This window comes from Hyaena hyaena, unplaced genomic scaffold (assembly GCF_003009895.1).
Source record: "Hyaena hyaena isolate Hyena2069 unplaced genomic scaffold, ASM300989v1 scaffold_23, whole genome shotgun sequence".
Lineage (NCBI taxonomy): Eukaryota > Metazoa > Chordata > Mammalia > Carnivora > Hyaenidae > Hyaena > Hyaena hyaena.
In genome coordinates this window covers 280117-352205 of record NW_024080655.1, presented here as the reverse complement: position 1 = coordinate 352205, position 72089 = coordinate 280117, and the positions used below count along the sequence as shown (strand labels likewise).

The window sequence follows — 72089 nt, the reverse complement described above, 5'->3', positions numbered from 1 at the left end:
GTCAGTTAAACATCCAACTTTGGCTCAGGTCATGATTTCACGGCTTGTGGGTTCAAGCCCCTCATCGGGCTCTGTGCTGACAGCTTTGGATTCTGTATCTCCTTCTCTGTCTGCCCCTCCCCACCTCAAAACTAAACATTAAAAAAATGTATAAAGTGCTGTGTACAGGGTCTGGCATACAACCCTGTTCGATAAATGCAAGTACATGTTATACCACTAGGGTTACTGTTCCCTCTGCTTGTGGGAACTTCAAGCTCAGAGAATGCCTCCATGCAAATCCTCTATTACATAAAGGCTTGCCATATGAATGCCCGAATAATGGTGGTGGGACTTCTCGCAGCATAGAAGAGTGGAGGGATCAGAATTGACAGAGCTGGCCGGCTTTCCCAGCCTTTCAAATGGGCTCTCCTGGTATGTGGTCCCTGATGCCACTTAACTTTTTGGAAATTAGAGCAATTCCAGAGTGTATTTCACTGAGGTGCTGTCTTGGAACCTTTTCCCAAAGCACAGGCCCACCTGACAAGGTGTTCTTCCCCGTAAATGAATCCTCTGACATCTGAAGCTTAAAGAACTCTTAAAAGACTTATTTATATTTTAATCTTTTAAAACAGAAATGTTTCTAGGTTGCATTGCAAATTTCCTTTCCCTTTCAAGACAATGACTCTGAAAACTGGTGAGGGATCATATTCAGGGTAGAGCATGGAAAATATGTAATGCGGACCTCAGGCAAAACAGGGAAAGGAATTAGCAATGATGGAAAGCTACTTACTTGCTTTCTAGTTTTTTTTTTTTAACTCCTCAAATACTGATTATTATTATCCTATAAATGAACTTTTTTGGTGTGTTTCTACCTTTCCAGCATAGAATCACAGCACTTAATCCAGCTGTCTTATGTCTAGGTGGGGAAATCGAGCACCAAGCAGAGGGAGGCTATTGTTTGAGCTCACTCAGCCACCAGTGAGACAGAGCTGGGGCTGAAACTGAGATCTGTCTTTTGGCTTCTAGACCAGTGCTTTTTTTCATAGTGTCACGTAACCTGCTTTGGGCAAAGTTAAGTCCAATGTGAATCTCTGAAGTTTTTCAGTAGTATGAGGCTAGGGAATGAAGGGTGTAGCACACACATCCCGTCTTCACTGACTATGTGTTGATGGCGTAAGGATGGCATGAGGGACTCAGTAGAGAGAGGAGGAAACCAGGACAGAAAGGAGTCCTTGGAGGAGGGGCTGAGGTGTTTGAAGATGTTCAGGTTGGAGAAGAGTCATTGGGGTCAGGACTTAATGACTGTTTTATCAGCATCTTCTCTAATTTCTAGAGGAACAAGTGGCCATGTCTTCATGCTGCATGAGATTCTATATGGACCCTAAATTTTAAGGAAAATTGTCTAGAGATTTACCAAAAAAGTCATTTAGTATACTACCAATAGGGAATTAACACAAAAGCTTATAAGTAGAGAAATGGTTAAATAAATTATGGTGCTTTTTTATAAGCACCATATGATATCTTTTGGAGAATATCATCCTGGGGAGACGCTTAAATGAAGTGTTAAGGGGAAAAAAGTGAAAGCTGAATATAGAATTATGTATACATTAAAATTTATAAAAAACATTTACATAATTGAAAGGAAACAACCCAAAGAAATTCACAGTAATATTAACGAGTTCATTGTATTTTCTCTACTTTCCAAAGTATCTCTAATGAGTACAAACTTGGGCGTATTACTTAATCTCTCTGAGCCTCACTTTCCTTATTTGTAAAATGGGGCAAAGAATAGTAAATACATAAGCATGTTTTGAGGATTAAATAACATAAGCCATGTATTATTTTATTACTTTATAATACAAATCACGAAAGTGAAATACAGTAATGATGATGATTTTCTCTGGGAGAGTCTGGGTCAGAGTAGAAGCTCTTGAATAGAAGGGAGGGGAGAATAAATTTTCCAGGTCTGCCTTTGGTCTGTGTTACAACACTATACATGTTCCAGGGTAGACATGCACATGGGACTTCACAGTTTCTAGATAACAAAGTGCTTTCCACAGATGGTATTTTAGCTATGGCATAAAGAGGGGGTTATGGGTGTTAGTTATGACAATGTGTGACCCTGAGAAAATAACCGTGAGTTTTAGACCCTGCCCATGTAAAATGAAGGAATAAATAAAATGCATCTTCTTTCTTTTTTTTTTTTGTAAAATGTTTATTTATTTTTGAGAGAGACAGAGTACAAGTGGGGGAGGGGCAGAGAGAGAGGGAGACACAGAATCTGAAGCAGGCTCCAGGCTCTGAGCTCTCAGCACAAAGCCCCACGTGGGGCTCGAACCCACAAACCGTGAGATCATGACCTAAGCTAAAGTCAGAAGCCTAACTGACTGAGCCACCCAGGTGCCCCTAAAATATTTTTTCAAAGGTAGTTGTGTTGATTTGAGATAATATACGCAAGGAGCTAAATCTGAGTCTGGCCCATATTAGTGTCCGTTAATATCAGTCAGTGAAATAAGATTATGTACACTTGTAAAGTCCTACACATGTATAGGTTGTTACCATAATTTTGACCTCCATAGCCTTCATTTATTTATTTGTGTAATGAAAAAATATTAATTTAGCATCTACCAAGTGCCAGGTATCTCCTAAGCACTTGGGATATATCAGAGAACCAAACAGACAATAAGCCCTGCATCATGAAACTCATATTCTAGTAGAGGAGACAGATGATAAAACATAACTATAATAAATTATATAGTATGTTTGATAGTAATATGTGCTATAGAAAGAAGAAAAAGCAGAACAGGGTAAGGAAGATTGGGAGAGTTGAGACATTGCAATTAAAAATTTTTTTAACTGTTTTTTGTTTGTTTGTTTTTTGGAGAGAGAGAGAGAGAGACAGCCATCAGGGTAGGGGCAGAGAGAGAGAGGAAGACACAGAATCTGAAACAGAATCCAGGTTCTTAGCTGTCAGCACAGAGTCCGACATGGGGTTCAAGCCTAGGAACTGTGAGATCATGACCTGAGCCGAAGTCGGATGTTCAACTGACATTGCAGTTTTAAATAGAATGATCAAATAGCTGCCTTGAGAAAGTTATATGCACAAAGACTTCGGGGATGTGAAGGAGTTCACCAATAAATATCCAGGGAAAGAATATTCCGGGCAGAAGGAAGCCCATAGCAAAGATCCCAAGGTGACAGCATGCCTGATGTGTTTGACGAATATTACAGAGGCCAGTGTTCTTGAAAGGAGGGAACAAGGGGGAAAATGGAAGGAGATGAGGTCATAGAGGCAGTAGGGATGGGACCGTGCAGGACCCTGTGTGTGAGACATCCTGGATTTTACTCTGAATGGAAGGGCTTGGAGAGAGTGCAACAGCTGTCACCAGGAGAGCTGACTAGGGATGGAGGAGAATTAAAGAAACCAGCTAGGAAGCAAGGGAGAGGTGGTTGTGGCTCAGGACAAGGAGGAAGCTGTGGACATGGTAGAAGTAGATTGTCATCACATTGTGAAGATAGTAACAAAATGAGTCTTAACTGATTAGGTGTGAGATGTGAGAAAAGAGGAATCAAGGATGACTCCAAGATTTTTAGGCTGGCCATTCAGAATGGCATAGTTGTTGCATCAACTGGGATAGAAGGTTGCCAGAAGAATATGTTTTGTGGGAAGGGGCAGGAGTTCATTTTTGGACATTCTGTGGTAGACCCAGCAGATATTTATTCGTTCCTTTATTTTACAATCACACACTGAATGCATTCTAGGTGAACATATTGTATACTATGTGAAGGCATAATATGTGCAGATCTTGAACACTATTGAGACACTAGTGGTCAGGAGCTTTGTGATCAAGCACCTCACAGTCTACTGGGGAGAGTAAATATGTAAATGGACAATTAGAGCAAAATGTAATAAATGTCATGATGACAGTGTGTCCCAGGAGCAATGGAACACAGAGAAACTGACAGGTATCCTTATCTTTTTAAATGTTTTTTGGAGGGGGAGTTTTTACCTTTATTTCTTTAAATTTGAATCATCTTTCATGCTTTCTATTCTTTTTTTTCCCCTGAACTTTTTTGTTGAAGAATAGTGGACATACAGTGTTACATTAGCTTTAGGTGTACAACACAGTAAATCAACAATTCTGTATCTGACACAATGCTCACTGTGTGTGTAGTTACCATATAGCATTATTATAATATTAGGATTATTAATTAATTTATTTGAGTATAGTTGACACACAATGTTATATTTGTTTCAGGTGTACAACTTAGTGATTTGACAAGTTTACAGATTAAGCTATGTTCACTGCAAGTATAGCTACTCTCTGTCCCATTACATTGCTATTACAATATCCTTGACTGTAATTCCTTAGGCTCTGCCTTTTATTCCTGTGACTTACTCATTCCGTAACTGGAGGCCTGTATCTCCCTCTCCCTTTCACTCATTTTTGCCCAACCCCCTACCCCCTTCCCATCTGACAACCATTAGTTTTCTGTATTTATAGTTCTGATTCTGCTTTTTATTTATTTATTTATTTATTTATTTATTTATTTATTTATTTTGTTTTAGATTCAATTTATGAGTAGAGTCATATGGTTTTTGTCTTTCTTGGTCTAACTTATTTCCCTTAGACTAGTACCCTCTAGGTCCATCCATGTTGTCTCAAATGGCATGATTTCATCCTTTTTTATGGTTGTGTAATATTCTATGTATATCACATTTTCCTTATCCATTCATCTATTGATGGGCACTTAAGGTTGCTTCCATGTCTTGGCTATTATAAATAATTCTACCATAAACACAGGGGTGCCTGTATCTTTTTGAGTTAGTGTTTTCATTTTCCCTGGGTAAATCACCAATAGTGGAATTATTACATCAAATGGTATTTCTATCTTTACTTTTATGAGGAATCCCCATACTGTTTCATAGTGGCTGTACCAATTTACATTTTCACCAACAGTCCATGAGAATTCCTTTTTCTCCACATCTTTGCCAACACTTATTGTTTATTATCTTTTTTATTTTAGCTGTTTTAACATGTGTGAGGTAATATCTCATGGTGCTTGTGATTTGCATTTCCCTGATGATTAGTGATGTTGAGCATCTTTTCCTGTATCTATTGGCCATTTGTATGTGTTCTTTGGAAAAATGTCTATTCAGTTCCTCTGCTTGTTTTTTAATTAGATTGTTTTTTTGGTGTTGAGTTGTAGAAGTTCTTTACTATTAACCCCTTTTGGATACATCATTTGCAAATGTCTTCTTCCATTCAGTAGGGTTTTGTTTGTTTGTTTGTTGATGGTTTCTTTCACTGTACAAATACTTTTTTTTTTTTAAGTACGCTTCACATCCAGTGCAGAGTTCAGTGTGGGACTTGAACTCATGACCTAGAGATCAAGAACTGAGCTGAGATCTAGAGTTGGATGCTCAACTGGCTGAGTCACCCAAGTGGCCAGCAAATGCTTTTTATTTTGATGTAGTCCCATTAGTTTATTTCTGCTTTTCTTTCTGTTGCCTTAGGAGACATATCTAGAAAAGTGTCAATGTCAGAGAAATTACTGCCTGTGTACTTTATCGTTTCAGATCTTAGGTCTAGGTCTATAATCCATTTAGAATTTATTTTTGTGTATTGTGTTAGAAAGTAGTCCAGTTTCATTCTTTTACACATAGCTGTCCAGTTTTCCCAGTACCATTTATTGAAAAGTCCGTCTTTTCTCCATTGTATATTCTTGCCTCCTTTATTGTAGGTTAATTGACCATATAGCTATGGGTTTATTTCTGGGCTCTCTATTCTGTTCTATTGATCTATGTGTCTCTTTCTGTTTCAGTACCATGCTGTTTTGATTACTAGAGCTTTGTAATACGTATTATTATAACCTGAAAATGTGATACCTCCAGCTTCATTGTTCTTTCTCAGGATTGCTTTGGCTATTCAGGGTCTCTTGTGGTTCCATATAAATTTTAGAATTATTTGTTCTAGTTCTGTGAAAAATGCATTGGTATTTTGATAGGGATTGCATTGAATCTGTAGATTGTTTTGGGGAATATGGACATTTTACCAATATTAATTCTTCCAATCCATGAGCATGGAATATCTCTCCATTTGCTTTTGTCATCTTAAATTTCTTTCACCAGTGTTGTATAGTTTTTAGAGTACAGGTCTTTTACTTTGTTGTTTAAGTTTATTCTTAAACGTTGTTTAAGGTATTTTATTCTTTCGAGTCCAATTGTAAATGGTATTTTTAAAATACCATTTTATTCATTTCTGCAACTTCGTTGTTAGTGTGTGGAAATGCTACTGATTTCTGGGTATTAATTTTGTATCCTTACACTTTACTGAATTTGTTTGTTACTTATAGTAGTTTTTGATGAAGTCTTTATGATTTTGTATATATAGTATCATGTTGTCTGCAAATAGTGATAGTTTAACTTCTTCTTTACCAATATGGATGCTTCTTATTTCTTTTACTTGTCTAATTACTGTGGCTAGGACTTGTCATTATATATTGAATAAAAGTGGTGAGAGTGTCTTTGTCTTCTTTCTGACCTTAAGAGGGTAAGTTCTCAGTTTTTCACTATTGAATATGATGTAGTTGTGGGTTTTTCATAAATGGCCTTTATTATATTGAGATATATTCCCTCTATCCCTATTTTGCTGAGAGGTGTGTGTGTGTGTGTGTGTGTGTGTGTGTGTGTGTGTGTTTAATCATGAATGGATGTTGAATTTTGCCAGATGCTTTTCTGGTGTCTAGTGAGTTGATAATATGATTTTTATCCTTTGATTGTTGATGTGATGTATGATGTTGATTGTTTTGCAAATATTGAACAATCTCTGCATACCAGGAATAAATCCCACCTGATTGTGGTGAGTGATCTTTTTAATATATTGTCAGACTTGGTTTGCTAATATTTTGCATCTGTGTTAATCAGGGATGTTGGTCTATAGTTTCCTTTTTTTTATGTGGTGTCTTTGTCTGGTTTTGGTATCAGGGTAATTTTGGCCTCATATTTTTTGAAATAGTAGGAGAATAGATATTAACTCTTCTTTATTTTTTTTTTAATTTTTAATGTTTTTTATTTATTTCTAGGAGAGAGAGAGAGACAGCGTGAGCAGGGGAGGGCCAGAGAGAGAGAGTCACAGACTGAAACAGGCTCCAGGCTCCGAGCTGGCAGTCAGCACAGAGCCCGACACGGGGCTCGAACCCACGAACCGCGAGATCATGACCTAAGCGAAAGTCGGACGCTTAACCAACTAAGCCACCGAGGCGCCCCATTCTTCTTTAAATATTTGGTAGAATTTACCTGTGAATCCACCTGACTCTGGACTTTTATTTTTTGGTAGTTTTTGATTTCCAATTCATTTTTTTTTTACTTACAACTGGTCTGTTCCAATTTTTCTATTTCTTCTTGATACAGTTTTAGAAGATTGTATGTTTCTAGGAATTTATTAATTTTTTGTAGCTTGTCCAGTTTGTTGGCATATAATTTTTCATAGTATTCTCTTATAATCATTTATATTTCTGTCGTGTCAGTTGTTGCTTCTCCTCTCTTCTTTCTGATTTTATTTATTCAATTTTATTTATTCGGGTCCTTTCTGTTTTGTTTTGTTTTGTTTTGTTTTGCTTTTGATGAGTCTGTCTAAGGGTTTGTCAGTTTTGTTTATCTTTCAAAGAACCAGCTCTTGGTCTCATTGTCTTTTTCTTTTTTCTTTTTTTTTAGTCTCTATGTCATTTATTTCTGCTCTGGTTTTCCTGTCTTCTACTCACCTTGGGTGTTATTTGTTTTTATTTTTCTAGTTCCCTCAGGTGTAAGGTTAGATTATTTATTTGAGTTTTTTCTTGTTTCTTGATGTAGAGCTGTATTGCTCTATACTTCCCTCTTATAACTTCTTTCACTGTGCCCCAGAGACTTTGGACTATTGTGGTGTCATTTTCATTTGTCTCCATGTATTTTTTAATTTGTTCTTTGATTGCTTCAATGATCCACTGGTTGTTTAGTATAATGTTGTTTAGTCTCTAGGCTTTTGTGTTTTTTCTTCTCTTGTGATTTATTTTAGTTTCATTGTGTTTTGGTTGGAAAAGATACATAGTATGATTTCAATCTGATTAAATTTATTGGCTTGTTTTATGGCCCAATATATGATTTATTCTGGAGAATGTTCCCTGTGTACTTAAAAAGATGTGTATCCTGTTGCTTGGGGATGGAATGTTCTGTATATATCTATTATGTCCATCTGGTCCAATGTGTCAAAGACACAACTCTTTCCTTATTGATTATCTGTCTGAATGATCTTTCCATTAATGTAAGTAGAGTATTGCAGTTCCCTATTATATTGTATTAGTGTCAATTTCTCTCCTTATGTCTGTTAATATTTACTTTATGTATTTAGGTGTTCCAGTGATGGGTGTGTAAATAGTTAAAATTGTTGTACCCTCTTGTTGGATTGATCCCTTTATCATTATGTAATGTTCTTCTTTGTCTCTTGTTACAGTCATTGTGTTAAAGTCTATTTTGTCTGGTAATGGTATTGCCTCCCTGGCTTTTTCTTTTTCTTTTTTTTCATTTACATTTGCATGGTGAATATTTTTCCATCCCTTCACTTTCAGTCTGTATGCATCTTTAGGTCTGAGGTGAGTTTCTTGTAGGCAGCATATGGATGTGTCTTTTTTGTTTTTTTAATCCATTCTGCCACTCTTTGTCTTTTGATTGGAGCATTTAGGCCATTTACATTTAAAGTAATTACTGATAGGCATGCTATTAGTGCCATTTAAAATTTTTGTTTTCATAGTTCTTTGTTTCTTTCTTTTTTCTCTTGCTCTCTTTCTTTACAATCGATGAATACCTATAGTGTTTTGATTGGTTTTATTTTCCTTTATTTTTTGTGTATTTATCATAAATTTTGGGTCTGTGGTTATCATGAGGCTCACATATAACATCCTAGGAAAATAGCAGTGTATATTAATTTGATGGTCATTTAAGTCAAACACATTATAAATTTAAAAAATGACAAGAAAAGGACAAATCTTTTTCTCTTTTCTTTTTTCCATTTTAACTTCCTTCTTCACATTTTATGTATATGCTGTCATATTTGACATCTTTTTATTCATATTTTTAAATTTTTTATTTTTATTTTTTTAAAGTGTTTATTTTTACTTTTGAGAGAGAGACACACACACAGAATGTGAGCTGGGGAGGGTCAGAGAGAGAGGGAAGCACAGAATCCGAGGTAGGTTCCAGGCTCCGAGCTGTCAGCAAAGAGCCCGACGCAGGGCTTGAAACTACGAACTGTGAGATCACGACCTGAGCCAAAGTTGGCCGCTCAACCAACTGAGCCACCCAGGTGCCCCCATAGTTTTTTTTAAATATCTAATTATGGCCATTTCTTTTCCACTTAAAGAAGTCCCTTTAACATTTCTTGTAAGGCTGGTTTAGTGGTGATAAACTCCTTTTTCTTTTGTTTGTCTGAGAAATTCTTTGTCTTGGGTCAGCCTGGTTTGATCTGGCTTCTCGTGGCTTTGTTTTGGAGTGCTGCCAACCGACCTCTTACTCTCCCAATGGCTGCACAGGACTGCTTTGCTGGCCTCCAGTCATCCTGTTGGAACCTAATTAACTTCCTCTAACACTAGTTGCTCTTTTACACCAAGGCTATTTTTCTGTGTCCAAGGACAGAGGGCTGTGTTCCCTGGTCCTCAGGACTGTCCCTTCCCACTCCCATTCAGAGTGTCAGGCGTGCTGTTCCCTTTGTTATTGTGTATCTGCCTCTATTCCTGTTCTCTTGCCGTTCTCTCCCTCTCTCTCTCTTTGGTTCAGTAGCCTGTTCAGTCAGCCCTCAGTTCTTCTTCAGGAGAAATTGTTCTATTATTAGGTATAATTTGGTGTGTTCCATAGAGGAGGTGGGTTCAGTCTTCCTATGTCAACATATTGCATTGAACTCTGCCTATCTTTTAAAACATTGACACTGAGGTCCTGAAAAGTTAATTGATTTGCAAAAGTTCACAGTTACTATCTAGCATTGTTGGGACCTTGTGATATTCTGGTTTACAATTGCAAATATATATTTGGTCTTCGTCCCCATTTGGAGCACAGAGCTTCTCAAACCCTTGAATTTCCTGAGTAAGGAGAGAGATAGAAATGTTTTTCATTATGTTAATAAGGTGACCTTTGATATGCCCAAGGTCAACTAAGGAAGGGGGCTGGCTTGTTGCCCAGGAACCAACCTTGTGATTGAAGGGTTGGTACTTACATTTCCACCCCTGGAGCCTGGGGGAGCAAAGGGGTACTAATAGTTGAATGATGGCTGGTCACTGATTTAATTGATCATGCCAAAGTAATAAAGCCTCCATAAAAACCCAAGTTTGGAGAACTTCCAAGTTAGTGAACAGCTGGAGATTTGGGGAAACTGATGCACTCCAAGAGCATGGAAACTCCATGCTCTTACCACAAACCTTACCGTATGCGTCTTTTCCATTTGGCTATTCCTGGGCTCTATCCTTATATAATAAATCTTAAATTGAATTGTGTGAGCTGTTCTAACAAATTAATCAAACCCAAGGAGGGCGGTGGTCATTGGAGTCTCAGATCTATAGCCATTGGGTTAGGAGCACAGATAACTTGGGTTGCAAGTGGCATCAGAAATGGGGGGCGGAGCCAGTCTTGCAGGACTGAACCCTTAACCTGTAGGATCTGAAGCTGTCCCCAAGTAGATAGTGTCAGAATTGAGTTGAATTGTAGGACACCCAGTTGGTTTCTGAGAATTACTTGTAGGTGTGGGGAACCCTTCTCCCTCAATTGCAGTTCAGTGTTAGAATTTTTTACTTATTTATAAATTTTATTTATTTATTTATTTATTCATTCATTCATTTAAAATTTACATCCAAGTCAGCATATATTACAATAATGATTTCAGAAGTAGATTCCAGTGATTCATCCCCTATGTTTAACACCCAGTGCTCATCCCAGCAAGTGTCTTCCTTAATGTCCCTTACCCATTTAGCCCTCCCCCTGCCCACAACCCTTCTGGCAATCCCTCAGTTTGTTCTCTGTATTTAAGAGTCCCTTATCAGGGTGTCTGGGTGGCTTAGTCAGTTAAGCGTCTGACTTTCTCTTAGGTCATGATCTCGCGGTTCGTGGGTTCGAGCCCCGCGTCGGGCTCTGTGTTGACTGCCAGCTCAGAGCCTGGAGCCTGTTTCAGAGTCTGTGACTCCCTCTCTCTCTGACCCTCCCCTGCTCATGCTGTCTCTCTCTCTCTCTCAGAAATAAATAAAACATTTTAAAAATTTAAAAAAAAGAGTCCCTTATGTTTTGTTCACCTCCTTGTTTTTATATTCTTTTTGCTTCCCTTCCCTAATGATCATGTTTTGTATCTTAAATTCCACATATGAATGAAGTTATATATTCGTCTTTCTCTGACTAATGTCACTTAGCATAATACTCTCTAGTTGCATCCACGTAGTTGCAAATGGCAAGATTTCATTCTTTTTTTATTGCCTAGTAATATTTCACTGTATATGTATACCACATCTTCTTTATTCATGGCTCTTAATGTCCTTGTTCCAACACTAGCAAATGTGGCTGTTCTATGGGGTCTCCTGCAACCATTGCCTGTGGGGAGGCAGCCACAGCCTCTACCAAATGTCCTCTCAGCAGGGGAACCACCTCTCCCTGTGTGGCGCAAGGATCCCTTGGCCCATGCTGTCTGCTCCTGGGGATTCTCCATTCCCACCAGAGCTGTGCCAGGTATCAGGCTGCAGAGTTTCAGACTCTGTGCTCCCCTGTTTATGGAGTCTTAATGGTATTTAAACCTTCTCCTTTCTCCCTTTCTTGGTAAGTCCCTTATGGGTGTTTCCACTCCTCTTTCTCTCCATGTGCTTTCAGGGTGAGTGCTTTTCCTGTACTCCCCCCTCCCCCAACTCTGTACTCTCTCCACAAGCAAAAACAGCTCCCTACTCTCCATGGCTTCTCTTTCCCCAAGTTTACCTCTCCTTGCCGTGTAGCTGCCAACTTCAAGTTCTGCAGAATGTTGTGTAATCCTCAGGTCAGTTTTCTGCATGTGCAGGATGGTTTGGTGTTGATTTATCTGCATTTCAGGGACAAGAGAAGCAAAAAGCTTCCATGCTGCTCCTCCATCTTGGCCCCTCCCTTTGAACAGGTCCAGTGTTAGAATCATTGAGACCTGAAAACAGTCTTCTGGTTCGCTGGATTGTTGAAACTTTCTTATATCACATAATTTGTGTCCTTGCAGAGCTAACTACTTTGTTGGTGCTCAGAGAAGCCATGGGAACCAAGAACAATGTGACTGAATTTGTGTTGTTCGGCCTTTTCCAGAGCAGGGAGATGCAGCGTGTGTGTTTTGTGGTCTTCTCCCTCTTCCATGTGCTCACTATCCTGGGGAACTTTCTGGTCATCATCACCATCAATGCGAGCAAGACCCTGAAGGCTCCCATGTATTTCTTTCTCAGCCACCTCTCTTTTGCCGACATGTGCTATCCATCTGCTACCACACCCAAGATGATTGCAGACACTTTTGTGGAGCGTAAGACCATCTCCTTCAATGGCTGCATGACCCAGCTCTTTTCTGCCCACTTCTTTGGTGGCACTGAGATCTTCCTCCTCACAGCCATGGCCTATGACCGCTATGTGGCCATCTGTAGGCCCCTGCACTACACGACCGTCATGGATCGGTGGAGGTGTGGCCTGCTGGCTGGGGCCTCCTGGGTGGCTGGCTTCCTGCATTCCATCCTACAGACACTCTTGACAGTCCGGCTGCCCTTCTGTGGACCCAATGAGATTGACAACTTCTTCTGTGATGTTCATCCCTTGCTGAAGCTGGCCTGTGCAGATACTTACGTGGTGGGGCTCATTGTGGTGGCCAACAGTGGCATGATCTCTTTGGTGTCCTTTATCATCCTTATCATCTCCTACGTGGTCATCTTACTGAACCTGAGAAGCCAGTCATCTGAGGGCCGGCGCAAGGCTCTGTCCACATGTGGCTCACACATCATCACTGTCTTTCTGGTCCTCCTGCCTCCCATGTTCATGTACATTCGTCCCTCCACCACCCTGGCTGCTGACAAACTCGTCATCCTCTTTAACATTGTCATGCCACCTTTGCTGAACCCTCTGATCTACACATTGAGGAATAACGAGGTGAAAAGTGCCATGAGGAAACTGTTTAGGATAGAGGGGAGGATGGGGGAGAAGTGACGGTCCAGGGAATCTCATCCAGCCTGGGACTTGGGAGACTTCCATCTCGTACCATCTCCAATTTACTGCTTGTAATGACAATAATCCCACCTAGTCCTTCAACCCTTCATTCATTCAATATTTATTGTCTGCAATCACTGAGGCACTGGGGATATGAATAAAAGTAAGATGTAATCTCTACCCCCCAAGAGGATCGCAGTCCGGGAGGTTCTTAGTGTGATACTTCCGGGCTCTCAGGCAACCTGTGAGGTCTGTGATTGAGGGACCCTCCAGGAAGGTTGAGTGGCTCCTCTACACTGTGGGTAATACGACTACATTATTCCTTTATTGTGGCTAACACAGTGCTCAAGGACATTTATTCTCTCATGATCTTCAAGGCACTTTACTTGCAGTCCTTCATTTCATGCTCTCAGCAGGCAGATGAATATATAAGTGTAGAGAGGTTATAGGATTGACTCAAAGTCACCATATAGGTCCCAAGCCGGGAGGAAACCGAAATTTAGGTCCCCTAAGTCCACTTTCAGGGCACTTCTTACCTCAGAACGCCTTGACAAAGATTGTGTGAAAATTGAGTCCTGACCGAAATGGAGTCACGAGGCCAGCAGGGGGAGCACTCATGGCCTACCTACCTCTGTCCTCAAACGCAGAGTCCCCAGGAAAAGAGGACCCTGCAAGCTCCCACTGTTTACTGTCCCTGCAGGAGGAGGAAGGCTTTGCTCTGCCCCAGATAGCAGCCCAGACAATGAAAAGACACTATGCTGAGAACTCCCAGTTTACTCCAATGAATTCTGTGTTTTCTGTGTTTAGAAGAGCCACTGCCCACCCACCCCCGCCCCGGCTGCTATAAAAGAGTGTTCCACTCCTTAATTTCAGCGACTAAGCTGTGGTTTCCGTGGTTATTCTAATTCTAGGTCGTAATTCTGTGCTATTCTCCTTTAAACCCGTTTTTGCTGGTAAGATAATTGGCAGTTTTATTTTTAAGGTTAACAGCTGAGCCAATGGACACTGAGTAGGATGGAGCAGGAAGTTTAGAAGGACCAAGGACTGGTGGTGACCAGTGAGGATGGAGAACAGAGCCAGGGAAGGCAAGTTGTCAGCCTTTTCCTCTCTCCAGCAGAGCAGGGACTGCGGCCCCTGATGATGGAAACTAAGGCAAGAAGAATATAGTTTAAATTAAGTCTCCTTACAGCTTGTAGCCCGCTGATAGATACCAGAGACCTACAATGTATATATAACATGCTTCAAGGAGTTTCTGGCTGCCTTAATGTCTACATTGCATTAAAAATTCAAAGCAACCTTATGTTGACAATACCTAAATCTTCAGGGTCCTAGAAGACCCTACTTTCACCGAACAAAGATTCCTTTGGAACTGACTCTTCCCTCCCTCCCTCCACAAACTTAAAGTCTATAATAATCAGTCACTTCTCATAATCCAAGTGCAGCTCTTTCTGCCCAAGGGTCCTGTCCCTGTGTTATAATAAAATCACCTTTTTGCACCAAAACATCGCATTCTTTCTTAGCCATGTGCTCATGAACCCCGCTTCATTATTTCATCAGCCCACATTAATATCCCCCTGTCTTCCTTCACTTCGCTGCTAGAGGGAGCCAAGTCTATGCAGGATGGATTAGGAGGGCTGCCCTGGATGTCTTGCTTAATTAATGCTGGTTTGCAAACTGCCCTTCGGGCAGGGAGAGGCCTAAGAAAGAGGCAGATCAGCAGGCGGCAGGTTTAATGAGCAAGGAAATTACATAGGAGGCTGCCTTAAGTGGGACCCAGACCAGTACATTTCCACACCTGCTGCCAGTATCGTAAAAGTTTATATAGAGCCCATCAGTTCAGGTGGTTTCAGTAACTCCTTATTCTCTTAAGGTGAGTGCTTGGAAGGGTCTTGGGAAGGTGGGCAGAGAGACATTCATTGGAGAGGGGCTGGTGGGATCCTGCCATTCCGTGGATCCAGCTTGAGGGCCGACCAGCAGTCATGGCCTCTCAATGATCTCCTGCAACAATGAACCATTCACGGGTCATTCGCCCCCATTGGATGTCAATTTCCTCATTTACAAATGGATACAGTAACAATAGCAGCTTCGGAAAGTTGCTTTGTAAAGTCCTAGATCAAAGTCTGTGTACAGAGGTGGCTGCCACACTGTTTCTTTACGCTGTGGTCATCTATTTCCTGCCCTTTGTCCTGAACCCCTTAATACTCTCCTAAACCCCAGGCGGATTAATTCACTCCTCAAATGTTTATCGATAACTTAGCAGGTGGTAAGTACATTCTTCTATTTTTTTCCTATCTGGGTTTGAGTTTATTCAGTGCAGGCCAGTCAGCCCTTCCTCAGGGGGGTGGCTGAACTTGGGGAACAAAAAGAGGGCCACGGAGGTGAGAATGTGGGTTACGGTGGAGGCTGGGGAGAGGTGAAGGTGTACAGGAAACATTGGCCCTCGGCCTTGGCTGTCCACCCTGACCCCCTCTTTCCACCAGGCTGTGGGTGGGGTTTGGGGGGCAGTGAAGGTGTCTGCAAGGAACAAGTCCTGGGCTTTCTGCTGCTTCCAGCCCCACTTCCTTTCTGCCCTGTGTTCTTTCTTTGGAGTTTCAGAGACTAAACTGTCCATCTGGCTGGGAAGGTGGGGGGCGGACGGAAGGAAGGAGAGGCCCAGGCCCCAGCCCTGGTGCCTTTCCTGGGTAGGAGCTGGAAGAGGACAGAAATCCTTGCACCTTGAAGCTTACCTTTATGTGTCTGATAAAAGTTACTCTTACCTGAATTCTTCCAGTACGCCAGACGCTATTCTAAGTGTTTTTAGTGAGTCCTTGCTTCTGGACTGTGAACTTCTCAAGTTTCTCAGTTTTGGGGCGCCTGGGTGGCTCAGTCGGTTAAGCGTCCGACTTCAGCTCAGGTCTTGATCTCACGGTTCATGGGTTTGAGCCCCATGTCGGGCTCTGTGCTGACTGCCAGCTCAGAGCCTGGAGCCTGTTTCAGATTCTGTCTCTCCCTCTCTCTCTGACCCTCCCCTGCTCATGCTGTCTCATGCTCATCTCTCCCTCAAAAGTAAATAAAACGTTTAAAAAAAAAGAGTTTCTCAGTTTTGTTTTCTCTCCCCTTGGATAGGGCGTCTGCACCTGACAGGAGCTGGGTGGTTCCCTCCCCCCAGCTTAGGTGCTGGTTAACTAGTTCCTCCTGCGTGCAGGCCTTGTGAAGAAAAGGTGTTCTGGTATATTTAAAAATGGTTCCTTCTTTGCTCCCTGCTGGAAGCTCGAGGGGAGTTTTCTCTGATATTTACTGTGGGCACCTGGTCGAGATCCTGTAGGTAAATCTTGCAATATCGTGGGCGATCTCCTTCCTGGGTTCCCCTGGAGTTTTTAACTCCCAGGCTTGTTCATGCTGAGCCACCAGCACTTCATGGATTATAGTTCAGGTTTTCCTACCCCGCCACTGATCCCTGATGTGGTTTCCTCTGTGCATCTCTTCTTCGGGAGGCTGCAACCCCTATGTCCATCCGCCTTCTCCCCAGTCTTGGGGGCAGAGGTTTGCCCTGTGTCCTCCCTCTTACGGATCCAAGAGGAGTTGTTGACTTCTCAGTCTGTTGAGCTTTTTTGCTTAGGATGGAGTGGCGACTTCCAAGCTCCTTCAGTGGGAACTGAACTGGAATCTCCATTCTCCCTATTTTGACTGTATTAACTGCTTTGGTTGTTAGGACAACCTATGAAGTAGACAGACTCCTCAGAAGTGCGATCGGGTTGGGTGGGGACGGTAGTGCTGTAAAACTTCGTTCCATCTGATGCCTAACGTAGGTGCAAATGTTGATCTTGACTATGAAAATAATAGCAATAAAACAGCAGTGGACACCTCAAAAACACAATATTCTGAGAAGTTTGCATATATCAGCTTAATCTGTGTTGAATAAATCACCTTCCTTTAAAAGTCCTTAGAAGAATGCAGGAACATGTATGGCTGTTGAGGTTTGAAGATAAATGCGAGCGTAGAGAGACACAGGCTAAATCACCTACGTAGAGTCACATACAAGGACTTTTCATTGCTAGTTAGTGCCCTTATCACAATAGACAAAACCATCACATAAGAAGACCTCATTGTTTCCCAATTACTCCTCTTTCCTCAGTGAAACCCCATTTTAATGTTTCTACTACAGACATCCTGGAAGTTGTAAATAGATAAAGCTTCTTGACTGGACACTGAGCCACTTGCTCTCTGCTTTCTTTAAACCCCATTTAATAACTTTTGTTTTCTTAACTGTCATTCACCCTCTGGTACGGAGTCTCCCAGGAGGACTGCCTAATTCCAAATGTAAACAAGATGTAATTTTTACTGCATATTTATTTCTTCTGCATCATTGGAGAGAGAGTAGATAGGCGATGTTGTGGTAGCTGTGGTTTGGGGAAAGGACTGTGAACTCCTTGGAGGTTGAAAGTGCCAGCAATGGGGGTGCCTGGGTGGCTCAGTTGGTTAAACTTCTGACTTCGGCTCAGGTCACGATCTCACAGTTTGTGAGTTCGAGCCCTGCATCGGGCTCTGTGCTGACAGCTAGCTCAGAGCCTGGAGCCTGTTTCAGATCCTGTATCTCCCTCTCTCTCTGAACCTCCCCTGTTCACGCTGTCTCTCTCTCTCAGAAATAAATAAAACGAAAAAAAAAGTGCCTGCAATGAAGGCAGAAAAGGAAGGTGGAGCAGAAGTTAAAGGCTCCGCCACCCTGAGGCAGATATCTTTCATGAAAGTAATTTTGGGGCACCTGGGTGGCTCTGAGCATCTGACTTCAGCTCAGGTCATGATCTCCAGGTTGTGAGCCCCACATCAGGCCTCTGCTGTCAGCCTGTCAGCACAGAGCCCGCTTTGGATTCTCTATCCCCATCTTTTTCTGCCCCTCCCCTGCCTACGCTCTCTTTCTCAAAAAATAAATAAAACATTTAAAAAAGTATTGTTTTCTTATGTACTTTTAAAAATATTTGGTATGAAGAAATACATGATATAAAATATACACGTTATAAACATCATAATATAGTGGACATCCATGAATTTGATATCCAATTCAAGCACTAAAACATTCCTAGTAATTTGTATTTATGTGCTTCTTCTCTATTCTCTTTCTCACAAATGATAACCAATATACTGAAGATGGGTTTTTGGGTTTCCTTTATGAAAATATTCTAACATGTGGATATATGCCTTAATAATACTTGTTCAGTTTTGCTTGTTTCTAATTTTATAAAAATGTTGTTATACATATATTGTCTCCTGGACTTGTTTCTTTCCCTCAACATATTTCAGAGATTCATCCATGTTGTTGCCTCTCGCCATATTTCACCATTGGTCTCAGTATACAATATTCCATTGGGTGAATATGTCATCTTTTCTTATTCTGTCAATGTAATTTGGTTGTTTCCATACTAAGAGTGCTTTTGTGAGCATTTATGAATATGTGGAAAAGTTTACCTGTGATAGATACCTAGGGATGGAATTGCTGCATTGAAGAGTATGCAGATTGTTCAACTTTACAACAAACATGCCAACTTGCTTTTGAAAATGGTGGTGGTAGTTTTCATTCCCACTAGTAACGCATAAGAGATTCTGTTGTACATTCTGATGTACATTCTTGCCAACATGTGGTATTGCCAAGACTTCTGAATGGTTTTGCCAATCTAGAGTGTATGTACGGTATATAATTCCTGACTACTAAGGAGGTTGAGAATATTTTCATGGTTCTGGGCCTACATGCTGCTTTTTTCTATGATTTGTCAATTATTATCTTTTGCTTGTTATTCTATTGAGTTTCTTGAATTAAAAAAAGTAGATTTCTAAATGTTTTATGTTCTTTTGTATATTTTGGCCTAATCTTCTGTCAGATACGTCTATTAAAAGTTTAGCTCATAACTTGTCTTTTCACTTTCTGCTGTGTTTAACATTTTTGTTTTCAATGTGGTTAACAGTTTTAAATTTGCATTATTGTTAGTGCTTTTTATGCCTTATGAAATAGTTTCTTACATCAAGGTCAGGATGATATTGATATTTCTAAAATTTAAAGTTGTGCCTTTTTATTTAGTTTCTTAATTTATTTAAAATTGATTATTGGGCATTGTGAAGGAAAGGATTCAATTTTATTTTTTCCCTATGGAAAACCAAATATTCCAACATCATTTATTGAATAGTCCTTTTCTCCATTCATCTATAGTGCCACTTCTGACATATCAAATTTCTGTATTTGCATGACTCTCTTTCTGGACCAACCCTACACTCTCTTAATACTATAGTTTATGTCTTGATATTCAGTAGGGGCAAATTTCTCTAATTTGTTCTTTTTTCCTTTTTAAGAACATCTTGTTCTGCATTCGTGCGCTGTCTCTCTTTCAAAAATAAATAAACATTAAAAAAAGAATATCTTGTCTGTTTTGAGTCTTTTTATTTTCTAGACAGTTTTAAATCTAAACTGTCAAATTCCACAAAATAACTTACGGGGATTTTGTTTTAAATTGTATTGTTCTATAGATCACTTTGGGAAGAACTTACATTGAAGTAACTCTGATTTGGTTATGTGTTACTGTAAACAAAGTCCTCTGAAAAATCTAAAGGCATAGAGTTCGGTGACTAACAAGTGACTTATGAAACATTTGTTCCCAGGGGAACCGTAAAGAGAGTAGAGGAAGCAGGACAGAGGAGAGAAATATAAACAAGGATGCAGTTTCAGGTGAATTCCAGCAGAGGGTCACTTCAGACTGATTTTGCAGGAGAACTCTGGAGTGTAAATTATGCCTAGAGTGTGATTAGAAGCAAATGAGTGGAGTTTTGATACTCCCAGACTGTTTATTTATTTTATTTTTTTAAATGTTTTATTTCTAGGAGAGAGAGAGAGACAGTGTGAGCAGGAGAGGGTCAGAGAGAGAGGGAGTGACAGACTCTGAAACAGGCTCCAGGCTCTGAGCTGGCAGTCAGCACAGAGTCCGACGCGGGGCTCGAACCTACGAACCGCGAGATCATGACCTAAGTGAAAGTTGGACGCTTAACCGACTAAGCCACCCAGGCGCCCCACTCCCAGACTGTTTAGACATTAGCTAAGGGCATCTCTGGTGTTGAGTTGAGGCATAAATTCCCAACACTTTTGTCTGTGTGTTAATATAGGGAAAATTGACTACAGCCTCAGGTCAATATGTGTTCATTGTTAGCAGTGAAAGAATATAAAAGTTATGGGTTAAAAAAAAAGGATAGAGATATGGACAAGGCTCTCGACACACCTTGACGTTCTTTGTCATGTTCTTCTTTATTTTGGTGTTGTTTAACATTTTAAATCAGGTTGATAAATTTCTGCATCCAGCTCCTTTGATTAGATGTATTCTTAGGAACCTTATGGCTTTGCTGCTATTGTAAACAGCATCTTTATTTTTTCCAGCTTTATTTGCATATACTTTACATATGACATTGTGTAAATTTAAGGCATACAAGGTGTTGGTATGATACATTTATATATTGCAAATAGATTGCCACCATTGCATTAGCACACACCTCCATCCCCACGGCACATTTGCTGTTTCTTTTTTGTGTAAGACCATTTAAGATTTACTCTTAGCAACTTTCAACTATATAAAACAGTATTATTAAGTATATGACCATGCTCTGCCTTAGATCTCCAGAACTTGTTAATCTTACAACTGAAAATTTATACGCTTTGACAAATATCTCCCTCTTCTTTTTATCCCCTAGTCCCTCATAGTCATTACTTTGCTGTTTCTCAGAGTTTTTTTAGATTTAGTATTTTATTTTAGAATTTATGTAAGTGATATGATACAGTATTTGTCTTTTACTGTCTGACTTATTCACTTAGCATAAGACCCTAAGGACAACCCATGTTGATGAAATGGTAGGATTTCATTCTTTCTCATGACTGAATTATATTCCTGTGTGTGTGTGTGTGTGTGTGTGTGTGTATCTATATGTCTATCTATCACATCTTTATCCATTCATCTGTTAACAACCATTAGGTTGTTTCCACATCATGGCTATTATGAATAATGCTAATATAAACATGGGAGTGTGCAGATACCTCCCTGATATACTGTTTTCTTCCTTTGAATAAATACCCAGGAGGATTGCTGGTTCATATAGTAATTCTATTTTTAATTATTTTTAAGGAATGTTCATACTGTTTTCCATAGTGGCTGTACCAATTCACAATCCCATCAACAGTGCACAAAGTTCTCTTTTCCTTACATTCTTGCCAACACTTGTTATTTCTTGTCATTTTTTGCTAATAGCCAGGTGTGAGGCAGTAGCTCATTGTGGTTTTCATCTGCACTTTTTTTTTCTTTTTTCTTTTTTCTTTTCTTTTTTTTTTTTACAAATAGTTTATTGTCAAATTAGTTTCCACATAACATTCAGTGCTCATCCCCACAAGTGTCCTCCTCCATGCCCATCCTCCCCCCCCCCCACATCCATCAGTCCTCAGTTTTTGTCAGCATTCAAGAGTCTCTCATGGTTTGCCTCTCTCCCTTTCCCCCACCATTTCCGCCCTTCTTCTCCCTCTTGTTCCTCCGTCAAGTTCCTTCTAATCCTCCTATACGCGCAAACATATGATATTTGTCCTTCTCTGCCTGACTTATTTCGCTCAGCATAACACCCTCAAGGTCCATCCATGTGGCTACACATGGCCAGATTTCATTGTTTCTCATTGCCATGTAGTATTCCATGGTATAGATAAACCACATCTTCTTGATCCATTCATCTGTTGATGGACACTTAGGCTCTTTCCATGTTTTAGCTATTGTGGAGAGTGCTGCTATGCCTCAGCATTTCTGTATCCCTTGGGTAAATTCCTAGCAGTGCTATTGCTGGGTCATAGGGGAGTTCTATTGTTAGTTTCCTGAGGAACCTCCACACTGTTTTCCAGAGGGGCTGTACCAGTTTACATTCCCACCAACAGTGTAGGAGGGTGCCCGTTTCTCCACATCCTCGCCAGCATCTCGAGTTCTCTGATTTGCTCATTTTAGCCACTCTGACTGGCGTGAGGTGGTATCTCAGTGTGGTTTTGATTTGTATTTCCTTGATGAGGAGGGATGCTGAGCATCGTTTCATGTGTCTGTTGGCCATCTGGATGTCCTCTTTAGAGAAGTGTCTGTTCATATCTTCTGCCCATTTCTTCACTGGGTTGTTTGTTTTTCAGGCGTGTAGTTTGGTGAGTTCCTTATAGATTCTGGATATTAACCCTTTATCTGATATGTCATTTGCAACTATCTTTTCCCATTCCGTTGGTTGCCTATTAATTTTCTGGGTTGTTTCCTTGGCTGTCATTTGCACTTTTCTGATGATTAGTGCTTTTGAGCACCTTTTCATGTACCTGTTGACTATTTTTCTTCTTTGGAAAACTGTATATTCATTATTCATTTCTCTGCCCAACATTTTAGTGTGTGTGTGTGTGTGTGTGTGTGTGTGTGTGTGTTATTGAGTTGAGTAAGTTCTTTATATATTTTGGATACTAACCCTTTATCAGGTATAGGATTTATACTATTTTTTCTCATTCTGTAGGTTGCTTTATCATGTTGTTGGTTTCCTTTTTAGTGCATAAGATTTCAGTTTGATATAGCCCCACTTGTTTAATTTTGCTCTTTTAAAATTGGCATCAAATCCCCTCTGCCACCCCCCCACCCCCCCAAAAAAAAAAGTTGTCAGGACCTATGTCAAGGAGAATTCTCCCAATTTTTCCTTTAGGGTTTTTATGGTTTCAAGTATTTTACTTTTTTAAGTTTATTTATTATTTATTTTGAGAGAGTGAGAGTGTGAGTAGGGGAGGGGCAGAGAGAGAGGGGGAGAGAGAGAGAGAGAGAGAGAGAGAATCCCAAGCAGGTTCTCCACCATCAGGGCTTGAGTTTACAATATGCATTCAAGTCTTATGTTCAAGTCTTTAATCCATTTGAGTTGATATATATGTATGGTTAAGAAGGGACCCAGTTTCATTCTTTTGTGTGTGGCTATCCTGATTTCCAATCACCATTTATTGAAGAGACTATCCTATCCCCATTGTGTATTCCTGGCGACTTGTCATAAATTAAACACTATGTATGCATGAGTTTATTCCTGGGTTCTCCATTCTGTTCCACTGATTTATGTGTTTGTAACAAAGTTTAAAATAAAAATGATGCTTCCAGTTTTGTTCTTTCTGAAGATTGTTCTGGCTCTGGAGGGTTTTCCTTGTTTCTATACAAAGTTTAGGACAGATTTTTATATTTCTATGCAAAATGACATTTGAATTATGGTGGGGATTGCATTGAGTTTATAGATTACTCTGGGTAGTATGGACATTTTAATAATATTTATTGTTTCAATCTATGAGAATAGAATATCTTCCCATTGATGTGTGTCTCCAATGTTTTTATCAATGTCTTATAGTTTTCAGTGCACAGATCTTTCACCAACTTGGTTAAAGTTATTCCTAGGTATTGTATATCTTTAGGTGCAACCATAAGTGGAGTTTTTTAATTTCTCTTTCAGATGGTTTCATTTTTAGTGTGTAGATGCACAACTGAGTTTTATATATTGATTTTCTATGTTAAAACTTTACTGATTCATTTATTCTAACAACTGGCTATAGTTGGTTTTATTTGTTTCCATACAAATTTTAGGACTGTTTTTGATATGTCTGTGCAAAATGCCATTGGAATTATGATTTTGACTGCACTGAATCTGTAGATTGCTTTGGATAGTATGGACTACGTCAACAGAACTTAATGAACATGTACTATATGCCAGATACTGATAGAGAGTGAGGCACTAGAATCTAAGGGACTTATACATGAATCCATAAACATTAGCATTGGCAGGTACCATCCAGCCTAACTCAGTCATTTTATATAGAATCAGAACTGGAGTGGGGTGGGGGTGGGGGGAGAAGTGGAGATATATATGACGTGTTCAAATTAGTTAGTTGATCATTAATGACCAGAGCTGGTGCCCAAGTGTCCTGGCCCCTGTCCAGCCCTCACTTTCCTCTCTCTTCATTCTCCTTTTCATTCTCCGTAGTTCAGTCTGGAAAAGAATTCCCTTTATGTCCTTTCTTCAACTTCCTTCTCTTTATTTTTCTTCTCTATTCTCTTTTGCACCTCATTATTTGGTGCAAAAACTTTACAGAAATCTTACTAATTGAAACAGATTTTGAACCTTTCCTGATCATAGTTTACTTGGCAGTGTTTCACCCGAGAGAAAAGAAATTCCATGGGGAAGTCATTCCCTTGATTATAGTGTGTGGCTTAGTTTATTTTAAATAGTTCAAGGATCTAAGCATTTCATCAGAACCCTTGGACTCAGTGGGTGGGTATGTTTTCTACATAAAACACAGCATCTTAAATTCTCTGAGTTTGCTGATTTCTGTGGCTTTTGTTTATTTCTTAGATATTATGCAACTGTCAACCCAGATCCAGATCCTCTGAACTTTCCTCTTTGACTCATCTTAGATGCCATCATGTGTTTTCTAAAAGCCCCCAGGAACATGGTGTTTTGTTCTTGGGGACCTGATTCTTGAATTGCAGTAGCGACAACCACCCAGGGCCATCAGAAGGTAGCTTAGTGTTGTTGCAAGAGCCCTGATTTCTGAGTGAGTAGCCTGGCAAGTATCTAGCGTGTGGCTTTGAGAAGCAATTAACCCCTCTCACCCTCTGTTGCCTCATTTGTAATTAGAGGAGATTTGAGTAAAAGGTCTACATATTTTCAGCACCTCTCTCGGGCTTAGTTGAGTGTGACTTGAACTGTGCTCATTGGACCCTTCAGTGAAAAATCAGCTGGGTGGGGAATATTAGCCAAAGTACCTTACTTATCCAGGGGATCATGACTTCCAGAGAGGAATCTAATGTTCCATCTTATTGTACCAGATCATTGCCTTGAAAATGAGTTATTCTAACAGAATGACTACCTTCATGCTGACCTAGAGGCACTTGAATACATTTGAGATCCATCTGACCCAATTCCTAGTTCCAAAGCAGAATAAAACCACACCAACTAAGTGATATGGCTAGAAAGAAGGCACAGAGTCAGCCATGTGATGTTGAGCAAGTCAGTTCCTTTCTTTAAGCCACAAGTTTTTAATTTTAAAGGAGGTGGTTTGGTTTGGAGTAATTTTCAGGGTGTCCACAGGGGGAGGCTATGGATTAAATTTATTCATTTGTTTTTATTGTTAAATATATATGACATAAAATTTGATGAATTCAAAGATCTTTTCAATTTTGGGATTCTGTGAGGTCCCATTTGGGAATTATGAAGTGGGTATGCGTGCTTGGAATGGAGGCTTCATTAGGTCACCTGAGATCAGTCCCATCAGCACATCAAGCTCTTTCTTACATTGAACTCTGGGCATTGTCTGCATTCTAGGTCACGTGATGTAGAATCTACATGCTCTAATGCTGATTTAAGCTTTTACCTGCTCATCACATTTTCTTTCCATGCCTCTCACTAAGGCAATACTGTGGGAGAGAGGAGGTATTTCTTATCAGCTCTGTGGGAGAGATGATGGGAGTGGCAGGTGGCAGAGAGAGGAATAAATGCAGAAAAGACAGAAATGACTGAAAGGAAAAAGGTGGTTTTCAGAAAGAAAGACTACCAATTATTTTATCTCTTTGAGATAAAACCGGGAAAAACTTGACCTAATGATTTCTTTCTTGCCTCTGAGTGATCTCTCAGATTGGTCCTATTATATTTTCCTTAATTTCAGGAATGGATAAGAAAACAGATAGTTAAGTTCATACTCAGATAGAAGGTATATGTTTCTGTAGGCCAACAAATATACCTTGGACCTCTAATGAAAGGACATAGTTAACTCTTCATTTATGTGTTATGTATTTAGAAATTGTACAGGGCAGTGGTTATAGAGCTCTGGATCCATGGTGAGGCTACTTGGATTGGAATCCTGACTCCTCTACTGTGGAGCTTCTGGCCAGGTAATTAATTTCTCTTTGATTCCATTTTCTTCTATGTTATAAAAGGGGGTGATATTAATACCCAAATCATGGGTTTATTTTGAGAGTCAAATCCATAATGTATCTAGAACATTTATAAAATATATGGCTCAAATACTATTGTAATGTTAGACATCATTATTAATGAAAAAATGCAGTTAATAAAAATATTTAATAATATTAAACAGATATATTTGATTATTATGATGGTATATTTCTTAGTTGAAGATACAGTCCCTGAAGCTATAATTATAAAACAACCTGTTAACAAACCATAGGAGCACAAAGGAGAGAATATATTATTCCTGATACAGTGATATTCTTTGTGCAATTAGAAGGAAGGAACACTAAACACAGAGAAGGGAGAAAGGCACCTTGGAGCTGAAAATATGCATATAGCAGTCATTTGGAAATAACATGGGTGCAAAAATAGGCAATGGACAGTTCAAGCAGGCCCTGGACTTTATGCTAAGAATGTTGTAATTTAGGCTGTGGGCAATGGGGAATACTGATAGATTTTAGGTAGAGAAGTAACATGACCAGATTTACATTGAAGGATAATCACCAAAGTATTGCCCAATGCTCAGGGACGAGAAGGTGCAGATGGGTTGCAGTATTAAATGCAAGCTTTGTTCAACACACAAGACTGGAACTGGGTTGGAAGGCAGGTAGTATTGGAAGGACAAGGAGTGGACATTTCTGGAAAAGGGGGGCTCTGTTGTAAGAATAAGTAGGGTGGGCCATGGGACAGGGAGAGAACCTGAAAGGCATGAGTCAAAGGTTAGTGAGTAAGAGGGTGATTGTGAGGTGGCTCAGTCTGTGAAAGTCTTTAAAAGTGAATCATAGGAGTTCAGGTTTTCTCCCAGCTATTCCCACACGGGAAGATCCAAGGAAAGAAGGGTCTAGGACACAACTTTTTGCCTGTGGTGTGCGGGATGGATGACAAGAGCATCTGGAGACGAAGTGTTGGTAATTTGGGCATCTGCTGACAGCCTGCGAGAAAGGGCGGTGGGAAGAATGGAGAGAAAGGGCGCACAGGGGGATGGTTTAATGAGAAATTAAAGGGGGGGGGTTGATAATGACCGGTGAGGACATGAATGAGAGGCATGGATCAAATATAATCTCAGAGCTACAGCCTGGGCATCTTGGATGGTTTTATGAGCATTTGATTCTTAGTGACTCTTAAAATCTTTTCATATGTATACTGATATTTTTGGTTATTCTTTTGTGAATCTGTATCTTTTGCCCATTTTCTATTGGGATACAGGTATATTTCTTAGAGAAGGTTGTTTTCATGTTGGGTTATATTGCTCTAGAACATGAATTTCTTTATTAGTCTTCAGGCTCAATGATTTTTATTTAGTTTTAAACTTCAACATGTGTGCTTATATGAGGAATTCTGAGAACAAAGTACCTTGTTCTGTTCTATCCATATTACTGACTTGTTTTCTCTGGATTCTGGTACTAGATGTTCAGGTGTGTTTTTAGTTCTTAAGTATATTTCTTGAAATTTTCAGTATGAAATCAGAGTTAAGGGGGAAAACAGTGGAGATTAACTTTATCATTTTTAAATATAATTTATTGTCAAATTAGTTTCCATACAACAAGTGCCTTCCTCAGTGCCCATCACCTACTTTCCCCTCTCCCCTACCTCCCCCCATGGAGATGAACTTTAGAGCAGAGAATCAAGGTATGGTGATTTTTCATTCGTGTTTTTCATGGGTCATCTGCCGTGGAAAAAATTCCTAACATGGCACCTTAATCTAGAGACTATTGTTTTGAATCACATGACATTGTTAGCTTGAGGTGTATATCAGATATGTATTTATTCCATATAGTCTAGTGTGTTTATACATATATTAGAGGTGCTCTGTAATTATCTGTTCCAGAAGAGTAACTCCTAGAGATCTCTTAACTCTTGTACATTTTGCTGCTAACTACCAACATGGAACTAGAGCAGGCAGATTGGGCAGCCAAATGATGCTCTCAGAGGACAATCTCTTTGAATTCAGGTATCTCAGTAGTTTGAACAGTGAGGCAAAAGATGTGAAAGTAATATGAAATGATGGAGACAAACTAGTAAGTTGAATTTTGTCCAGGATCTGAGCATTTGTCATACAGTCATTGAAGCTGAAGACTGGCAAAAGATTCTGACCTGAGAAAGTTGAAGACTATTATAACTGAATGAAGGAAATATACTCAGAACCTTTTGGAAAGGAAAGAATTATCGGTGGGAAGATGTTTCCCAAGGGAGAAATGAAGGAAACCAGGAATTCAGGAGAAGTGTCTCAGGAGGATTCCCCAACCGAAGAGAGCTATTAAAATGCAATGAAGATGATAAAGGCTATGAATTTGAATGGCTCCCTAAATTCAGAATCCCTTGTAGTGAACTAGAAAGTATACTGGCTGAAGTCTGAAAGCCTGGTTCTGAGACCCATAATTCACCACTTTCTGTGTGATCCTGGGTAAATAACCATCTTCCTGAGCCATAGTTTTCTAATATACAAGCTGTCATTAGATTGCCTATATTTAATGCTGAATAAGTACATATGGGTTAAATGAATGAGTTAGTGAAGGGGTTTATACTGTCTAACGTGCTAACATGCTATAACGTGCTATAAATGAGGTGAACTGGTTGCAATCGGTGTTTGTTTTATTGCAGGTCTCTCATTACCTGTGCCCAGAACACCTGATTAGATTTCATGGCAAGTACAAATAACGTGACTGTGTTAATTATCATCGGTCTTTTCCAGGATCCAGAAGTGCAGAGGGCGTGCTTTGTGATGTTTCTTCCTGTGTACCTGGCCACAGTGGTGGGCAATGGCCTCATTGTTCTGACAGTCAATATCACTAAGAGTTTATATTCCCCCATGTACTTCTTCTTTAGCTACCTGTCCCTGGTGGAGATCACTTACTCCTCTACTGTTGTCCCTAAATTCATCATAGACTTACTTGCCAAGGTCAAAACCATCTCCCTGGAAGGTTGTATGACTCAGATATTCTTCTTCCACTTCTTTGGAGTTACTGAGATCTTCCTGCTGACGGTAATGGCCTATGACCGCTATGTGGCCATCTGCAAACCTCTTCACTATACAACCATCATGAGCCGGTCTGTGTGTCACCTTCTGGTGGCTGTTTCCTGGCTCGGGGGAATGATTCACTCTATGGTCCAGATCCTTGTTACTGTTCAACTGCCCTTCTGTGGCCCCAATGTGATTGACCACTACTTCTGTGACCTCCATCCCTTATTCAAGCTTGCCTGCACTGACACTTCTGTGGAGGGGGTTATTGTGTTGGCCAACAGTGGATTAATCTCTGTCGTCTCGTTCCTTATCTTGGTGTCCTCCTATATTGTCATCCTGGTCAACTTGCGGAACCATTCTGCAGAGGGGAGGCACAAAGCCCTCTCCACCTGTGCCTCTCACATCACCGTGGTCCTCTTGTTCTTTGGACCTGCCATCTTCCTCTACATGCGACCCTCTTCCACCTTCACTGAGGACAAACTGGTGGCCGTGTTCTACACGGTTGTCACCCCCATGCTGAACCCCATCATCTACACATTCAGAAATGCAGAGGTGAAAAATGCCATGAGGAAGCTGTGGGAGAAGAAAGTGTACTCAGGAGTGGGATAAAAATGAAAACATGAATAACATTCTTAAGAACAGGGCTATATATGCATTCTGTTTTTGGTTAAATGTAAAGAATAGAACAAAAGCTAACTTATTCATATATATTTTTATGTGTGCAGTAGTTGAATGAGCCCTTTACATTCCCTGTTATCAATTATAGCTTTTTCATTGCTGTCTGTATTTTGGAGAATTTTTAAATTGAGCTGCATTTCTTGTGTTGTCCATAGTGCAAAGTGCACAGATTTCAGGAGGGATCATCTAGACTGGAATTTCCAACTGGAATTCTCACCCTCTCATCTTCTACCTGTACAACCTTGAGTCCATACATTTTGCCTTTTGGTGTTAGCATGCATGGTGTGTGAAAAGTTTGTGGACTTGGCGAATTAAGTTTATCATTTGCTTTGTCCTTTCCTACTGATGTGATCCTGTGACTCCCACAGGAAAGCATTTTTACTTCTTTTGGTGTCCCTACCCCACTAACCTAATTCCAGTGCCTAAAATTCCATAATAGGAGCTTTATCTCATGACAGTAGGGTTTTACTAGAATGGTGTGTCTCTTGGAGGTGAAATACAAATGCTTATATTTGTTATATCTTCTTGATGGATTGATTCCTTTATCCCTGTACAATCTTTTGTCGTTTGTTACCACTTTTGGCTTAAAATCTATTCTGTCTGATATAAATATAGCTACCCCTGCTTCTTTTGTTTTGGAATATCTTTTCTGTTGATTTTCTTTGAGCCCATACTTGCCCCTAAATCTGAAGTATGTCACCTGTAGGCACATAGTTAGGTCTTTTTTTATTTTCTTTCCTTATCCCAATCAGTCACCATATGCTTTTTGAATGAATTTAATCTATTAGTATTCAGAGTGAATTATTGATATGTAAGCCTAGTGTTTATCTTATTAATTGCTTTCTGGCTGTTTTGCATTTCCATTTTTTCTTGTTTTTGTGTAACATTGTTTTTTGTTTTTTAATGTTTATTTACTTATTTTGAGATAGAGAGAGAGAGAGAGAATGGGTGGAGGAGGGGCAGAGAGAGGGAGAAAAGCCACTTGATATGAGATCTAGACCTGAGCCAAAATCAAGAGACTTAAATGACTGAAGCAACTAAGTGCCCCTGCTTCTGTCTACCTCTATAAAATGGTAATTTTCTGTGGTGGTACGCTTTTGAGAATCTACTCTGGGTTTTTGCTTTGTTGTTACTATGAGGCTTACATAAAATATCTTATAAATAAAACAATCTATTTTAAGTTGATAGCAACTTAACTTGAACTGCATATAAGATATCCACCCTTTACTCCTCTTTCTACTTTATATTTTTGATATCACAATTTACTTCTTTTTATGTTGTGTATTCATTAACAAATTACTGTATATATTGTTATGATAATACTATATCCTTCAACTGTTAAGTGATTTTCACATCATTGTATTATAGAAATAGTTTTCTTCTTTTTTTTTTTTAATGTTTTATTTGTTTCTAGGAGAGAGAGAGAGACAGCGTGAGCAGGGGAGGGTCAGAGAGAGAGGGAGTCACAGACCGAAACAGGCTCCAGGCTCTGAGCTGGCAGTCAGCACAGAGCCCGACGCGGGGCTCGAACCCACGAACCGCGAGATCATGACCTAAGCGAAAGTCGGACGCTTAACCGACTAAGCCACTCAGGCGCCCCAAGAAATAGTTTTCAAAATCTGTATATTTCACCTTACTGTTGTGTTGTGTAATTTGGTATGTTTTTGTGTTACTAACTTGCATCTGTTCATTTCAGCTTGATAGTTCCTTTGAGCATTTCTTGCAAGGCAAGTATTTGGGAAATATTTTAGGAGAGAATTTCTCCCTTTATTTGTGAAGGACAACTTTGCCAGATGGAATATACTTTCCTTTTTTTTTTTTCTTCAAAATTTAAATGTGTCCTGTTGTACTCTCTTGGTCCGTAGGACTTCTTCTGAGAAATCTGATAGCTTAATGGATATTCTTTTATAGGTTACAATCCTTTTCTTCCTCTGGCTGCTTTTAGGATTCTCTTTATCTTTGGTTTGACATTTTTATATAATGTGTCTTAGAGAAAATCTTTTTACATTGATTTAATCAGGTCATCTATCAGCTTCTTGTACTTGGATGTCCAGGTGTCCTCAGGTTTGAGAAGTCACTTTTCTGTCTACAAAATCTTCAGAAAATAAAGTTTAAGACTCAGGGCAACAAGGTAGGTTCATTCTTTCAATCTTTATGAGGTGTGCTGTGGAATTATTTTCAAAAAGAGCTTACTTATTTTGTACTAGATGGCTACTCTTATATTTCAGCCTCTGTGCTGATACAGGACACCCATGGTGATACCTTGGTTTTGAAATAGACGTAGTAACAGATCGATGATTCAGGGATCAAATAAAAACTCCTATTAACATCTGAGTTCCAAGCCTGGGACAAGGTGTAACATAGGTCATAAACCTATGGATAATATAATCGTTGGTGACAAGGAGCTGCAGACAAGATCTCAAGTCACCGAGGCGAGTCTGTCACGGGCTTCTTTCCCTGGCGGCCCAGTTTGGCAATGGTGGCGGAAGCCCTGGAGCCTGGTCTAGTCCAAGCTCCGTCTGAAGGGTCGTGTGGTTCTGGGTCCAGATTCCCCTTCTGTGGGGGGAGGATTCCACGAGCTTCCTTCCAAATCAAACAGCTGATGGAGGCTCAGCGAGGGAGCTACAGGAGAAGCCCCTCTTGACTCCTCTGGGGAAGGATATTATTGGAGGAAAAGAGGAGAAAAGGATGCTGGAAAATGCTGGTCAGAGTGATGTTATTTGTCAGAATGCACAGAAGGAGGAGTTCTATGACAGAAAGGCAGAATGAGAAATCATGAGGTAAGACAGATTTATTGTGAAGATTTAAATAATGTTCACCGAAGTTGTTTATTGGGGCCACTGTGTTTAGGCTTCTAAGTGCCTCCCTGTTTAGGATTTCTTTTTCTTGTTTTTTAAATTTATTTATGTATTTTTGAAAGAGAGAGAACAAGTGGGGGAGGAGCAGAGAGATGAGGAGAGAATGCCAAGCAGGCTTCACGTTGTCATCACAGAGCCCAATGTGGGACTCAGACTCGCAAACCGTGAGGTTGTGACCTGAGCCAAAACCAAGAGTTGGATGCTCAACTGACTGAGCCACCCAGGAACACCCCTGTTTAGGATTTCTTAACCATAAAGCCTGGAAATGTGTTGAGGAGAACACATACTGATCTTTCAGTGTCCCTTCCTTATTTTGCTTAGCATTATATTCTCTAGCTCTACCTGCACCATTGATCCATTCATCAACTGATGGACACTTGGGCTGTTTACATAATTTGGCTATTGTAGATAATGCTGTTCTAAATATTGGAGTACATGTATCTCTTTGAAGTAGTATTCTTATGCACTTATGGTAAATACTTAAGTGTAATTTCTGGATTGTAGGTTAGTTCCGTTTTTAACTTTTTTTGAGGAACCTCTGTACTATTTCCCAGAGTGGCTATGCCATGTCATTAATAGTTTTACATGGTCCATTATTGTTAGTAATTTTTGCACCTGTTTATGAAATACTGTCTTAGGTCAAGGTCAGGAAGATATTAATTGATATTTTATTTCAAATGCGTAATGTGCCTTTTTCACCTAAGTCCTTATTCCACTTGAAATTGATTGTTATGGATTATTGAGGAAAGGCTTCAATTTTATTTACTTTTTCTTATATGGAACACTGAGTGTTCTGTCATCACATATATATCAAATTTCTATATTTGCATGAGCCTGTTTTGGGGATAACCCTATACGCTCTTAATTACTATAGTTTATGTCTAGATATATGGTAGGGCATGTTTCTCTCTCTCTCTGTCTCTCTGTCTCTCTCTCTCTCTCTCTCTCAAAGAATATCTTGTCTGTTTTGAATCCTTTATTTTCTGGACAGTTTTAAATCTAAATTGTTAAATTCCACAAAATAACTTACTGGGATTTTGTTTGTATTGTTGTATATTGCTTTGGGAAGAACTTACCTTGTATGAGATTGTGTCATTATTTTCACATGTATGTGATAAGCTGATTTGGTTATGTGTTACTATAAACAAAGTCTCCTGAAAAATCTAAAGGCATAGAGTTCGGTGACTAACAAGTGACTTATGAAACATTTGTTCCCAGAGAAACTGTAAAGGGAGTAAAGAAAGCAGGACAGAGGAGAGAAATATAAATAAGGGTGCTGTTTCAGGTAAATTCCAGCAGGGGGTCACTTCAGACTGATTTTGCAGAATGCTGGAGTGTAAATTATGCCTAGAGTTTGATTAGAAGCAAGTGAGTGGAATTTTGATATTCCCAGACTATATATATATATATATTAATGTTTTTATTTATTTCTGAGAGAGAGAGAGAGGCTGCGTGAGCAGGGGAGGGTCAGAGAAAGAGGGAGACACAGAATCTGAAACAGGCTCCAGGCTCTGAGCTAGGGGTCAGCACAGAGCCAAATGAGGGGCTCGAACTCACGAACCTGGAGATCATGACCTGAGCTGAAGTCAGACGTTTAACTGACTGAGCCACAGAGGTGCCCAATATATCTTTTTTTTAAGTTTACTTATTTATTTTGAGACTGAGAGAGAGAGAGAGAGAAAAAAAAAAAAAGGGAAGGGGCAGAGAGAAAGGGGGAGAAAGAGAGAATCCCAAGCAAGCTTTGCATTGTCAGCACAGAGCCCGACACAAGGTTTGAACTGTGAGACTATGACCTGAGCCAAAATCAAGAATCAGATGCTCAGTTGACTGAACCACCCAGGTACCCCGATACTCCCAGATTCTTTAGACATTAGCTAAGGGCTTCTCTGGGTTTGGGTTGAGTATAAATTCTCAGAAACTTTCATACAGGAAAAAAAGGACTCTAGTAGCCCAAAGGCAGCATATGCTAGCTGTTGACAGTGAAGGCACATAAAGTTCATGGGTTAAAAAAAAAAGAGAGAGAGAGAGAGAAAATGATATGGAAAGGGATATGGATAGACCTTGACCTTTTTTGCCATGCTCTCCTTTATTTTGGTGCTCTTTATTTTTATTATTTTTTTAAATTTTGGTGTTTTTAAATATTTTAAACACCATTAGTTCCTTTGATTAAATTTATTCTAGGAAACCTAAGATTTTATTGCTATTGTAAATAGTGTCCTTAAGAATTGCATCTTCTGGGGCACCTGGGTGGGTTAGTTGGTTAAGCGTCTGACTCTTGATTTCAGTTCGGGTTATGATCTCTTGGTTTGTGAGATGGAGGACCGTGTTGGACTCTGCTCTGACAGAGTGGAGTCTGCTTAGGATTCTCTCTATCCTTCTCTCTGCCCCCTTCCTACTCACTCTTTCTTTCTCAAAATAAATAAAAAAAACATTTAAAAAATCTTAAAAAAGAATTGCATCTTTTAAATTGTGTCATATAGAAATGTAATGATTTTTTGTTTTTAATTGAATAGCCATCTATATTACCAAACCTTTACTATTGCCAGTAATTTTTCTGTAAACACTTTAGGGTTTTCTAGTAGACAGTAATTCATCTGGGAATGCTATTGGTGCTCTATCTTCCTCTATATTTTGTTTATTTTATTTTTTTATTTTTATTTATTTCTAGGAGAGAGAGAGACAGTGTGAGCAGGGGAGGGTCAGAGAGAGAGGGAGGCATAGAAACCGATACAGGTTCTGAGCTAGCTGTCAGCATAGAGCCCGACGCGGGGCTCGAACCCACGAACCGCGAGATCATGACCTAAGCGAAAGTCGGACGCTTAACCGACTAAGCCACCCAGGCGCCCCCTCTCTATTTTATTTTTAAGCATCTCTGGGTAGAAATTCTGCACAATGTCAGATATAAACAGTGATGATAAGATTCTTGTTTCTAATTTTGAGGGGAGTATTTCTAAGTTTCCTGGTTGCAAATGATGCATGATATAGATATGGACCATATGTGGCTTCCATGTAATGTTTTCAAGATTCGTTCACATTGTAGCTTGTATCATTACTTCATTTCTTTTTATGGACCAATAATACAGGGTTACTGGAGTTGTGGATGGGGAGATGGGCTAATTGGGTAAGGGGTATTAAGGAAGACACTTGTTGGGCTGAGCACTGGGTATTATACATAGAGGATGAATCACTGGAATCTGCTCCTGAAATCATTGTTGCATTATATGCTAACTAACTTAGATGTAAATTAAAAAAAAAAAAGTATAGCTACTTCAGCTTACTTTTGACAACCATTAGCATGATAGAGGATTCTCCATCTCCTTACATTCATTCTGTAGGTATCTTTAGGTCTAAAATGGGTCTGTTGTAAGCAGCATATAGATGGATCTTATTTTCTTATCCATTCTGTTACCCTTTATCTTTTGATTGGAGTGTTTAGTCCATTGACACTTAGAGTGAGTATTGAAAGATATGAATTTAGTGCCACTGTGTTGACTGTATACTGCTGGTGTTTCTGGTGATGTTGGCTGGTCCTTTCTAGTCTTTTTTGCTTTTGGCCTTTTTGGTTTTGTTTCACCTTTGTCTACTCACAGAGACCCCCTTAAAATTTCTTTCAGGGCTGGTTTAGTTGTCACAAACTCCTTTAGTTTTTCTTTGACCAGGAAACTCTTTATCTCTCCTTCAATTTTATTTTATTTTTTTTTAATTTTTTTAAAAATTTTTTTTAAGGTTTTTATTTATTTCTAGGAGAGAGAGAGAGAGACAGCGTGAGCAGGGGAGGGTCAGAGAGAGAGGGAGTCACAGACTGAAACAGGCTCCAGGCTCCGAGCTGGCAGTCAGCACAGAGCCCGACGCAGGGCTCGAACCCACGAACCGCGAGATCATGACCTAAGCGAAAGTCGGCCGCTTAGCCGACGAAGCCACCCAGGCGCCCCTCTCTCCTTCAATTTTAAATGATAGCATTGCTGGATAAGGAATTCTTCGCTGCATATTCTTCTGATTCAGCACGTTGAATATATCCTGTCACTCCTTTTTGGCCTGCCAAGTTTCTATGAATAGGTCTACTCTTAACCTGATCTGTCTTTCTTTGTAGGTTAAGGCTTTTTTCCCCTTGCTGCTTTCATGTTTCTTTCCTTGTCTGTATATTTTGTGAACTTGACTATGATATGCCTTGGTGATGGTCGGTTTTTGTTGACTCTAATGGGAGTTCTCTGTGCTGCTTGGATTTTGATGTCTGTGTCCTTCCCCAGATTAGGAGAGTTTTTCACTATAATTTTCTCACATAAACCTTCTGCCCCTTTTTCTCTCCCCGTCTTCTGGAACTCCTATCACTCAGATGTTATTCCTTTTTAATAAGTCACTGAGTTCTCTTAGTCTTGTATAATATTCTTTTGCCTTTGTTTCCTTCCTTTTTTCTTTTTCATTATTCACAATTTTGTCTTCTATGTCGCTGATTCACTGTTCTGCTTAGTCCCTCCTTGCTGTCATGGAATCCATTCGAGATTGCATCTCAGTTACAGCATTTTTAATTTTATCCTGACTGGATTTTATTTCTTTTATCTCCACAGAAAGTAATTCTATGCTTTTCTCAACCCTGGCTAGTATTCTTATTATCATGATTCTAAATTCTAGTCCAGACATCTTGTTTATATCTGTGTTGATTAAGACCCTGGCTATCATTTCTTCCTGTTCTTTCTTTCAGGGTGAATTCCTTTGTATTGTCATTTTGGAAGGAGAATAAAATTAATAAAATAAAAAATTAAAGTTAAAAACATAAAAACAAAACAAAAAAAAAACAAATAAAGGAACCTAGATCCTAGATGTGTTTTGGTTTGCTTGTTGAAAGAAACTTAATAGAATAGAGTAAAAAGGGAAAAGAAAGAAAAAAAGTAAGAAAAAAAATTAAACATTAAAAATATTATAAAATAGAATAAAAAATGAAAAATAAAAAATAAAGAATAATAGACAATTTAAAAAGAAAAGAAAAATAAATATCTTTTATGTATCCTAGGAAAAAGAAAAGAAAGGAAAAAAACAATTTAAACAAAAACAGATGCAAAGATAAGAAACTAATAAATGAACCAGCAAACAGAATGAAACCTGAATGAAGTTCCATCCATTTTCCCCTAGAACTGAAACTATGAAGCTTTCTATAGTCTGTACACTAAGCAGGTGGAGGCATTTATGCTCGTCTTCTCTGGGATGTGCTTGGGTGGTACAGTTGGATTGGGCTTGGTATGACAGCTCCGTTCTACACTAGATGGCACTGCTTAGCTTGCTATGGTGGATTAGTTTGGTGCTTGTGCACCTGTGGTGCAGGTGGAAATGGCTTCACCCAGCTCTCACTGACCTGCAATCAAGCACCTCTCCTTTGTCTCAGGCCTCTATCCACTCCCTACCTCTACCCTGTCCATGTTCAAGCCATTGGCTTGCCAGGCAGCACCTCCCTCCAGAGTTTTATCTCAGATGGGATTGTGTTTCAAAACTCCAAACTTCAGAGACCCCTTCAACTTGGACCCATGATGACTCTCTGGGGGAGTGTCTAGCTGAGCAGTGGCGGGGTACTGGCTTGCCCCAAAAGTCGTTTGTGTAATCGTGCAGTGGAAGAGGTTCAGAGATTATAGTAAATCACAGCACACAGCCAGTGCCAGGTTTCACTGCACTCTAGTGTCTTTGTCCCAATACCGGCAAATATGGCTGCTCTCTGGGGTCTGCAGGGACACTTGCCTTCTGGGAGGCCAAATGGCCTCTATCTAGTAAGTGCTCTCCAAGCAGGGGATCCATTTCTCCCCATGTGGCATATGGACCACTCAGACCTGCTGCCTGCTCTTGGGAATCTGCCCTACTTCCTCACCAGAGCGCTGCCAGGCACTGGGCTCCAAATCTTCAGACTCTGCACTCCACTGTTTGTAGAATCCTCGTGTTATTGAAACACTCTCCTTTCTTCCTGTCAGTGGTTTTGGGGAACAGATTTCTTGTTCAGTCCCCTGCGAGTGTTTTCATTATTTCCCTCTCTTTCTCTTCAGCTACTTTCAGGGAGTGTTTTTCTTGCACTCTCCCTGCCTTAAAAAAATTTTTTTTTAATCTTTTGTTTATTTTTGAGGGAGAGAGAGAGACAGAGACAGAGACAGAGACAGAGAGAGAGCAAATGGGAGGGACAGAGAGAAGCAAGGCACAGAATTTGAAGCAGGCTCTAGGCTCCAAGCTCTGAAGTGTCAGCACAGAGCCTGACATGGGACTTGAACCCACGAACCGTGAAATCATGACCTGAGCCTAAGTCAGAGGATTTACTGACTGAATTACCCAGGTGCCCCTCCTGCACTCTCCAGATGCACCACACTCTTCCCCTTTTTCTGTCCTCTCTTCGCAAAACAGGTCCCTCCCCTCCCCTGCTTTTCTCTCCTCCAGTTCACCTCTCTGTACCACGTATCTGCTGAGTTCTGTGGCTCAAGTTATGCAGATTGTTCTGTTAATCCTCTGATCCATTTCCTAGGTGTGCAAAATGGTTTGGTGCTGTTCTAGCTGCATTTCAGGGACGAGACAAGCTGAGGGTCTCCCTGCTGCTCTGCCATCTTAACCTAGTCCCCTAAAAATATTGTTTCATTGAATAATTTCCATGTGTTCCATGTAAGTTTAAGATGAACAGTGTGTTGCTTGATACACTTTTATACTATAATGTGATTACCAACACAGTGCTATTTACATTATATATTATCATATAATATCGTCTATATTCATTATACTGTGTATTAGATCTCTGGATATAGTATATAGTATAACAAAAATGTTTCCAGCTATACCATTTTACATTCCATCAGCAGTACATAGTATCTCCAAATTCTTGCAAATGTGTTACTTCTCGTGTTTTTGAGCGTAGCGGTCCTAGTGGGAGGGAAGTAGTAATCTCTCTGTGATTTGACTTGCATTTCCTTAGTGACCCAGAAACCTGAACCAGGAGTGGGGCTGCTGTTCCCTTGGCTGCCCCAGTTCTAGGGTATGGGGTATGGTAGGCAGGCAGCTACAATTTCACAGCCCTGTCTTACAACAAAACATCTGCTTCATTCTCACCAAGTTTTCCCTGATGATCACTGGTCACTAAATTCCAGGGTTCTGCAAACCAGTTTTTTGTCATCTCATTAGTTGTTCCTGGTGGTTAGGGGGATGGAGCCCTAGAGTTCCCTGCTCTGCTATTTTCTGTAATACTACTCTTGTAATCGTAATACTTCCCTAATTCAATATTCTCTCCATTTTATCAAAGTGTACACTGAGGCACAGAGAAGGTAAGTTACTGGCTCAAGATCATAGAACTATAGGGGCACTTGGGTTGCTGAGTTGGGTAAGTGTCTGACTTTTGTTTTCGGCTCAGGTCATGATATCACAGTCATGAGATCAAGCCCCATGTCAGCTCCCGCATTGTGTGTGTAGCCTACTTAAGAGTCTCTCTCTCCCTCTCTCTCTGCCCCTCCCCTGCTCCTGTGTGTGTGCGTGCTCCCTCTCTCTCTCTCTCTCAAAAAAAAAAAAAAATCATAAACCTATAAATAGTAGAGACTGGGTCTAAAATATGAAATTTCTACTATACAAATGCTAGTAGGTTCTTGCTAAATATTTATGACTACAACATGGCAGAATATGGACATTATACTTTCTTTTTGTGTGATAATGATTTTTGACTCTGGTTTTGATTTGATCATGAAGTCCTACTGAGATTCAGAGGCGTCTTGAGTAGACTAATACATTTTGAAGGGAAAAGGGGAAGGAAAAAGGCCAGCAAGTGAGAAGGTAGGATTCAGACAATACAATGTGTTTATCAGATCATTAAATTTTTTTCTTTTGGGCACACAGACTACATTTCCTATCCTCCTTACATCCACATGGGGTCTTATCAATAATGGGTAGAAGATGTATCCTAGTTTAGGCTTAGTTCATAAAATGTCCTCCATGATTCTTAATCTCTGTGTGGTCATTGGCTAGGTGGGTGTAGATGACCCAGCACATGGTCCTGAAGTTCCAGGAGACAGGAGGCATCACAAAATGGGAATGGGACTGTATGTGGAGTTCATGCCTCGGTGAAGAGTTGCATATGAGACCTGTCTGGTTAGGCCAATCTCTATTGGATTCAGTATGAATGACTTTTGCTGCGATTATGCCCCTGAGATTTGGGGCTGTTCTGTATTATTGCAGCATTTCTAACCCATGCTAATTAATAGAGATAACTAATAGATAGGGCTTCTGATGAATTTATTCAAGAAGATGAGGGATGGAACGTAGGGATGGGGTCCCCTAGGGTGGGCTGGATGAATGGACCATTCTGAGGAGCACTAGGCATGGGGCCAGCTGTCCTGGGTAGAGCCCTTGCCATGATGTACCTCAGGATTGCACTGATCACCATCCTTCTATCCCTGTGGATACCTCCCCACAATGCCCCCAGCCACCTGCAGCCCAGAGGATGTACTCTGCACCCAAATACTGCATTAGGGTTGGAAGAACATCACAATTTTACTTGGGGGTGTTTCTGAACTTAGGAAACTTGAGACCCCTTAGCTGGATGAGTGGTTAGTGGAGCAGCTCCACATTATAGAATAAGTGAGTGTAAAATGCTGTTAGTCACATCTGCTCTGTCTTCTACATGACATTCTGATGAACAGAGATGTTAATGGATGAGAAAATCCTCTGTAAAACTGAATGCATTAATAAGAGCAAACACAATTCTTCCTTTCAATAGTCTTCAACTCTAGGCTGTCTCTGGATTATGTTGTTGGATTACTGAGAAAGCTTCCTGAACCCACATTATATTCCCCAAATGAACTGTTATATCTGTTAGCTTGACTATGCCATGAGGTAAGGAGGTGTGTGTGTGTGTGTGTGTGTTTCTATTTAATCTTCCTGAATCCTACATCCCCCTGTGCTTAGTGTTCAGCTCATTGGTATTGGTTCCTTTTATTTTTATTTTTTTTTTAAATATTTTATTTATTTCTAGGAGAGAGAGAGAGACAGCGTGAGCAGGGGAGGGTCAGAGAGAGAGGGAGTCACAGACCGAAACAGCCTCCAGGCTCTGAGCTGGCAGCCAGCACAGAGCCCGACGCGGGGCTCGAACCCACGAACCGCGAGATCATGACCTAAGCGAAAGTCGGACGCTTAACCGACTAAGCCACCCAGGCGCCCCTATTGGTTCCTTTTAGATGGAAGAATGGACAGATGGACTGAAGGCCAGAGAGGTGAAGTGGATTTGACAAGCCTGTAGATTTTTTTGAGCTGGATCCTACCTCTTGATTTCCACCATTTGCCCCTCTTTCATTGACTTCTCTGAGCTGCTATTCTCTTTCTGTGAAAATGACATATTAGATCTATATAAACCTTTCATCATCCATACTAGATTTTATATTTCATGATTTCAAGAAAATTTTAATAAGCTTCATAGAGTTTCCTTCTTACAGTTCTTTTATGCACCCTCTGGGTGATGAATGACCAGTGGGAGGAGGAAATAGACAAATGCATGAAGCAGGTGACACCACGCACTAGCGCACTGAAGCTTAGCTCCAAACCTCACAGAGCTTCATTTAAGAGTTGAGATGCTGAGGGGTGCCTGGATGGCTCAGTCGGTTAAGCGTCTGACTTCAGCTCAGGTCTTGATCTCATGGTTCGTGTGTTCGAGCCCTGCGTCGGGCTCTGTGCTGACAGCTAGCTTCAGATTCTGTGTCTCCCTGTCTCTCTGTCCCTCCCCTGCTCATGCTCTATCTCTCTCTCAAAAATAAATAAAACATTTAAAAAAGTTTTTTAAAAAGTTGGGATGCTGAAAACACTGTGGAGGGATGGGGACCACTGGGTGCCCTGGGGGAAGGTGAGGGTACGTGAAGGGAATATTTTAGATTTTTGGAATCACACTAATAAAATGACACCTGAGTCTTTCAACAAACTGAGAACAATGGCAGAATTCATATTAGGCTTCTTAAGAAAAACATTTTCCTAATTGATTTTTATAAAGGCAAGGTTCTGAGATTCTGGAGAGGAGAAGATTTAGATAGAGGAGAGAACTAAGTGGTTTTACTTAGTAATATAAATGAATATAAAATAGTAAAAAACCTGACTCTCATGAGTGAAAAAGTTGTAGTGATGCTAACTGAGTTTTGCTCTCTCTGGTGGGCTTGGGGCAGACATCTGGGGCCCTAAGTAGAGGGGAAGAGTAAACCTGGCAAGTGGATGACCTGAGTGGAGGCAGGACCCCAGGAGATGGAGGCAAGATGGTCCAGAGTCAGGTGGTTTAAGTCAGTGGCCACTGGGAGCACGGGTGCCTGATATTAAAATTTAGGATTTTCTTTCTTTTTTTTTTTTTAATTTTTTAATGTTTTATTTATTTCTAGGAGAGAGAGAGAGAGAGAGACAGCGTGAGCAGGGGAGGGTCAGAGAGAGAGTGTTTTTCATATTCTGAAACAGGCTCCAGGCTCTGAGCTGGCAGTCAGCACAGAGCCCGACGCGGGGCTCGATCCCACGAACCGCGAGATCATGACCTGAGCGAAAGTCGGATGCTTAACCGACTAAGCCACCCGGGTGCCCCAAAATTTAGGATTTTCTTTATAACTATACTTCCTTTATGACATCCTCAGGTTCTGTAATTGAGCCAAGTGTCCAGATTCAGAAGAGAAGGAAGGGTGATACTTCAGTAGCACAGTAGTGGTGATGAGGTGGCTAGAAGCACATGGTTAGGGAATAGTGACATTGGTGGTGATAATGATGGTGTCAATAACAGTAGAAGTGATACCAATACTTACACAGGAAATGCTTACATACTATGTGCCAGGCATTGTTCTAAGCATTTTACAGAAATGATCTCATTGTATCCTCATAGTGACCTTATGATGTAGGCACTCTGTTTTTCCAGCTTTACCAAGAGATTATTGACATATAACATGTAAGTTTTAGGTGTACCATGTACAATATGTGATGATTTGATATATGTATATGTCGAGAAGTGATTACCATAGTAAGATTAGTTAACACCTCCATGCCCTCACATAATTACCATTTTTTTGTGTGTATGATGATAACATTTAAGACTTACTCTCTTGACAACTTGAAAGTATATCATACAGTATTGTTAATCATAGTCACCATGCTGTACGTTGCATATCCAGCTAGACACTATTATCAGCTCGATTTTACAGATGAGAAAACTGAAGTAGAGAAGATTTAAGGGTAAGTAATTTTCTCAAGGGGAAAAACCCGAGGCAGAGACCTTGAGGGGGGTGACTTCCTGCTGGCACCCAAGATAGTGTGGTAACCTGTTTGTCCTTGGTTACCTGTGGTAATCAAGTATATCCTTGGAAGGCTGGAAAATCTGGGGCCATAGTTTTCAGCCCTTGTGACAGACTTTGTTCACTTCTCTGTGTTTCCACATCTTGGCTCTGGGCCACGTCAGTAGACTTGGTAGCCTCTGAGACAGGGTCTCACAGGACGATGGGGTTTAAATTCCTGGTCCGGTGCCAGCTACTGCCAGTTGGCTGGGAGAGAAGAGTTGGTCTCGTTCAGGAGATGACTCTCCAGCTCAGACACTCAGGCAAGTCACTTTCAACTTGTTCCAGTTTTCAGGGCAAGATGGAGAATAGGATTTACGTGTTCCCAATCTGGTTGGGCCATATAGTTTGTGATTTCATCCGACACCTGACATCTAGGTGACATCTAGGGGATGGAGAAGCCATCTCTCCCTGGCACCCTCCTGCCCACTCTGACCCCAGAGAGCCAGCAGAGTCTTAGGACCAACTTTAGGTGAGTTCAGTGCTCTGGTGGTTGCAAAATGTGGCATGATGGGATCTGCTCCTATAGCTGGAATCCAAAATTTCAACTAGCATTTCAGAAATTTTAAATCCTCCTGATTTTTCTAGAGGAAATGTCCAAGCAAAAGAATAAATAGTACATTATTCAAGTATTTCAACGTGGGTGTACAAGAAAGTTTTCTCTCAGTGTCGATACCTTTTCTGATAAGCTCAAATTTTCTATTGCTTTCTATGTAAAAAGACAATGACGTAACTCACTTGATTTTTGGTAATGATCCTAATTTCATCTTTCTCTTTTCTGAATTTTGATTAAACTTCCAAAATCCTCTCTTATTCTAGGTATTTGGGTCTGAATTGAGAAAAAATGCAAATAATAAAGACAACTTACATTTTTTCTTTAGAGCTTTATAGTGTCCACAGTCTGTTCATTTACTTTCTTATCTGACTTCTCAATAGCCTTCAGATAGAGTATTGTCATCGCTATTTTATTTTACAAATGAAGAAGCTGAGGCTCAATGTGGCTTAATATGGCTGAATGGAGGAGCTGAGACCTCCATGGTTTGATGGCCATTTCAGACTCTTAGGATCCAGTAGCGGTTAAGAACATGCCATCAGATCCAGACCTAGATTGTCTCAATCTCGTGCCATGAGTCTCCCACCCATTTAGAATTGTGATGAAAATTTTTAATATAATCTGTCAAATTGGCTTACACACAACTGCAGTGCTCATCCCAACAAGTGCCCTCCTCAATGTCCATCACCCATTTTCCCTTTTCCTGATAAATTTTTTATATGATTTCTTCACCTGTCTTTTCCCAACCGTATTTATTTCATAAGACTATAAGACTGATAACATGGGGTATTATCAGGCTCTTTCCTAAAAAGACTCAGCTCCTTTTTTTTTTTTTTTTAAATGTTTTATTTATTTCTAGGAGAGAGAGAGAGACAGCGTGAGCAGGGGAGGGTCAGAGAGAGAGGGAGTCACAGACTGAAACAGGCTCCAGGCTCTGAGCCGGCAGTCAGCACAGAGCCCGACGCGGGGCTCGAACCCACAAACCGCGAGATCATGACCTAAGTGAAAGTCGGACGCTTAACCGACTAAGCCACCCAGGCGCCCCTACTTTTTAATAAAAAATATATTTTCAGCCACCCCTTATCTGTGAGGATCAATGGGTTTACCCGGCAGTTGCACGGCACCTTCTTTTGAGATTCTGCAGCATTCTGCAGAAGTAACTCTTTTGATTTCATTAGACTTTCTCTGCTTGCAAATCTCACAGTTATGGTTGGGGACTGGAAGCATCAGCACTGGCCAGTGCATTGAAATTTACAAGCCCTAATCAACGATTTGGAAATCAGGGCTGGAGCCTAGATATACTGAAGGGCATTGCCACACTTGAAATACAGGGGATCCAAGGTCAGGAGGGCTGGGCTGGGGTGGGGAAAGTAGTGGAGCAGAGGGATATCAGTGGTGGAGCAGGATGGGCAGATGGTGGGGAGGCCTGAGTGCTACCAGCACGGGGCTATGAGGTGCTGGCGACAAGGTTCCCCGGTGAATGTTAAGCTTATCTGTGCCCTGTGGGACTGACAGTGTGGGGTGTGAGGGAACTGCAGGTACCATTGTGGGAACTTAGGGTGGTTCCATTTGCTAATAGGCTCAGCCAGTTACATCTGATAGCACCGTTCCTCACCTCCAGCTCTCGTCATCTGACAGGGGAGAAGACTATGGCTCAGGAAGGTGATGTGAACTTCTAAAATCTCAGTTACCTCATGGAAGAGTCAGCACTTGGACCCAGACTTCTTGACTCCTGTTGGGCTACTTAGGAAAGAAAGAAGCTAGAAATTCTCAGGCAGTTTGACTAACATTCATAGAATGGTGCAATGGACAGTGTGCAGGTTTGATGTCAGACTTGGCTGTGGTCAACTTCTATTCTATCACCTACAGCCCTAGGATAGTGTGTAGGAGAAAAAAAAATTCATTGATATTTAATTTTATCTTCTGACATTCTGTCCTACCACTTACAGCCCTGGGATAGTATGTAGAAGAAAATTCAATGATATTTAATTTATCACCTGAGAAGATATTTTTCTGTCTCATGTAATGATGAAACAGCATGGGACATAGTAAAGCACTGAAGTTATACATACAAAGGGACCAATTATATGGATATACAATTTCCTCTACCAGTTCCAACAACTTCTTTGACAAGAACCCTCAACAGCTGGCATCTAAGAGACTGAGATTGAGAAACACTGATCATCCATAAGTGACTTCTCAGTTCCATTTAACAACTTCTGAAAGGGAGAAGTATACTGGGTAGTAAAACATAGGAGGTTGTTCAACATTAGCAGTGGTCAAACTAATATAAATTTTTAAAAGTGAGATGAAATTTAGCAAAAAATAAATCCTGATATCCATTACTGGCTAGGGTGAAAGTGGTAACCTACATTTTGGTGTTAGTTATGTAAATTGGGGACTTTTTGGTGAGAGATATCCAAAGTCTTTATAATATCTATACCTCTCAGTTTAGTATATACATCTGAGAAATTATCCTAGGGACCTAGAAATGATGTAATGCATGATGAAGTTTTCTGTGGTATTAGAAAAAAAATGGACTTATTATTAGATACATCTACTTGAACAGAATAATAGTCAATCATTAAAAACAGTGCTTTATAATGATATGGGAAATATTTAAGTTATTCAATCAGGATAATATATTAAACATATGGTGTGATTTCAAAGATATCAATGAAAAGTGAACAAAATCTGTAGATGGAAGGAAGAATAAAAGAAAAATAGAAAGTTGGTAAGTTTTTCTTTTTGGATGGTAGTACTCAGTAATTTTTTCTCCTCTAAATATTTTCTAAACTGTGTCTCATCACCATAGGTTATGTTTGCAATTACTTTCCCCTCCTTTTCCTAAGATGATCTGCTGATACCAAGCCTAGACAAAAACTTGGAGCTAGCAACTTTGTCTTTCCTTCTGTTTCTTTTGTCCACTCCATGAGTGAGTAATCTGGGTTCTGAAGAGCACGTGATGAGAGAGGGACAGACTGGGGAGTTAGACGACATGGGATTTGTGTTCAGTCTCCCACAACCTAACTTCTGTGAGTTGGGTTTGCTCTTTAATACCTCTAGATCAAAATGTTGGCATCTGAAAGCCAAAGATGTTTGTACCAGTTTATCATACAAAAACACCCAATCCTTAATGGCTTTTTAGCCAAAAAAAAAAAAAAAAAAAAAAAGTACTCTATAGTCCATAAATGGATAAAATCCTTATTTGGCTTTTGAACTCAGGTCACTTAGGATTGGGGGAAGTTTCCAAATCAGAGAAGACATTATTAAACATTTTTTTCCCCTGCAGGAACTTTCTTTAACTTTATCCAGGAATTCAATATATGCATCATTCAAAGCAGTGGAAGGAGGACCAGATGATGCAGAAGGATGGACCAGATGACATGTTATAAGAATACTATTGGCTCTATTAAGTTACCATGTTAGAATGTAATTAACTCTGGTAAGAAGCTATCAATCTCTTTAGATCCAGGTATTGTAAGTTTCCTATACTATTTGAGGGGTTTTTTTTGTTTTTGTTTTTTTTTTATTCATTCAGCACATAGTCATTGACAACTGTTCTAGGTCTGGCAATAATGATATTAAACCCAAAGAATCTTCTTTCAAGATACTCTAAGTGTAGGGTAGGAATACAATACAATACAATATAGTGGAGGGAGACCAATACAATATAGTGTGTGCAGAGAGCTAGGATAGAGATGCAATCTGGGTGCTGTAGGAATACAGTGAAAGCCCTGATAGTCTAGCCTGGGTTGGGGGAAGAGACCATCTTCCTTGTGGAGATAATATCTGAGCCTATTTTTGGAGGATGTATGGGACTAAGCCAGTGGGATTAGGAAAGACTGGAGGAATAGCATGTGGATGACAATGAGGTGTTAGTGACTATGACTTGATCAGGGAATTTAGAATAGTTTCATATGGATAAAGCACATGGTAGTGAACAAGGATGGATAACATGATAGGTTAATAAGATCTAGGGACTTGTAATGAGACTAAAATGCTTAGATTTTATCTTAAAGGTAAAGGGAGCCTTTGGAGGATATGATTGAATGAATGGATTTTGTATACAATACTGGATGCAGTGTTGATTGAGCAGGTGTCATGAGATGATTGAGGCAGGAGAGAGATAATGTTGTTGGAGCAACCACCAGATTGTTTTGCGAATTGATCTCAGGCTAGTGCTGAGAACTGTGGTTGGGGCATGGTAGGTGCTCAAAATGTTTTTGGAATAAATAAATGGATGGATGGATGAAAGTTAAGGTGTCACAGACTCTGAGTCTGGAGTTCTCTCTTGCCCAACAAGAGAGTGCATACAGAATTAATTGCAAGAGAGGCTAATGTCCGGAGGAGACCCGAGCCCCAATAAGTGTCCTTGCTCTGTTTTTATTAGTATCAGAAGGCTTACAAGCATGATGGACATACAGAAAGAGACAATGAATCCATGAACATTAACTCATGTGTGTGAGAGAAAGGAGGTTTCGAAGATATCTGGTGTCAGGGTTGTGGGTCAGTACAAAACAAAATCCCAGCACTGGGCAGATGGCTGTTTAACTCGGGCACCAGGCACTACCTATGTTTATCTTATCTTGCCTAGGGGATAAGACAGAAGAGCATGCTATCTCAGGGTCAGCAAGGCACCTTTCTTTTGCTAACTAGCTCCACTCTCCTGCTGTGGTCTATAGCCCTGTTTACCTGTTTACCTATACTGCTCCTTCCCTCCTTTAAAGCACCTTTCTGCTTTTGTACTATGTTGGGGGCACTTCTGCCCTGTTTACCTAATCTTGGATGCTTTCATCCTAAAACTTGTTAACCCATTGGTGTGAGCTCAGGAAATTCCTAAACTTATTCCCTACATTAAGGAATAAGACTTGATAAGGTGTGGTGACTAATTTTGCATTTATGAGGTAGACTAGTAAAGGAAGAAGTCAAGGATGCTTGACTTCCATGTTTGTGGTGTGTGGTGGAAGAAATACAGAAGGACGATCAAGAATTGAGTTGGGCTTGAGATGAGGAAATCAGTTTTTGAAGAGATGTCCATGTGCATTGAGAAGTACAAATGGGAGTTGGAAGAGTAGCTCTGAAAAAGCAACTGTAAATTGTTATCCCGCAAGTGGTTATTTTTAGTGAACTAAAATTAATATAATAATTTTTATTACAAAAAAATTCCATGAATATATTTTCAAAACAGAGTTCATTCTTATTGGTTAAAATGCAAGAGAGGTAATATTTTGGGAGTTGTTTATTTTATCTGCTATTTAACTTTGTACTCTGTCAAAACTATTAATTAGAAAATGATTTGCATCATTAACAGGTTCTTTCTTTGGGATACAGGGTTTGGGATAATGCTATTCCACAAACACTGATTTCCCCCAACTTAAAAAAAATGTCTCGAAAGTGGTAGTAATAAGTTTTTCTTGGTAAATCTCTTCTCACCCAAGTCCTTGCTGTAGCTCATGGATTCATGGATAGTCCACGAAACATCACAGAATTTTTCATGCTGGGACTCTCGCAAAACTCCGACGTACAGAGAGTTTTATTTGTGTTCTTTCTGATTGTCTACCTTGTCTCTGTTGGGGGTAACCTACTTATCATGATCACCGTTATCTTCAGTCCCACCTTGGACTCTCCTATGTACTTTTTCCTCTCATGTTTGTCCTTTATTGATACTTGCTATTCCTCTTGTATGACCCCCAAGCTCATTGTGGACTCCTTGTATGAGGGGAGAGCCATCTCTTTTGAATGATGTCTGATTCAATTCTTTGTTGCCCATTTATTGGGAGGAACTGAAATCATCCTGCTCACGGTCATGGCCTATGACCGCTACGTGGCCATCTGCAAGCCCCTGCACTACACGACCATCATGACCAGGCATCTCTGTGCCCTGCTGGTGGGGGTGGCTTGGCTTGGGGGCTTCCTGCATTCACTGGTCCAGCTCCTCCTGGTCCTTCAGCTGCCCTTCTGTGGGCCTAATGTGATCAATCACTTTGTCTGTGACCTGTACCCCTTGCTGGAACTCGCCTGCACCAACACATACGTCATTGGCGTGCTGGTGGTGGCCAACAGCGGTGTGATCTGCCTGCTGAACTTCCTCATGCTGGTTGCCTCCTACGTTGTCATCCTGCACTCCTTGAGGCACCATGGCGCCGAGGGGAGACGCAAAGCCCTCTCCACCTGTGGGGCCCACTTCACTGTAGTTGCCCTGTTCTTTGTGCCTTGTATATTTATTTACATGCGGCCATCATCTACTTTGTCCATAGATAAAATAGTGGCTGTGTTTTATTGTATTTTGACACCCATGTTCAATCCCCTGATTTATACACTGAGAAATGCAGAGGTGAAAAATGCCATGAAAAATCTATGGAAAAAATGAGCAATTGTGGATAGAGGATACAGGTACAGTAAGGAAAGAAATAACTATTCATTCTCAGCAAAAATTCATATTTTCATGATGAGAGCTGAGAGACTATTAAAAAATTTCAGAGTAAAATGGATTTGAATGTTTGAAATTATATCTAATCTAACCATGTCCTATGACTCTGGCCAGACAAGTTATTACACACAACTTCAATTTCTTTTTAACAGTTTACACTGCATTGCAGGACATGCAAACACCATCTCTCCCTCACCTTGGTCTGAGATGGAGGCTTCATCCCAGCCTGGGGTACTAAGAGTCTGTGATGAGTAGAACCTCCTGTTGAAATATTCCTAACCTGGTCCTCCAACTCTGCACATGAGAATGTTGACCAGAATAGTTACTGATGGTTCACCTACACCTGATTCTATCAACAATTTGTTTTGAAATTTTACTGAAATATAGTTTAATGTGATTTTATTCCATTTAAAAACATTCTGCCATTTTAAAATATATTTATTTTGAGAGAGAGAAAGATAGAGTGTGAGTGGGGGAGGGGCAGAGAGGGGAGACAGAGGATCCCAAGCAGGTTCTGTGCTCAAACCCAGGAGCTCTGTGATCATGACCTGAGCTGAAATCAAGATGCTTCACTGAGCCATCCATGTGCCCCCTCCCATTTTGATAAACTTACAAAATTGCCACTTATTTTCCTTCTGTTAGTCCACTGTATAAATATACCAACATTTTAAAAATACATTGTTAATTATGGACATTTAAGTTGTTAACAGTTTTATGCTGTTAACAAATAGCTCTATTAACCTTCTTGGTGATGTATCTTCCAGCACACTGCTACATAACTTTCTCTTAGGTTTATACCTAGGAATAGGGATTCTGGGTCATAGGTTATGTGTATATTTATGCATATCCAGTGTATACTTTGGAAAATTGTTATACATGTCTGCCAGTAGCATATGAGAGGTACCGTTCCTCCATATTGACAACAAACACTCCATATTGACTGTCCTTTTAATTTTAGGTATGTAGGGAGAGCATTGCAGTGGTATTTTATTGTGGTTCTTTTTTTTATTTTTTTAATAGTTTATTTATTTTTGAGACAGAGAGAGACAGAACATGAGTGGGGGAGGGCAGAGAGAGAGGAAGACACAGAATCTGAAACAGGCTCCAGGCTCTGAATTGTCAGCACAGAGCCTGATGCAGGGCTCGAACCCACGATCCATGAGATCTGACCTGAGCCGAAGTCGGACGCTTAACCAACTGAGCCACCCAGGCGCCCCTGTGGTTCTATATCCTATTTCTCAGATGATACAAGAGGGGAACCCTACTCCCTAAGATGTTTACTGGCCATTGGATACTTCTTTGTGGAAGTACTCTCCCAGTCTCATGTGATTGTTTTTATCTTATTGATTTGTAAGAGTTCTTTATATTTTCTACATCAATCCTAGTTCTCTAAGAATCAGAAGCTAAGACAGAGTTGAAGTGCAAGAGATTTACTGGGTGAAACCCTGCTGAGGGAATGTGGGAGGGGCCATCCAGAATTATACAGCTCCTGCTGCTGTGAAGGAGAGCAGAGGAAAGGAAGGAAAGAACCTCATGGACTCCGATGTAGTTCTGGAAAACAAGACCCATGGAGTTCTTGACCTAAAACAGGACTAGAGACTGGGAGTGGGGGAAGGGAGTTTTGAAAAAGTGAAGTGAAGGTTTTATTTTTATTAAAATTCTTTAAAGTTTATTTTTGAGAGAGACAGTGCATGAGTTAGGGAAGGGGAGAGAGAGAAGGAGACACAGAATTCAAAGCAGGCTCCAGGCTCAGAGATGTAAGCACAGAGGCGGGGTGGGGCACAAACCCATGAATCGTGAGATCATGACCTAAGTGGAAGTCTGACACTTAACTGACTGAGCCACCCAGACACCCCTTTATTTATTTATTTATTTATTCATAATAATTTACATTTATTTATTTATTTTGAGAGAGAGAGTGTGTGTGTGTGCGCGCATGCATGCCCTCCCCACCCCCCTCCACACCTGTGCATGAGCAGGGGGAGAGGGGGAGAGAGAATCCCAAGCAGCCTCCACACTATCAGCATTGAGCTCGTTGCATGGCTTGAACTCATGAACTGTGAGATCATGACCTGAGCTGAGATCAAGTGTCAGATACTTAACCGAGTGAGCCACCCAGGTGCCCCAAAAGTGAAGGTTTTAAATGGTCCTTGAGGAAAACTGGGAAAATGTGTCCATGAGCCTTTCAAAGGTGGTGACATGGATTTATAGTGGACTAAACTCTCCCTGTTTTGTGACCCTTGATAGAAGCTTTCGGGAAACTGGTTGAGGGACGGCTTAGAATAGGATTCATTCAGTCCTGGGAAATGCTGACTTCATGCCGAGCCTGCAAGAGTGCTGGGCGGGTACAAGGTTACAGATGTTATGGAGGAAACTTTGCCGCGTACATCAGTAAGTATCCTACACGTTCACCTCTGTCAGTATGTATCAGCATTAAAAATATATAAGATGAACCCCACAGTTCCATTTATTAGATTTTGATTTGGTGCTTCTGTTCGTTTACGCCCCTGCTTGGTTTTGGAGGTGGCTACTGCTCCATGTAGAATCTAAGCTCCACGCTGTCAAATACAGTGTCTGTCTCTCTCCCCATGGATTCCTGACAGTTAGCAAAGTACTATCTTTTACCAGGTGGGCCCGATAAAACATCCTTACTGAATGATTGAAACGGTGGATGTACAATTCTGATTCATGTCATTTTGATCTTTCGGCATACCTTGGCACACCACAGAGGAGAGGCATGGATAAAGGACAGTGATACTCTTCTCTCAGCTTTAAGGGAGGAGATGAAAGGCCTCCCCCTCTGAGCACAGAAGATGCTCAATAAATACTGTTCATTTCTGTTGATGTTGTTCAGTCAACGATTTCTTTAAAGACGCTGACCCTCCAGTGTCCGTTCCTAAAATATCCTAACTCCCCTTTCTTCCTGACAATTTATAGTTTCCCTCTTGAGACACTAGAAGGATACTGGGCACTTGTAAGAGGCACAATAGAAGTCACTTCCTTGTGAGACCAAAATTGTAGTCAGGGGACTAATTAAATGATGGCATCAATGTTGTTGTGACCTGTGAATGAGGCTCAAACTCCAGCGGAGGTCCTGTGAGGGAGATTTAGCCTCCCATAGAGAAGCAGAGAGCACATGGCACTGACAGTCCCTGTGCTGTCACTCCCGGTCCCCTTATAGAAACTCTGTTCAGTGGAAGGAGAAAGCTTCTCTTGGAGACTCTGCTGGTGACTATCCTTAGCAGAAAGCAGAACTAATGAACCAGCTCCTCTTTCCGAAGAAGGCAGACCATGGAAAGCAATGGTTGAATTGGAAAGGGCATAGACGGGGTGATGTGTGACCTGGGTTCCAGCCACACCTCTGTCATGGGTCACCCATGTGACCTTGGCTCTGTGCATCTAATCTCTCTGAGTCTGAAATTCACCATCTTTAAAATAGACAATTGGAAACAATGATTTTAAATGCCATCAGGTTGTTAAGGGAAATGGATGACAGAACAAATTCCCAGCTGCTTGTAAATAGATGGCCATCTTTTGTCTTTTCAGTTTGTACTATTCTAAGAAACCTTCAGGGGCATCTGGGTGGCTCAGTTGGTTGAGCGTCTGATTTTGGTTTAAGTCATGACCTCACAGCTTGTGAGTTCAAGCCCCAAATCCAGCTCTCTGCTGTCATCTCAGAGCCTGCCTCAGATCCTCAGCCCTTCCCCACCCCCTCTCTCAAAAATACATAAACATTAAGTAAAAAGAAACTGTCAGTTTAGATGATTTTTGGTAATTGACAGCACCTGCCTCATCTGTGCTTTGCCTCAATGGATGAAACCATTCTAATCTCATCCAGAAGTTTAATCACATGAAACAGCAAAATTTGGGAGATATGTTGGAGGTGGTCTGGATGATCTTTTAAGAACTCTTCCAGATCCACCTTTCCATGATATTAGGTGGTAAATACAAAGCACAGCACAACACCTGGAGTCCTGTTGTCCTCAGATCCAGTCAATGTAAGTTTCTGTAATCTTTTTTTAAAACTAAAGAAAAAAATGCAACTCAAAACTGGTGGAATAATTAAACAGGAGACTTAGTTTTTCTGGCTAGCTTTTAAAAAATAATTTTTGGGCCGCCTGGGTGGCTCAGTTGGTTAAGCATCCGACTTTGGCTCAGGTCATGATCTCACGGTTGGTTGGTTTGAGCCCCGCGTCGGGCCTGCTGCAGATTCTGTATCTCCCTCTCTCTCTCTCTGACCCTCCCCTGCTCTCTCTCTCTCTCTCTCTCAGAAATAAATAAAACATTAAAAATTAAAAAAAAAATTTTTTGTATTTCCACAAGACACAGAGATGAATCAGCCTTACATTTTTATTTTTGGGCTAAATCCTGTGCTATTCATATAGATTTGAATTTTCTCTATTGTGTTCTGTATGAAGATCAGCATTAGATCATTTAAAAAATGTTTATAATATTATAGTTTTGAATATAATTAGTTATATTCAATATAACCAATTTCGTTTTGAATATATCCACTTACGTCCTTGGTTCTTTAAGCCACATAAAGAGTTTGTTGTCCATGGTGTTAATGATGGTGATTCTAGAGATGCCACTTATTGAATGTGTATCACATCCAGGCTTTGTACAAACACCTGGCATGCCCCGTTATCATTTACTACGCTCTGCAACCTCAAGGTGTAGCAGTTCTTTTATTTTCATTTTATAGATTAGAACATTCAGGCTTTGAGAAGTTGTTCACCGACACCCCTGTCTGTGCTCTTGACCATCATGTTTTACTCTGAAAAGGTCCCCATCGGACTTGTCACTCACAGAAGCAACCTTTGTCTTTTTGCACTAAAACTGAAAGAGAAAAAAAGGAGGGCAACTTCCTGATCAATAGAGGAGTCTTCTCCCCAGTATTTCTTATATCTGGGTGTCTCTTCCTCTGACACTTAAACATTCTCCCTTAATTCTTATCATACTGAACATCAGATCTCCAGCAAGTTGGATAATTTAGCTACTGTAAGGAGGCCTATGTTTCCAGGAAAGTAATAGGTGGCTAGTGGGTAGGTTTAGTGTCAGTTTTTTGCTTAAAATTTTAAAAAAATATTTATTGATTTTTGAGAGAGAGAGAGCTAGAGAGAGTGAGTGAGAGCGTGAGTAGGGGGTGAGGCAGGGTGAGGGGAGGGACAGAGGGAGAGAGGGAGACAGAATCCAAAGCAGGCTCCAGGCTCTGAGGTGTCAGCATAGATCCCAATGTGGGGCTCAAACCCATGAACTGCAAGACCATCACCTAAGCCAAAGTCAGACAATTAACTGACTGAGCCACCCAGCTACCCCAGGGTTTTGTTTAAAACCAGGAAAGGCACAGGCATTTTCTTACTATTACTAGGAGAAGAAATGGGTGAGTAGGAATATTCTGCTAGATGAATTTATAGCTGGTTAAGAGGGAGCATCTGCTCTCCCTGCCTCTGGAGCTTCCTTTAATGAAAAGGTAGATACTCATCATTTAATAGAATCTTCCACGGATGCTCACCAAACTTTTACTTTGAGTCCTTCCTACAGATGCAGAAAGACTAGTAACTTTTAACTAGAAGGATTTCACTGAGCTCAGAAAAAGCAAAACCAGAAGCATATAAAATGTGTAAAGCAAGGGGGCAAGAGTAACTTAAGTTTGGCTTCCTGGATGTGATGCTGCCCACAACATGGGTTCTCAGTGGGAAGGAGTGAGCAGAGGGAGAACCAGGAAGTCGGGGAGGTCTTCAGTTGCAGACCTCAGCTTCTCTCAGATTTGCTTCAATCAGCTTCTCTCAGATTTGCATCTGTTCGTTTTAATTCAGTTTGTTACCATCAGAACTGCTGACAGAAAGTAGCAAATCTTGTTGAAAAGTTTAAGAAGACTGAGTTCAAAGGATATGGACTATACATGCAGAGATTTCAGGAGATCCTAAATATTCATGGTTTCCTCAGGTGCCATTGCATCTATGTGGAATCATCCTGAAAATTGTCAGAGATGTACTCTATTTGCATTAGAAAATCAAGGTCTGCCACATGTTCAGTTTCAGCAGCAACAAAACTAATTAATATTTAGTTTGTTTTCACGTAAGAAGTTAGACATCTACTGCCCAATGATGCGAAAGTCAACAATAGATATACATTCACACTTTGTGGTTAACAAAGTGAATTGGTACAAAATATTGGAATGGAAAGTGTTAAGAGGGTCAAAAGGGAGTGAGTGTGTCTAAAGAAAATATTGTAGCACCTTCCCCACCCTGCAATTAGTTCTGTTACAATTATCTTTCTCTCTTGACCTAGACAATACTGAATCTGCATCCTCACTGTCCTTGGACTCTATGGAAATGCCACACAATATCACAGAGTTTTTCATGCTGGGACTCTCACAGAAGCCAGAGATACAGAGAGTCCTCTTTGTGTTTTTTTTGATCATCTATGTGGTTACCATGTGTGTCAATGTCCTCATTGTGGTCACCATTACTTCCAATCCCACCCTGGCTTCCCCCATGTATTTTTTCTTGGCCAATTTGTCCTTTATTGATACCTGCTATTCTTCCTCTATGGCCCCTAAACTCATTGCGGACTCCTTGTGCGAGGGGAGAGTCATCTCTTTTGAAGGTTGCATGGCTCAGCTCTTTGAAGCCCATTTCTTGGGAGGTGTTGAGATTATTCTGCTCACGGTCATGGCCTATGACCGCTACGTGGCCATCTGCAAGCCCCTGCACTACACGACCATCATGACCAGGCATCTCTGTGCCCTGCTGGTGGGGGTGGCTTGGCTTGGGGGCTTCCTGCATTCACTGGTCCAGCTCCTCCTGGTCCTTCAGCTGCCCTTCTGTGGGCCTAATGTGATCAATCACTTTGTCTGTGACCTGTACCCCTTGCTGGAACTCGCCTGCACCAACACATACGTCATTGGCGTGCTGGTGGTGGCCAACAGCGGTGTGATCTGCCTGCTGAACTTCCTCATGCTGGTTGCCTCCTACGTTGTCATCCTGCGCTCCTTGAGGCACCATGGCTCCGAGGGGAGACGCAAAGCCCTCTCCACCTGTGGGGCCCACTTCACTGTAGTTGCCCTGTTCTTTGTGCCATGTATATTTACTTATATGCGGCCGTCTTCTACTTTGTCCATAGACAAAAACATGGCAGTATTTTACGGCATTCTGACACCTATGTTGAATCCACTCATTTACACCCTGAGAAATGAAGAGGTAAAAAATGCTATGAGGAAGCTCTTCATTCAGTAAGAAAGAACAGGTATATAATGGGTGGTAAAGCACGAAGTAGAAATGACTATTTCTGTAAGCATAACAAAGCAAAACTTGTTTTTACTACTGAATATCACCGTATTTCATTATGTCTATCTGTTCATCTTCATAGACTTTTATGGTTTAGTCTTTATCTTGAATTGTGTAATTTGGTTATAAAACAACGGTATGAAACAGATGTGGCATGAATCATTATTATCCCTGATTTAGAAATGAGGAAACTTTGTCTCCCGATGTGGCTGATTAATCAAGGTTATCTGGCTGTGAAGAACCTAAGCCAACACTCAAAATCAGTTGTTTTTAGGGGTGCCTGGGTGGCTCAGTTGGGTAAGCGTCCAACTTGGGCTCAGGTCATGATCTCACGGTTTGTGGATTCAGGCTCTGTGTCAGGCTCTGTGCTGACAGCTAGCTCAGAGCCTGAGGCCTGTCTTCAGATTCTGTGATTCTCTCCCTCTGTGACCCTCCTCTGCTCACGCTGTCTCTATCTCTCTCTCAAAAATAAATAAAACATTAAAAAAAGTTTTAAAAAATCAGTTGTTTTTGGTCCATCATTCAGATCTTTCACTAGCAATCCATGTTTTCGCATTCCAGGCTATGTGATAATGGACTTGCAGAAATGTGAGGCAAAATGCAACTTAAGGCAAACAACTTCTTGCTTTGCTGTGTGTAGCAGTCTGTGTACATCTAGCTTCTCTTCCTTCTCATCACTTTACGAGTGATAGCATAGCTACTGTTCTAGAAGACCTTGGATCCGGAGACGAATCAACCTGAATTTCTGTCCTATTTCCCACACTTACTCATGGCATGACCTTGAGTATGTAACTAAACATCTATCAGCCTCTGATGCCTGCCTTTAAAATAAAGATACAGATAATAGTGTGAGAATTAAAGTGTTACTGTGAGAATTAAATTAAAAAATCTATGTCAAATTCAGAATACAGTTTCTGGAATGTAGACCCACAACAGATTTTATTTTATATGTGTTCCTCAACCTTTTCCTAATCTTCCATACAGAGGCTGCCTTCCTTCCTTTTTCTATCTCTACTGGGGGTGAAAAAAAATGCTGTGCTTAGAGTAGATGGCTTAGTTTTGGCCAGTGATTATTTTTGCCAACTCCTTGTTTTGGATTCCAAGGGATGCTGGGGTTCTGAAATCTGAAATGTGCATCCGTGTTTGCTCTGTTCTTTTCCTGGCTTTATGAACTCTGATGAGATCCTTTCTCAGGCTTCGTTCTTTAAGAGTGTAGGCTCTCATGATTTCTAAAAAACTTTTCTTTTGTTTCATAATCTGTAAACCACCATGTTGCAACATCTCCACTTTTTATACTTGCAACAAAAAACAAACTAGAATTTAATATGAAAAACAGTTTGTCTACTACAAGTATTCACAATTAGTTACCAAGAACCAATATTCAGGAGCTCAGTAGGAAATAGTTATTGCTTTACCCCCAAACCTCTATGTCTCACAAAAATAACAGTTGCTAAGTTCTAAAGAAAAATAAATATTGTCTTCTTTCATTTTGTCACATTCTGATAGTCTCGTTAAAAAACTAGGTATAATGAGACCTTGGATTCTATACCATTCATTTCTGCTGTTAGATAATAAAAGTATGATTGAGCCAGTATTCCAATCAGCTACTAAGTATGAAACCATGGTGAGGCTCACTAAAAACAGCCTATATTTTCTCTAATTTGCCACAATTTTATCTCAGGAGACTTTCTAGAAAAGCATACTTTAGTTGAAATTTGATAAGCACCTTTTCATACAGTTAAAATACCAACTAGCATAATGGACTGATCCAAGTGCTCCCCATCTTTTTTTAGTCCCTTGTTTTTTATTGCCTGAATCATGATTAACTATGGCCCAACCAACTTACAAACGCTGCTTATTTTTGAAAAAAATTTCAACTTGCTAGAATAAATATGTGAGTAAATATCACCAGAAATTTTCTATATGATTTCAAAAGTATTAATAATCTTGTTGACATTACTAAATTTGTTGAAGTTTTCTGTATGACTCCAAAATTATTACTAATCTTGACTCCATTTTGGAGTCTATGGTACAACATCTTTCTCCCCAAATACATATTTATTTTAAAATTCGGAATGTAGGAAAACAAAGGTGGGTACTACACACACACACACACACACACACACACACACACACACTCACACGTGTGCATGTGTAAATCCACCTATAAGACATTACCCAGAGAGAGTTGCCATTAGTGTTTTGATAGATATCCTGGTTGTCATCTTTTCCTATTTTCCCATCTCCTCCTCCATCTCCTCCCTCCATTTCTTCTATTAACTTGGGTAAGCCTCTGCCATCCTAAAAGGTACTCCCTGGGGCTAAATTATTTCTCTGTTCCACTTACAAGGCATCTTAAACTTTTCTGATCCTTGGTTTCCATGTCCAAAAATAAGCATTTTAATCCTCAGTGTATGTCTGTGAAAGGACAATGTGCACCAAGAGCACAGCATCTGACAGGTTGATAGGCGTCTAATAAATGTTGGTGCCCCCTCCAGTGGGCAGCAGAAGAAGAAAGGCTGGAACTAGTATAAGCTTCCAAATTTTTTAGTACTGTTGAAAATATCCATGTGGAGTCAAAACAGAAGAACTGCATTTGAGATTTATATTCCACAACTTATTGTTACTACTGGGAAGCTACTTTAAAAAGTACTATTTTGGGGGTCCTTGGGTGGATCAGTTGGTTGAGCGTTCACTCTTGATTAAAGCTCAGGTCATGGTCTCACGGGTTGTGAGTTCAAGCTCCACATCCGGTTCTGCACTGACAGTATGGATCCTGCTTGGGATTCTCTTTCACCCTCTCTCTCTCTCCCCTCCCCTGCTCTTGCATGCTTTCTCTCTCTCAAAATAAAATAAAAATAACAATCATAATAAAAAGTAAAAAGAAACAGATAAAATTAATTTTAAAAATAGTTTTTCACATCTTGAACTTTCTTCTCTCAGTGAAGTTTTTCTTTTTCTTTTTTAATGGATGACAGCGGGATGAGTTTGATTTTGACATTTGATATGAGTTTGATATATGAGTTTGATATTCAGATCAAACATATTTGCTATTTGTTATTCATTAGAGGAAAGTACTACTATATAAGCCACAGGCCACTCCTTTATGTACAAACTGTTGAAGATGGGGGAGAAAATAATTGCAAGGAAATTCCTGTTATGTGGGAATCAAAACATTCATGCAGTTACAAATTATTGACCGGTCACTAGCTGGTTCTTTGTGCACTCGTACATTTTCAGCCTGCCCTGTCTATGAAGGCAAGCCCACCTTCCAATGAGTTCAAACCATGGTGACCATGGCTTCAAGAAGAAAATTCCAAACATGAGAAGAAAAATTTTAGTTTGTTGTCTGGATATATTAAGGAGATACAAAATGGGTTTGGTAACACACAAAGGCTGTGGGTCAGACAGGCTTAGATTTGAATTCTTATTGAAGCAAATTTTAGCTAATTGATCTGAGCTGTATAATTAACTTCTCCAACCCATTGTTTCCTAATTCATGAAATGAGGAAATCAGTATCTTTGCGTTACTGGGCTGGAGTGGGAATTGAATAACAAAATGTGAATACACAACACTTGGACCTCATAAGCAGGCAAATGGAAAAAGCTGTCAAATTATTTATGCTAGCATTGTTTTATTGATGCTCATACCATCCTGGGGGTAGGGTCACCATTGTGTTCAAGTGATGAAATGTTTTAAACAGAGGTAAGTTCCACAGTTTGAGGACTAAAATAATGAAAGAAAGAAAGAGTGGCAGACATTTACTGCCTCCACAACATATAAAATGCGTCCTTAGGTCAGGACGTTATTCACAGAAGGTGCTCAACAAACATAAGCTGTCATCACCATCATCCTCTTGAGCGTCATCCTTATTTTTACCTTATCCTGTTCCATTCCCATCTTTCTTGGGAACGACAGCTAGATCTTTAAAAGAGAAGTTTGACATTTTAAACATATCTGTTGCTGGCACATATTTGCAAGATGGTCACTCACAGCATCACGTCACTCACACTACAGCAAAACATCTTTTTTTCTAGAATTTACTATTGAAGAATAATGGAAATACAGGGTTATATTAGTTTCAGGTGTTCAACAGTGATTCAGCACTTCTGTACATTACTCAGTGCTCACCACAGTAAGCGTGATGGGGACCATCTGTCACCATATAGCAGTATTGCAGGATTATTGAATATATTCCCTATGCTGTACTTTTCATCCCCTTGACTTATTTATAACTGGAAGTTTGTACCTTTTAACCCCCTTTACCTATTTCACCCTTCCCCCCACCCATCTCCCTCTGGCAACCACCACTTTGTTTTCTTACTTGAGAGTCTGCTTGTTTTGGGGTGCTTGGGTGGCTCAGTTGGTTAAGTGTCTGACTTTTGATTTGGGCTGAGGTCATGATCTCACAGTTTGTGAATTTGAGCCCCGTGTCAAACTCTGCACTGACAGTGTGGAGCCTACTTGGGATTCCCTGTTGCCCTCTCTCACTCTCTGCCCCTCCCTCACTCACGTATGCTCTCTCTCTCTCAAAAATAAATAAGAAAAAAAGAGTCTGCTTGTTTGTTTTGGAAAAACACTTTTAAAGGCCTGCAGGTAGAGTGAGATCTGACCTGATATAAAGTCCTGAGAACATAAGACATGTCAGCATCACAGGATAATCGAATCCCCAGTTGTGAAATCACCTTCTGAGGTCAAGTTTCTGAGCCCTTCCTCAGGAATCGCAAGCTCGTACAGAGATAGGTCTGTTGGTCTCTGGTGCTGGGCTTTCCCTTCTCCTTTTTTCTTTCTTATTAAAATTTATTTTATTTTATTTATTTATTTATTTATTTATTTAATTTTACAAATAGTTTATTGTCAAGTTGGTTTCCATATAACACCCAGTGTTCATCCCCACAAGTGCCCTCCTCCACGCCCATCTCCCCCCTCCCCACACCCATCAGTCCTCAGTTTGTTCTCAGCATTCAAGAGTCTCTCATGGTTTGCCTCTCTAATAGTGGGGGAGAGGGAGAGAGGCAATCCCTTCTCTTCCTGTTTGCAGAGCACCAGAATGGAATCTATCATTAGTGAGAGCATTTGAAATAAGTTCTGCTCAGGCACCTCACAGTCCTCCAACCAGCACCCCCATTTGTAACTGCAGAGATGTTAAGGGCATTTTTATTCCAAAATAGGGAGTTGGTGGTGGGCTAGCTTTTAGTGTCCAGAGATCTGCTCACAGGTCCCATTATGTTCCTTGCTCAGATAGTAACTCACCATTATGCTGTCCCTGCTCAAAAGTGGATGCCATTTATGACTTATTTTGAAGTCAAGTGAGGCTGGGACAGATGTTTGGTGCTCCTGAGATCGTAGTTGGTGAATGACAGTGGCGGTGTTCTTGGGCTCCTCTTGTGAGGAACTGTAGTCCCTCGCACACTTTCTGTGCTGGTGATATCTCTGAAGGCTGTAACCATGTCTCAGCAATTTTGCTAATTTTCAGCTGACTCTTTTTTTTTTTCCAACTTAAATCATTTAATGTCTACAGTTTAAGAAAGTATGTAATTTTTTTTTTCCATTTACAAATAAAAAAAGTCAGTAGGGAGATGAAGCAACTTGCTTACATTTACAAGGCTAATTAATGCAGGAGACAAGATGACAAATCAAGCCTATTGGATTTAAGCTCTTAATCTTTGACTTCAGAGCATCTATTTCTGAATCTCTCTTAGAATTTCATTATGTACATGTTATGAATTCTTTTCTATAATCCAGATCCGTGGTCATTGTTGTTCGGTTTCGTTACACGACCTTGGTTCATGTATCACTGGTAATTTCCTGACACAGCTGTTCAAAGTCTTCTTTTCCTTTGTTCACAACCTAGGGGGTGCCTGGGTGGCTCAGTCAGTTAAGTATCTTGCTTTGGCTCAAGTCATGATCTCAGAGCATGGGTTCCAGACCCTCATTGGACTCTGTGCTGACAGCTCAGAGCCTGGATCAACTTCAGATTCTGTGTCTCCCTCTCTTTTTACCCGCCCCCCACTTGTGCTCCCTCTCAAAAAATAAATAAACATTAAAAAAAATAAAACATGACTTTAACATATGGGTAATTTCTACCTTAATTCTATGGACTTGATCAATTATATTTCCTTGGCACCAGCCATTTTGTCTCCATTTTTTTTTCTGCAGACAATTGTATATTATAGAAAATGGTGGCAGTGTAATTTCTGAAAAAGTACCTTTGTGTGTCAGTATTCTCTTCTTGGGATTGTGATAAGCAAAGAGCTTTTTATTGTTGTGGGGAGAGAACATCTATTAACCTCTTAAATTTACTAAGATAAGAAAAAGTATATTTGGGTGAAAGTACTTGAAGACTCCCTGGTGTTCTATATATATATTTTTTTTTTTTTTTTCATATATAGTTGCTTTTCATCTTTGTAAACAAAACTTCATTCTAGCTGTAGTGCTGGATGTAAAGAGTGTTCAGGACTATTGCTGCTGATCTGTTTCACACTCACGATCAGGGCAACATGATGACTTCCGTGGCCCGTTAGTAATTTTGTCTTCATGAATTCTCCCCCTCTATTAAAAATATCAAAAATTGTATTTTATGACTGCATTGTTGTAAAGATGACTATACTCCAAGTTGGATTTGGATTACATTCATTTTATTCTTCTTATTTTAAAAGAAATTAAAGCATTTCAAGGGCTCCTAAAATTCTTGTGGGCCCTACTCACCATGCCTACTGTGTCTTACTGGGTATGTCGACCCTGCCCACAATATACATGCTGCTGAAGAAAACTGATCCAGACAGGATAATTGACTGTCCCGGTTTTAATCAGGAGGATAAATCTCTGTTTAAGAAGAGGAATAAATCTCTATAAATTACCCCTAGCTATTTTTAGGTAAAAACTCTAATCACAAAGTTCATTTATCACCCCTTTTCATTATTTGCCTCCAGAGTTTCTTCATGACATTTTTCACTTCCGCATTTCTGAGGGTGTAGATTAAAGGGTTCAGCATGGGAGTTACTATCGTACAAAACACAGTCACAGCTTTGTCACTGGGGAAGGAGGTCATGGGTCTCAGGTACAGGAATGAACAAGGTACAAAGAATAAGATGACAACAGTGACATGAGAGACACAGGTAGACAGGGCTTTGCGACGCCCTTCAGAGCTATGCATCCTCAGCGAGTGCAGGATGACAACATAAGAAGCAACCAGCATAGAAAAAATGAGGAAACACAGTGATCCACTGTTGGCAGCGATCAGGGGCCCCAAGGTGCGAGTGTCTGTACAGGCTAGCTCCAGGAGAGGTATTAAATCACACATAAAATGGTCAATGACATTGGGGCCACAGAATGGTAACTGGACCATGAACAAAATCTGGATTCCTCCGTGAAGAAAACCTAAAATCCCAGCCATTCCCACCAAGAAACCACAGACAGGCCGGCTCATGATGGTCATGTAATGCAAGGGCTTACAGATGGCTACATAGCGGTCATAGGCCATGGCAATTAACAAGATGATCTCAGCTCCAGCAAAGAAATGTTCCGCAAAGAGCTGAGTCATGCAGCCATTGAAGGAGATGGTGTTCTTCTCAGAGATCAGGTCATAGATCATTTTGGGTGCTATGGAAGAAGAGTAGAAACCATCTATAATGGACAAGTAGGACAGGAAAAAGTACATGGGAGAACCCAGGGCCGGGCTGATGAAGATGGTGACAGATATGAGCAGGTTACCTGCCAGTGTGATCAAGTAGGTGATTAAAAACACAGCAAATAAGAATTTCTGCAGTTCTGGATTCTGGGTCAAGCCCAGCAAAATGAATTCTGTTACATTGCTCATCTTGTCCATGGATTCAGCTTGGGTTGTGAGCACCTGGTCCATCTGGAGAGATCACAAAATTTCTGAGTAATATTTTTAATTCAACACTGGGATTGATGGAACCACAGCTTCCACTCACTTCTACCACTTTGGACATAGTTATAAGGAAGATTAGAAGGAGGTTAGAATTCTCTTAAACATATAAATTGAATAGTGACAATATGTTACAAACACAGAATAAAAGCGAAGTGTTACGTATGTTGACTTATAATTGGCTTCCAAACTCTGTTTCTGGCTTTCAAACCTCACAGATGACTTTCTTTCACTGTTTTTGGGACAAATTTCATCAATAATAATTATTTTGAAGTTATATTTGCCTATTGGCATGAATATTTACAGGTATATTAACAGAATATTCTTTAAAAACTCAACTGTATATCAAATAGAAAAGTACCAAGCTTTACTGTATCTATGCCAGCAGGTTTTTTTTTTTTGAGCTTTGATTCCTTTCTGTCAAATGAATACACATACACACAGAGATAGAGCTGCAGATGGAGTTTTTCCTCTTCAAAATGCCAAGAACTATCTTTATAACAGCTTATTGTACAGCATTTCCTCAGTAGCCTTGGATGTTGTGTCTGGCTCAAAATGACTATTACATAGTCCCTCTTCCCACATCTTTGGATACAGATATACAAGTGATACAAAGTTCCCTTAAAAGTTCTCAATATTTCTCAAGTGGATTTTCTGTGTAATTTGTCTTTCATTACATATAAAATAATGATCTGGATTAGATAAATAATCCTACTCACATTTTACAAATGGAATTAAATGAGTCATGAAGATTCCCCGGATCTGATGAGACAGAAATGTCAAGGTCATCTAAGATAATAGTGTTTTTCTTTTGGCATAAGTTTAATCAATTAAGGTGAACTGGAAGTTTTCATTGCTAATTGGTGGAAAATGGAATACATACAAAAATATGTTCTTGTTTTGAATGGTCTATACATGAATTTTCAACAGTGAGTACATGTTACAAAAGATCACAGGATATTTGATTCCTTCTCCCCCTCTTTTTCTCCTTTCTCCAATCCCTGCCAAAAACATAACCAAATTTTTTTCCTCAAAACTTTCTGGACACACAAGTCAGCATCATGACCTCTCAGCTTCAGTAAAGGTGAGCAAAGATATCTTTTTAGTTTTCCAGAAAGCTCAGTCTGTTTAGTTGTTTCTTTATCCGTGGCTCTTATAGGTGGTAACTATGTGCTTGGTCATTCTTAATAGATTCAATTCACAAATTCTAGCTTCAGTGTGGCGACGTGGAAGTCACAAAACAGGAAACTATTTCAAATAATCACATATAGAAACCTACCACAGCAATCCATTTCTACATACACATTAACCACAATGTTGTGAAAGTGACCTTGGTAATTCTGAAAAGCAGCCTGTCTGGCAGCATTACAGATCATGTTTTCCACTGATATTTTCATGTCATCTTGCTCAAATTCAATTTTAGAGAATAAGATTACTGTCAATTCATAGAATATAACTGTAAAAACTATTCAGTGAAAAGAATTCAGTTAAGTTAATTGCTTAAAGTTTGGGGGAAAAGATTTAGTTATCACTGACCTGGATCCAGTTGATCGTGGACTCCACTGTTTTTAGATTGAACTCAGTCATTGTTTTCTTCCCCTGGGGGCATAGCCGCACAGCTGCAAATATACTCTATAAACTAGCAGACAGGACACTGGAACTCTCTCTCTGGACAACTCTCTCAGTCTTGGACATTTTCATTTATTTTGGTTCCCATTGTCAATCTGAATTTACTCAGAAAACGAGCTATTTTAAGTTAGGAAGGTGCAAGGGCTCTAGATTTAATTTCTACTCACTTCCTTGGCCTTCTATGAAAGTACAAACACATCTTCAAAATATGCAAATTTTTCAGATCTCAGAACTATATTCAACCTAAACTAAAAACAGTGGGAACAATGAAAAGTTCTTCAAGTCAGAAAAAGCGAATATATAGAACTATAAAATGGAATAGTGCATCAGATCCCGTTGATTGGGTATTTTTTTTCAAGTCCTGCCAAATTTCTGTTTCCCAAGAAGTCCATGAGCAGTATGGAGAGAATTCTTTTTATTCCTGATTTGAGCTCTCCTTTTAACCCTAAGTGTGGGAATAGTGTCTCCATATAAACCTTAAGCCTATTAGTTAACGAGCTCAACTGCTGTCATTTACTTAAATGTCCTGTAATTCTTCACAGACTCTAGAGAAATATTTAAATAGACTTTCACAAAGGGCAGAATCTGGTAATGCATTGACCTCTCAAGCCCTCAGAGGATTAGTAATTGGTCCTGTTGGAATCTTTGCTGAAAGCAAAGCATCCACAGGATCATTAGAGGCCAGTTTATTTTTATATTCTTCTTTTATTTTCTTTTTCTCCAAATTTTTATTTAAATTCTAGTTAGTTAACATACAGTGCAATATTGGTTTCAGGAATGGAATTCAGTGATTCATCACTTATAACAGTGCTCATCATAACAAATGCCCTCCTTAATATGCATCACCCATCAAGCCCATCCCCCACTCACCTCCCTCCATCAACTGTTTGTTCTCTTTAAGGGTCTCTCATGGTTTGTTTCTCTCTCATCCCCCATATGTTCATCTGTTTCTTAAATTCCACATATGAGTGAAATCATATGGTATTTTTCTTTCTCTGACTTACTAATTTTGCTTAGCATAATACACTGTAGCTCCCTCTACATCATGGCAAATGGCAAGGTTTCATTTTTTTTGATGGTTGAGTAATACTCCATTTATATATATAAACTTATATATAAATACATATGTAATAGAGTATACCATATACCATATCTTCTTTATCCATTCAGCAGTCGATAGACATTTGGGCTCTATCCATAGCTTTGCTATTGTTGATAATGCTGCCATAAACATCGTGTTTCTGGCTGTAGTTTAGGACGAGACTGGGAAGGTATTTTGGAAAGCTTCATGATAAAACTTTGTTGTACATTTTTATATTGGTGAGCCTGGCAAAGCACATGGATGTTTTTAGGCATAGGTCAAAGTTCAGAGAATGGATTTCTCTCTGAAAACATGACTGTTGATCTCATATGGTTATTCTAACAATGGAAATACCAATTTTCAAGGTTATGTGCCGTGTTACCCTGGGAAACTGTGACATTTTAAATTCTCAGCTACCAAATATTGGGCAAAGATTCTCATGATGTGTTCAGGGGGATATATCTTTTTTCTTCCACGTGGTAGCCATTGAGAAAATCATGCTCAGCCAAACATTATAAATATAGTCAGAAGTAAAGGATAGAAACACTATAGAAAGGAGAGTCCACTAAAAACCAGTCTTTACCTTTAAAGCAAGCTGATATACTCCTCAAGTCCAGAACCAGACAGGGAAATAATGCCTTCAACTCTGTCTTCAGCAGTTAATTTTGCTCCTCTGCTTCCTGCTAAACTCACTCACAGTCTTTCCTTCTCCCTTTTTTTTTAATTGTGGTAAAATATACATAGTATAAAAGTTGCCATTTTTAAATGTACAGTTTGGTGGCATTAAGAACACTCACACTGTTGTGCAAACATCACTATCAACCATCTCCAGAGCTTTTTCATCTTCCTATACTAAAAATCCATATCCATTGATCAATCACTGCTCATTTCTTCCTTCCTCCAGCCCCTGGCAAAACACGGTTTGCTTTCTGCTTCTATGAGTTGAACTCTTTTAGATATTTCATATAAGTGGATCTATGCAGTGTTCTTCTGTCACTGGATTATTTTACTTAGAAAAATAACCTAAAGTTTTATTCATGTTGTCACAAATGACAGGATTTCCTTCCTTTTTAAGGCTGATAAGTATTCTATGTAGTATATCTATTCTACATTTCTTTTTTTTTTTTTTAAGCAGTGCCTCTGTTGATGGACATTAGGTTGTTTCCACATCTTAGCTATTGTGAACAATTCTGAAATATACACTGGGGTGCAAATAATTTCTTGAGATTCTGATTTCATTATTTTTGGATAAATACCCAGAGGTAGGATTGCTGGATTATATGGTATTCTATTTTTAGTTTTTTGAGGAACCTCCATACTGTTTTCCATAGTGACTCTAGCAATTTATATCCCTACTGTCAGTGAACAGAGGTTCGCTTTCTCCATATCCTTGTAAATACTTGTTATCTCTTGTCTGTTTGACAATAGCCATTTTACCAGGTGTGAAATATCATTGTGATTTTGACTTGCTTTTCCCTGATGATTAGTAATGTTGAGCATCTTTTCATTTGCTTGTTCGGCCATTTGTACCAATTTTTTTTGGTGGTAATGTATATTCAAGTTCTTTGCCTATTTTTAAACTGGGATGTTTTTGCTATTGAGTTGTACAAATTCTTGGTATATTTTGAATATTAACCTCTTATTAAATATATGGTTTGTAAATATTTTTCCCATTCTATAGGCTGCCTTTTTGTTCTTTTAACTGTTTTCTTTGTTGTATAGAAGATTTTTAGTCTGCTGTAGTCCCATTTGTGTATTTTTTTGCTTTTGTTGTCTGTTCTTTTCATGTCATACCCAAGAAATTATTGCCCATTCCAATGCTATGAAGATTTTCTGCTGTGTTTTCTTCTAAGACTTTGACAATTTCAGGCCTTATGTTTTAAGTCTGTTTTGAGCTGATTTTTGTGAAGGTATAAGAGTTCAATGTCATTCTTTTGCAACTGGATATGCAGTTTTCTGAGCACCATTTATTAAAATCTATTCTTTCCCCATTGTGTATCCTTGGCACCTGTGTGAAAGATCAGTTGACCATGTGTATATGCATGGGTCTATTTGTGGGTTCTCGATTCTATTCCTTTGCTCTATATATCTGTGTTTATGCCAGTACCACACTATTTTAATTACTATAGCTTTGTGATATAGTTTGAAATCAGGAAGTGGTGTGCTTCCAGCTTCGTTCTTCTTCCTTTTTTGTCTATTGTGGTTCCATATGAATTCTAGGGTTGATTTTTCTATTTCTGTGAAAAATTCTATTGGGATTTTGATAAGGATTGCACCAACTCTAGATTGCTTTGGGTAGTATGGGAATTTTGATGACACTGAATCTTATAATCCATGAACACAGGAGGTCTTTCCATTTATTTGCCTTTTTTGTTGTTACTTTCTTTCATAAATATTTTATGGTTTTCAGTTTATAAATTAAAAAAAAATTTTAATGTTTTATTTATTTCTGAGAGAGAGAGAGATGGAGATAGCATGAACAGGGGAGGGTCCTAGAGAGAGGGAGACACAGAATCTGAAGCAGGCTCCAGGCTCTGAGCTCTGAGCTGTCTGCACAGAGCCCGACACAGGGCTCGAACCCACGAACCACGAGATCATGACCTGAGCTGAAGTCGGATGCTCAACCGACTGAGCCACCCAGGCGCCCCGTCAGTTTACAAATTTTAATCTTCTTAGTTAAGTTTATTCCTAAGTACTTTATTCTTTTTGATACTTTTGTAAATGGAACTGTTTTCTTAACTTTCTTTTTGGAGAATTCATTCTTCATTTATAGAAACACAACTGATTTTTGTATTTTGATTTTGTATCCTGAGACTTACTGAGTTTAATTATTTCTAACAGTTTTTGGGTATGTGTGTGCATATGGCATATTTAGGGGTTTCTACATATAAGATCATGTCATCTAAAATTAGAAATTTTATTTCTTCCTTCCAATTTAGATACCTTCTATCTCTTTTTCTTGCCTAAGTGCTCTGGCCAGGACTTTCAGGACTTTGTTGAATAGAAATGGTGAGAGGGAATCCTTTTTTGTTCCCAGTCTTAGAGGAAAATCTTTTAGCTGTTCACTTGTTGAAGAAAGCAGTTGTTAACCTGTTGAGTATGTTTCCTGTGGGCTTGTCATATATAGTCTTTATTATGTTGAGATCATTTCTTTTTATTCTTAGTTTGTTGAGAGTTTTATAATAAAAGGGGATTATGTCAGATGCTTTTTTTGCATCTATTAACATGATCATCTGATTTTTATCCTTCT

The 72089-nt window shown here is 39.9% G+C and overlaps 5 protein-coding genes across 5 annotated transcripts; 4 read left to right on the top strand and 1 right to left on the bottom strand.

Moving 5' to 3' along the window:
• The first annotated feature begins 12250 nt into the window (after positions 1 to 12250).
• On the top strand, positions 12251 to 13180 carry LOC120228484 (olfactory receptor 4S1). Its single transcript, XM_039226909.1, has one exon. The coding sequence runs from the start codon at positions 12251 to 12253 to the stop codon at positions 13178 to 13180; it is 930 nt and encodes a 309-aa protein (XP_039082840.1).
• Positions 13181 to 28814: 15634 nt separating this feature from the next.
• LOC120228440 (olfactory receptor 4B1-like) lies at positions 28815 to 29747 on the top strand. Its single transcript, XM_039226795.1, has one exon. The coding sequence runs from the start codon at positions 28818 to 28820 to the stop codon at positions 29745 to 29747; it is 930 nt and encodes a 309-aa protein (XP_039082726.1). The 5' UTR covers positions 28815 to 28817.
• A 20229-nt stretch (positions 29748 to 49976) lies between these two features.
• LOC120228438 (olfactory receptor 140-like) lies at positions 49977 to 50885 on the top strand. The gene is given in 1 exon segment (XM_039226793.1): positions 49977 to 50885. A coding segment is annotated over 1 exon segment (909 nt).
• Positions 50886 to 57277: 6392 nt separating this feature from the next.
• On the top strand, positions 57278 to 58186 carry LOC120228435 (olfactory receptor 4C3). The gene has a single exon (XM_039226789.1). It carries the CDS (start codon positions 57278 to 57280, stop codon positions 58184 to 58186), a length of 909 nt encoding a protein of 302 aa, XP_039082720.1.
• A 6950-nt stretch (positions 58187 to 65136) lies between these two features.
• LOC120228444 (olfactory receptor 4C45-like) lies at positions 65137 to 66066 on the bottom strand. The gene has a single exon (XM_039226800.1). The coding sequence runs from the start codon at positions 66064 to 66066 to the stop codon at positions 65137 to 65139; it is 930 nt and encodes a 309-aa protein (XP_039082731.1).
• Between the last annotated feature and the right edge of the window lie 6023 nt (positions 66067 to 72089).

What these genes read in the sequence shown, in the direction of transcription:
- LOC120228484 (XM_039226909.1), top strand. Translation starts at nt 12,251, where the DNA reads ATGGGAACCAAGAACAATGTGACTGAATTTGTGTTGTTCGGCCTTTTC.
- LOC120228440 (XM_039226795.1), top strand. Translation starts at nt 28,818, where the DNA reads ATGGCAAGTACAAATAACGTGACTGTGTTAATTATCATCGGTCTTTTC.
- LOC120228435 (XM_039226789.1), top strand. Translation starts at nt 57,278, where the DNA reads ATGGAAATGCCACACAATATCACAGAGTTTTTCATGCTGGGACTCTCA.
- LOC120228444 (XM_039226800.1), bottom strand. Translation starts at nt 66,066, where the DNA reads ATGGACAAGATGAGCAATGTAACAGAATTCATTTTGCTGGGCTTGACC.